At 36.5% G+C, this 72,089-nt stretch overlaps 2 protein-coding genes across 4 annotated transcripts in view; one reads left to right on the forward strand and one right to left on the reverse strand.

Moving 5' to 3' along the window:
* IleRS (Isoleucyl-tRNA synthetase) overlaps positions 1–775 on the forward strand; it is a 78,309-nt gene extending 77,534 nt beyond the window's left edge. The window contains exon 23 of the mRNA XM_081747965.1: positions 362–775. Coding sequence (XP_081604091.1) covers positions 362–590 — 229 coding nt within the window. The 3' untranslated portion in view covers positions 591–775. The remainder of the gene's footprint in view (positions 1–361) is intronic.
* Positions 776–2,154: 1,379 nt separating this feature from the next.
* On the reverse strand, positions 2,155–58,128 carry LOC145677494 (tRNA wybutosine-synthesizing protein 5-like). 3 transcript variants are annotated; one of them, XM_081747975.1, is made up of 3 exons: positions 58,025–58,128; positions 29,338–30,194; positions 2,155–3,641 (listed from the first exon to the last, which is right to left on the reverse strand). In XM_081747975.1, the coding sequence occupies exons 2-3, from the start codon at positions 30,151–30,153 to the stop codon at positions 3,489–3,491; spliced, it is 969 nt and encodes a 322-aa protein (XP_081604101.1). In that variant the 5' UTR covers positions 30,154–30,194; positions 58,025–58,128; the 3' UTR covers positions 2,155–3,488. The 3 variants fall into 3 exon arrangements, with proteins under 3 accessions (XP_081604101.1, XP_081604107.1, XP_081604109.1); XM_081747981.1 differs by lacking the exon at positions 58,025–58,128 and adding an exon at positions 57,694–57,916; XM_081747983.1 differs by lacking the exon at positions 58,025–58,128 and adding an exon at positions 57,678–57,916.
* Positions 58,129–72,089: the final 13,961 nt, after the last annotated feature.

The following is a 72,089-nucleotide window of genomic DNA, read 5'->3' on the forward strand; positions in this document are numbered from 1 at the left end:
TTCCCAGTATTGAAGAGGACGGTCATATCATTTAGGGTGTCTTGTAAAAGTACCTAATCCCATAATTTGGGTGGCTTTACCATTGGCAAATTAATAAATTGTGTGCCGCTAGTAGATAAAAAAAAAGTATGACTTCACTTGTAAACACTCATTAAATAGTTGATGTGTATGTTTTAACCAGAAATTCCTAGTTTCCTTTAAGTATAGTCAAGAATTTATAGGTTATGAACAAGAGTCCTTTTCAACAGTTTTTGGATCAATTCTCAATTCAAGCGCCTAATTTCGCAGACTATATGCAACTTATATCTGTGACGTATTTACCTTGTTTATAATAATTTTATTTTCTAAATTTCTGTTACAGATTTGTAAATGTTCAATACAATGGCAAGAAAGGCTGTATACTGCTCGAAAATCCTTCAGGCGACTTTGCTTTAAAATTAGAATGTTTACGAAAACGAGTGAGCTTGCTGTTTGCCTCTGATGAGAGAGAGATTGAACTTCATCTCAGTCCAAATAAAAGTGGAAAATTGCCAGACAATACAGACGTACGTACTTTATGTGGAAAGACAGTGTATGTTAATAAAAAATGATAAAAATGGACGCTAGAGATTGCTCAACCTGAATTTTGGGAGAATGGACTTTTGAAGTGACACAGTAAAATGAAAGTGCACACTAAGTTATTCAAAACTTTGAAGAAAGAGCATTTTCTCTTTTAATACAAAGTTGTGTTTGACATCATAAAGAGTGCAATCAATAAATTTTTTTTCAGAAACTATTTTTGTCTCTTAATGTGAATAAACTGTGTATTTAACATGTTAGCTATTAGGTAAGCTACTTAATATAAGGGATAATATTGTTACTATTATTAGGACACTATGAGTAATAATGTTTTGCTAAATGAATCCAAACAAATTACGAAAGTCTGTGTTATGATAAATTTTAAGGGAACTGAGTAATATGTTCTTTTAGATTTTACTTTTTATTGTAAAAGCATGTTTCTTTCATCCAGCTTGTGCTGATTTGGAATATTCATTTAAGAATCCTATCTATATAAGCCTAATTGTTTCTTCTTCTTGCGAAGTTTGTCCAAACATTTGCTTTCAGAAGTGTAAATTAATCGGTGAAAAGCAAAATGTAAATACACTAAAAGTAAAGATACTTATTATATCCTGTAGAGTGCGTTAAGCAACATTAAATTAAAGCGTCTAGATCAAGCTGTGAGAAACAATGTTGGCTTCAGGGAAGCTAGCGTCGTGTTCATATATACAGTGGGTTTCGTTACGAACCTTATCCAGGCAATTACAAACACAGTACATATTTTTTTTTCTTAACTTTATCACCTTTATTCAGTAGATTGTCCTGAGACTATATCACTTAAAACAGTATTTAGGATGTCAGTTAATACAGCATTTTACTGTGTAGTTCACATGGAGACAACAAACTTCATTAAAACATCGAAAATAATATCCTTCCATGATTACATATTATCTAGTGGGAAATTTGAAGGAACACTTTTAAGAACAGTAAAACAGAACTTCTCACATTAAATTAGACACATAAAATGACTTGGGTGGGTGTTTCACTAAATTTTCCACAACTACTTGAACGTAATGAATACAAAATGCACACATAATATATCATTCCTTAAACAAATATTGTTTTCCGACGTAGCTCTTTATTTGTACATTGAAGCGAAGAAGGATGATGCAGAAATTAATTGGTGAGCAACTTAAAAAAAAAAAAAAAAAATCTTAAATTCTAAAAGCAAATGGCGTAATCTCATTATTATTTTCGGAACAAATTAAGGATCCGTTATTGTTTACGTAACTAAAGCATTTTTTCACTACTTAGTACTAAATACAAAAGATCTGAAAGAAGAAACTTTTGTAGTGTAATCTTGTATGTATGTATGTATAACTTGGAAAACCACACTAGATTACTGTGTAGTTCAACTGCTTCCATTGTTTCCCTTTCCTTCCTCCTTTCCCACCCCATAAGAACTTTGTAAATCATTAGGAAGATAATGTGTCATAAGTAAGCGAGGTATATGTACTAAATCAAGCCCTACTTCCAGATGTGTTGAACGCACGCTTCTTTGTATGTAACTGTAAACCAATTTGAAATGAAGTTTATATTCGGATATATATATATATATATATATATATATATATATGAAATTTAAATCCTTTTTTGACTATATGAGACATGGACCTTCAAGTTAACGTACAATCCGAACCATACAGTCCCTCAGGATCAAACCAGGTATCCTGTACAGAAGCCAAGAGGGATCACGACGAAGCCCGAAATTACGAAAAGGAACTGACTCAATTATTATTGAGATCTTACAAAATGTTCTGTTTTATAGGTACAGGTAATTAAAGAAACCCATTCTCGTTTCAATAGACTAGATTGAAAAAGGGTTTACTTTATTCGTTCCGAAACTATCGCGTCTTAGATTTTTTGGCTCAAGAAGGTATGTATGCTACTTGATATAGATTATATTCAATATTCATTAAAAGATGCTCACTCTAAAATTATCAAAAAGTGAACATTTCGGTAGAAAGTTATTGCCTTCTTTAGCACAAATCTTTTTTTTTTAAAAATGTCTATGAAATTACATCCCTTTGATTATTTTCTTCCTAATAGCATTACTTTTCTTCTTCCAGTAGTCCTCTACAAAATTTCCCTTGTACCTACGTAAATTTTCTTCCTGAGCACAAACCGACGTAGCTATTAATAATAACCTCCCAGTCTCACCTGCTTCACCTGTTTTACTTCACTTCACTGTACAAGGGAAAGTTTACGGAGGACTACTGGAAGTAAGAGAAGTAATGCTGTTAGGAAAAAGATAATCAACGGAATGTAGATCCACAATCGACTTTCCTAAAATCATATGCTGAAGCATGCAATACTTTCTTTCCGAAACGGTGGTTTTTAGATACTTCTATTTTAACTTCTCTGCTCAACATTAGAAGTGAAATTGAGCGTTTTAAAAATGCGTTACAAGACAAACTTTGTATGTTGCATGACTAGGAAAATAAAAAGGAAAATTGATTTCCGGATAGAATTTGATTACAAGAGAATCCATAAAGACTAATTGTTCGCAATAGTCACTAAATAGCATCCTCTTCTTTTACATTTACGGATACGATTCAAACATACGCGTGCCCCGGGTAGAGTTCCTTATTGTATCGAAAATATTTTGCACATGAAGTTTTATCACAACTTACCCAGCTTTCCAATTGTCCTCTTACAACCAAAGCTAATTTTCTTTCTACAATGAAGTGTTGAGAAATGCTGTAAGCAAAGACTTTACAGAAATATTGACCGGTATTTCTATATCATGGCAGGTCTCAAAGAATTACTACAACAGATGTGCAAGTATTCTAGTAGTTAAAATAATGAGACATCTCTTGGTGATATAACTATCACTAACTATACGTGTAAAATATTGACACTTGGTTTAATAACGCACAAAACAGCTGCCATCAAGTGAAAGGAGCATGCACGGTATTGTCTTTGTTCGTTTCACTTAATAATTTTGATTCTACCAAAGAAATCAATCGACGCCCATAAAAATCTCTATAGTCATCTGGCAGAACCTCCAAGTGTTTTACAGCATTTTCCACTAACTGAAGAGCCTGAAAAAAAAAGAAAAGGGTTTTAAAATTTTCCACCTTTATTAATAACAATTTACAGTGTTTAAGTAGAATAATTCCAACTACAGTCTGCTTATATACATAATCATATAAAAGAAAATATATGTAAGAGTAGTTACTTAGAATATTCTATCGCATTATAATTTTGATTCATATGTTCTAACAACAGTTATCAATTGTATACGTAACTCAAACATAGTATCACCCCAATCCATATATTCCATAGTCACGGTCGCCTTCAAAAAGTAAGAACAGATTCAAGATTTGTTTTAGGCAAGAATCTGGCAAGAAGCAATTGAGGAGATAGTTGAGAAAGTTGATAATATACAAGAACAATTTTTTTGGATAAGACGTTTGAAGTTGAAATTAATGTACAAAATCGCATTTACCAACGGCCTACTCGAGTTTCTTGTTTTAATTAATCTTTGTTCAAAGATTTGATGTGCTTAAATACTTATGACGATTATTACATTATTTTGAGGAAGGTGTGGGTTATCAAGTTTTTCGATCACACTCTTCAATTTGTGTGCTGAGGAATTACAGTTACTATTTCTTCACATGTTGCTTGGGTAAAAACTATTTATTAGCCCAAGTACCTTGATTGATTGGTTACAGCTTTCGCGTCCCTTTTCCCCACAGAAAACTCGGACTTTTATCCCAGGCAAGAACCTCTCTGGAAATCGAATACGAGACAAGGCACCCAGAAAACTAGTGTAACTTCAGCATATAGTCATTGGGCTCAACTGAGTTTTGTCATGTAAAAATTGCTTTGAACTGGTACATAACTATTTGATTTAGTAAGATGTACTCATGTACTGGTTTCATGTGAATGTTTTTTACAACGGATTTAGGACAAGGATAGATATTACGAGAAGTCTAAAAATAAGTTTCTCCTCTATTTTTACGGAGAAATTGTAAAGCCATGCCGCAAACAAAAAATAGGTTTAATGCGAGTCATTCACACGTCATTTGCTGACGTACGACCAAGATCTTGTAGATGGCGCTATCGCAGCGCTAGTACAAAGTTCGGGATAGGGAGGTTAGAATAATCAATGCTCAACAATGCTGTTACACTGATAAACGAAGTGTGCTATTCGCAGGGGCGTTCTCCTTTTCGACGACAATGCGAAATCACACATGGTGGTGGTAACGCAAAACAAACTTGCCACCCTTGGACCACCTTGCCTAACCGTAATATAATCCGACCTCGCACTGATGACTTCCATCTCTTTCAGTTAGTCGAAGGCACTTCGGAACCTATGGTGAAGTAAGACAGCTATGAAGAAGCTTCTCCAAACACAACTTTTGTCCAAGAAAGGTTTTTAAACCCCGTAAAGCAGTACGACAAATGCATCAACGTCCTTGGTTCTTATATACTTGGTTGGATTTTTAGTACTGGCAACACTGCTATACATATACTCGGGAATAAAGCAATCCATTATAATTCATACCAGCGGTAGGTTAGATGCCGACCCTCCCTCAGAGCACATAAATTCGCCAGCCCTCCCCTTCATGCGTGCGCAGCACCAGCAGTTAAGAAGGCACTTCTGAGTGAGTGCTCGTGGAATACAGTCATGTTTACGAAGCAAGATCAGAGCAGCTGGTTGAAAATTGAATGCGCTAGAGGTAGGGATGCAAAACAGTGCTACGAAGTATTGCAAGATGTTTGCGGTGCAAGTGCATTACCATACCATACAGTAGCAAGGTGGGTCAAAGCCTTTAATGACGGACGACAAAATGTCACAGACATGCCTCGCTCTGGCCATCCTGTAAATGAAGATAATCTGCAGAACATGAACGCGTTGGTGCTAACGGATCGGAATGCCACGATTCGTCAATTGGCCAACGATACAGGACTAGCATATTCGACTGTTCTGAAGAAGAACCTGGGATTACGTAAAATCGCCTCAAGGTGGTTTCCACATGATCTGACTGAATAACACAAGTGGCTGCGATATGATGTCGCTCGTACACACTTGGAGCGGTTTCAACGTGAAGGTGTAACTTCTCACGGCGGATCATTGCTATTGATGAGACCTGGGCCAGAGCGTATAAACCACAGCTGAAAAGGCAATCAAACGAGTGGCGTCATCCTGGGTCACCGAGAAAAACAAGTCCGGAATACTCCAACTAATGTGAAAGCTATGCTCATCATTGCATACAACTGGGATGGTGTAATCATAAACCATACCGTCCTCCAATGACACACCGTTAGTGCACAGTACTACTGCAATTTTTTGCAAAACAATCTGCGAGCAGCTGTAAGACGTAAACGACGCCACTTCCTGACGAACCCACCCATCACTCTGCATGACAACGCAAGGGCACATTCAGCAGGTGCAGTCACTGATTTGTTGCATCGTTGGGACTGGGAAGTGCTGTATCACCCACCTACTCCCGTATTCTCCAGATTTAAGTCCTTGCGACTACGACCTCTTCCTGAAGATGAAGGAATCACTTCATGGGACACGCTTCCATACAGCTGATCATCTCCGGACGACCGATCGCTCCATCCGCACTACCAGAGATTAGGCTGCCAACGGCATCGAGCGACTTCCACATCGCTGGGAACGCGTGATTCACAATGCTGGTAATAACATCGAGGGCCTGTAGAACTTTAAACCTTGTTAAGTATTCTACTTCTCAAGATATATTGTTGTTGCCATTACTAAAAATCCAACCCTTGTAGAAAAAGAAACAGCCTTCTTCTTTACTTTCGCAGTATAATATTTGTCTTACATAAACACCTCTGTCCATAGCCGCCGCAGGAGAAACTTATCTTTCGACTTACTCTGGTATTAGTTGTAATCGCTGGCTATTCGACTTAAGCCCTTCGGGACTTTGTATTAAGGAGTTTAGTAGATGTGAAGAGGCTATCTGGTTATAAAAGCTGATAAAAGGATTACAAATGAAGCGGTCGTTCACCTGTTTCGTTAAGCGGCTTCCCATATATTTCAAACCTACCATCATCATAATTTACTCACCAGTATTTCCTTCAGTAAGCTGGGAAGCTTAGGTAAAACAGTTTCTTTCGAGAAGAATTTTAAGGGTAGGTAATTAAATATACCTAATAATCTTAGCTGATGAAAAAACATCTGTTCAGATTATTAACTATATTCAAATACCCATTTTACATTGTCCATCTGTGTAGATCCCAGCTTTCTACTTAATTTTTTGTGTCTATGAACGCTGCTTCCTTAACTTTTGTATCAATAGCACTGTTAGATTTAAGCAAAACCAAATTCATTTATGACCTGTAACGTCCTGCAATAGGAAATTCACTTTTATTATCATTTCTTCCTCATATTGTCATTAATTTCTTTTTGTAATCCCTAAACAAGAATTTGTATTTTTTATGTTCTTTTCTGTTTATATATATCTCGTACTTATTTATTTATTTTGTAATTATTTGTTTGGTAAAAAAAAAAGCAAGTCCACCCACTTTAGACTACTATCCTGTTTAGATGCACGAAAAAAAAACGCTTAATTTTTCTTAACAATTTATTTAATATATTTTGGTATATGTAATATGAAACCAACGGTTCTGTAGTCCTTACATTTTATTATTATTTCAATGATATCTTCAAAATAACTATTGTCCCCTTCCCTCTCATGTACACTATTAGACATGCATTTAAGAATACTCCGTATACTATATATAATGAAATCTGATGATGATGAAATTACCACGACAGTTAATGTTTTTGTAGAGGGTATACTGATTTTAGTATGAATATTCCAGCACACTGACCACCATACAGCGTAGGTTAATCGTAATGTTTGAAGCCGAAATGCTTCTAGTAGTTTGGAGGTCATCGGACAACACCCAAGAGTGTGATTAAGTGTGTATACGTCTTTCCAATGCCAGGACTACGCCAGCGAACGCATATTGCGAAACAAAGTGATTGCAAATGTGGAAGTATAGTGGGGATGCGAGAGGCCGTGGTCGTTCAGCAGAATTTTTGAGTTGAGTTTATCGTCCCTCTCAGCAGCGAGGCTATATAAGACGGGACCTACTGATTAACTTGGAATAAAAACCACATGAGCTCCCACGTCAAAGACGCGTATTCTAACCGCTTAGTCACGAAGGAGGTCGGCAGAATTTTTGTTCGAGTGGATCATGACGTAATAGTATACAGGAAGGCACGGGAGTTCCCATTATTACTTGCCTCCACGACGTACCGTGGGGCGCCTGGACAGATGAATTAGTTAGGTCCGCATAACTAACAGCCCGACTACCGCCAGTGAAATGTTTGTTTTTTCCTTTCTCCAGTTTTTTTCTTTCTTTTCTTTTGGAAGACGGCGGATGAGCAAGTTGCGGTCAAAGCTTCGCTGTAGTGATTTAGGCTGATTTTGATGGTTTTGTGTGTTACTGAGCTGTGAGCTTGTGTTTTGTTTTTCTTATAAATGTTTGGTGAGCTTTGTAAAACAATGGATTTGTTGAGTATTATATTTTAAACAAGAAAATTGAAAGAAACAAGAAAAAAAAAGGGTGTGTTCTTAGTGGATGAAACAAACCTATTGTTTACATTTATGGACGACGATTTTTATGAAGTTAACTGAATATGAATCGAAACGAAAACTTGATATATTGTGTACGAGCAGTCAGTCGATATTATCCGTAATTATGGAAAGAAACGACATAGTTTTCTTTAAATACGGTATTATTTTATGGATAAGTCTTATTACCATAAGAATAACATTGTAACTTTTTAAGTGTTAAAAGTTTACTACAGAAAAATATGGGGAAATTTGGGTGAACTCTGCCGCTCTTAAGCTCCATAATAATAATAATAAAAAGTTTCATTAAAGTCCATTTTGTGGTTTCAGAGATAAAAAATACTTAAATGTGTGCTGTTGTGCTTTTTGCCTAGTTTACAATGAATACAGGTTGCCAGATCCTACTAACATGGCCCCGATTAATCAAGATATGTCTTATTCAGTATTTCCTACCAGTCGAGTTATTTTAGATATTAATTGTGCAAAGTGTTGTAGAATAGTGAGGAATGGTATCATTTGTGGTGATAAATGGAATCATTTTCGTTGTGCCGGAGTTGATGAAAATGATTTACCAGCTGAAAATGAGCACTGATTTTGTCCGAAGTGTAAGACGGAAGCTCAAAATAATAGGTTCGTGACTGAGCATCTCTCCTAAAATTTATTGAAATATTAGACAACGATATAAGAGTTCTGAAGAATGAGAATGAAGAATTAAGGAATAATACATTATGTATATCTCAAGAAAGGAGTGAAAATATGACTGCAGATCAAAAGTCTGTAAACCCTAGACGAAGGGAAACTCCCTTATAAATCCACAAAATAATAATAATAATAATAAATTTAAGGTTAATAGTGACAACTACACAGCCTTAAATAATAGATTTGACCCATTATCAGCTTTGCCTATTGAAGCAGAAGACGATGGAAACGTGGTACGACGGCCTATTAGTGAGATAAAGAAGACAAAGTCAAACTGTAAAACTTGACCTACGAAAATTTGTTTATACTCTGATAGTCAGAGGTGTGTACTCCAATGTCTTAAAACACTCATAATAAAATTGCAAGTATGGTTAAACCAGGGGCTAAATTCGATGTGACAGCAGATGTGTTGGCACAGAATGTAACGGATATTCCAATTCTACTTGCAGGAACCAACGATGTTACTAAAAATGAAACTAAAGATCTTTTGTCTTCTTTGAGAAGGAAATTTGTATGAACTTAGACATGCTAGGCTAGTGTGTATCTTCTGTGCCTCGACGGCACGATTTACCGTTGTGGTCCCTAATCAATAAAGAGGTAGATGAAGCAAATAGTGAAATGCATAAAATCTGTAAACACTTTAAAAATATTACCTACATAGATATTAGTAACTTGGGGAGCAAGTATTACGCACACACTGATTTCAACGGTGTTTCGTGAAAAGTACAAAATTCCCACATCGCGACATTCATAAATACACTTGGACATCACCAGACGGAAAAACACATAATCAAATTGATCACGTTTTAGTAGATAGAAGAAGGCAATCTAGCATAATTGATGTCCGGTCGTTTAGAGGGGCTCATTGTGACACTGACCACTACCTGGTAGCAGCGATAATACGAGAGAGGTTGTCGTTGAATAAAGGTAATATTCATTGTCCGAAAACGGAGAGATTTAATTTAAAGAAATTAGAAGAGAGCCAGGTAAGAGAGAAATACCAGATTGAAGTTTCGAATAGATTCTCGGCTTTAGAAGATTCGGAGTGCACTAGTGTTGAGGATACCTGGATTAAAATTAGAGATAGCATTAAAATTTCAGCAAAAGAAAAATTGAGACATGCGGAAATACGTAGGAACAAACCATGGTTTGACCAGGAATGCATAAAACTAGCAGAGAAGAGAAAACAGGCAAAATTACGCTGGCTACAAAATCCGAATGAAATAACTACGCAAAATTTCGCAGATATCAGGCGGGAAACTTCCAAAACTTTTAGAACAAAGAAACGCGATTTTCTGAAAGCTAAAATTAAGGAACTTGAAGATAACAGTAAAAATAAAAACATCCGGGACATGTATAAGGGGATCAACGAATTTAAGAAAGGCTATCAACCTCGTGCTTATATATTAAAGAAATCTGACGGTACAGTTCTCACTGACACGGATAGCATCTTAAATAGATGGAAAGATTTCTTTGACGATTTGCTTAACACGCAACCGAAAACTAGTGTGCGTGGAAAAGAGGAGATACACACCGCAGAACCGTATATTCCAGAACCCAACCGAATAGAAGTAGAAACTGCTATAAAGAAATTAAAGAAACACAAGTCTCCGGGTGTAGATGAAATTCCGGCTGAGTTAATTCTAGCTGGAGGCGAAAAATTGTGGAACAAGATACACAAACTCATTCTCCTTATCTGGAACAAGGAAGAATTGCCACAAAAGTGGAAAGAATCAATCATTGTTCCAATTCACAAGAAAGGCGACAAAACTGACTGTAATAATTATCGAGGCATTTCTCTTCTATCAACATCCTATAAAATCCTTTCAAATATTCTATTAGCAAGACTGACCCCATACGCAGATGAAATTATTGGGGATTATCAATGCGGATTTAGACGGAATCGATCAACTATCGACCAAATATTTACCATTCGCCAAATACTCGAAAAAAAAGTGGGAATACAATACCCCGGTACATCAACTATTTATTGATTTTAGAAAGGCGTTAGGAGAGAAACATTATACAACGTTCTTACAGAACTTGGAATACCGAGAAAGCTAACTAGATTAATTAAGATATGTTTAAATGAATCCCAAAGTAAAGTCCGGGTAGGAAAATTTTTGTCCACGAGCTTTCACGTCGAAAATGGCCTGAAACAAGGAGATGCGTTGTCGCCATTATTATTTAACTTCGTTCTGGAATACGCTATAAGGAAAATCAAAGATAGCAACCAGGGCCTACAGTTGAACGGTATTCACCAGGTTATGGCATATGCTGATGATGTAAATTTATTAGGCGGTGATAGGAGAACAATAGAAAGAAATGCAGAGATCTTATTAAACGCTTGCTGGGACATGGGTTTAGAAGTAAATGCAGATAAAACTAAATACATGGAAGTGCGTCGGGACCGGAATACAGTAAATTATGGATGCGTTAAAATATTAAATAATACTTTTGATAAAGTGGATAGTTTTAAATATCTAGGATCAATATTAACAGAGGAAAATCATATTCACGAAGAAATTAAATGTCGACTCAAAGCAGGGAATTCGTGTTACTATTCGGTTCAAAATCTCTTGTCGTCGCGAATTCTGTCGAGGATTTTGAAGCTTAAAAAATACAAAACGGTAATCATGCCTGTTGTTTTGTATGGCTGCGAAACATGGTCCCTTACTCTGAGGGAAGAACATAGACTGAAAGTATTTGAGAACAAGATCCTGAGACGAATATTCGGACCCAAGAGGAACGGGAATGGGGAATGGCGGAAACTTTATAACGAGGAACTACATAATTTATATGGTCTACCCAACATTGTTAGGGTCGTCAAGTCTGGGAGGCTTAGGTGGGCGGGTCATGTAGCTAGAATGGAAGAAAATAGAAACGCTTTCAAAGTCTTGACTGGAAGACCAACCGGACGACCATTAGGAAGACCTAGGCGCAGATGGGAGGACAATATTAAGATGGATCTCGCAGAGATTGGAATACAAAGTAGAAACTGGATGCAGTTAGCTAAGGATAGAAGTCAGTGGAGAGCTTTTATGAGCGCGGCATTGAACCTCCGGATTCCATAGGCCATAGAGTTAGAGTTAGTTCCACTTCTGGAAGCATTCCTGAAAATTATTTTCCGTGATGGTGTGAAACACTCTAACCGTAGTTGCTTGAATGTCCTCAATTGAGTCAAATCTCTTCCCTTTCAATGACAATTTTAATTTAGGAAAGAGGTAGAAGTCGGCCGGGGCCAAATCTGGGGAATACGTGGGTTGCGGAAGCGCAGGAATGTTGAATTTGGCCAAAAATTCCTGGATCGAGAACGCACAATGCGCTGGTGCATTGTCGTGGTGCAGAATCCAATTCTTTTCTTTCCAGAGTGCAGGCCTTTTCCACCGCTCATTTTCGCCCAGACACTGACATTTTTGTAGTATTCCTGGTTGACTGTCTTCCCCCTAGGGGCAAATTCATGATGCACGATACCCTTAGAATCGAAAAAAAAAACACCAATATTGTCTTCACATTCTACCGACTTTGTCGCGCTTCCTTTGGTCTTGATGAATCTGGGCTCTTCAACTGAGAAGATTGGGCCTTTGTTTCTGGGTCATACCCATAAACTCATGATTCATCACCTGTTATTACCCTATTCAAGAAATCTGAGTCCATTTCGGCTCGATTAAACAGTTCTTGGGACACTTCAAGTCTGTGTTGTTTCTGCTCGTGTGACAACACTTTTGGAATGAATTTCGCGGACACTCGACGCATGTTCAAACCATCAACTAAATTGACTGAACCGCATAGAAACTTAAATTCAGGTCTTAAGCCATCTGCCTAATTGTAAGTCTACGGCTCGAGCGCACTAGATCGCCAACTTTCGCAATGTTTTCGTTAGCCTCGCTGCTGAAAGGGACGTTAAACTCAAATATATATATATATAAATATATATATTAGGGTGGAGCGAAAATAATTTTTTTTTTCGAAATTCGAATTTGGATAGGGAGCAAAAGTTGCATCATATCGTAGTACTTTACCATAGAAAATTTCAATTCTCTAAATTAATTTTTAGCCGGGACGCAAGGGGCTTTAAATTTGAGATTTTGCAAATCAATTTCCGTTTACTATGTAACTATTTAGCAAATCTTCGCTGAAAGTAGACTTTAATTTGTATTGTGGATAGGGGGCAAAAGATGCATCCTTTGGCAATAGATAACAACATGAATTTTTAATTCTCTAAAATTATATTTAGCCGGGGCGCAATGGTTCTGAAACTTGGGAATAATAAGACGAAAAGTGATCAACTATAAGCATTTTGCTAGTTTGTCATAAAGAAGCTTTTTGCTATTTAATAAGTCTTCTGATATCCTACAATGAACTTTTGGCAGTATTGTTAATAGTACAATAGTTTGGTTGGTGGTGACAGTGACGTAACTAGGGTGGAACGGGGCTTGTGCCCCGGGCGTCGAATTGGGGGGCGCAATACTGGGCAAATAATTATTTTCACTATAAAGCAAGGAAAGGAGTTTTAAAAAAAATATCTCAGAAACTTAAGAGGGCAACAACGACTCACCAACCTTAGGATCATATCCATAGATCACAAGTTAGCTTCAAAGCTATGTTTTGAGGACATTATAAAAACCCTTGCATCCAAAAGGTTAAATTTTAGTTCCAGCTTTTTGTGCTTTCATTTAACTTATATCGATTTAAGAGATTTGTAAAATATTCCAGTATACTCGAGACAACAGCTTCATTATTTTTCATAATTAAATATTCTATTTTAAAGCAAAAGACTGTTGATTCATTCTACACATATCCACATTCCAATATAATTCCAAAAACATTGCGATTTGCAGTTATTTCGTTATGAATGTAAGAATGTGTGAAGCATGCTACTCTCAGATTATTTGTCAATCAGTTACAAAGTAGTTTAGTGCTTTATCTTATACTAAAAATTAAAATATGTAGTACAATTTTGAAATCAAGCTTTATCACTTGAAGAAAGAATGGAATAGGAGAACTACTGTCTAATGCCAATATCGAGTATAGCTGGGGAGCCTTTTGGTTTGGTTGGTCGGGGGAGGGGCGCTAAGGCGAGTTCTTGCCCGGACGATAACTAGCTTAGTTGTGTCGCTGGGTGGTGAGTAAAAAATGATATTCGGTATTATTTATATTACTTGGACAAAGAAATTTAAGAAAAGAGAAGGAAGGAAAGCCAAAATGCGATCTTACGGTGAAGCTTTCAACCAAAGGATATTATACTCTACTAGTTACATTATCGAATCTTCAGACTACTTGTCATCTTCGGAAACAAGGTAGGAAGGCAATAAAGAACACACTAAAGCTGGAGAAGATCATATTTTAGTTGGAAATATCCTTTAAAGAAGACAAGAGAGCAAGCACAGATTGGATGCACGCAAATGAGAAAATTCGTCCCAACATTGGCAAAAGTGAAGAAAACCGGCGTGACTAGAACAATTATTGCTACTGCGGTTTTGGAAGATTTTAAATATGTGAGTCTAGAGAGTAGTACTCGCCACGCTTGATCATAATTTTCAGCCCCCTGGAGCGTGGCGCCCGCCGCCGCCGCTAAAATTTTGCGCCCCCGGGTGCCAATTTTGGAGTTCGTGGTATGACGTTATAGGGTCACGTGATGTTAGGCCACGCCTTTTTGGGTTACGTGATGTTAGGCCACGCCTTTATGGAGTAGTTTTACCGAGGGGGGTTGATTTTGTTCCCTTTTACGGCATAAAATTTTGGAGATTGTTACCTTTTGATGGAATACAGGTGTATGTATAGTTTACCTTGCGGTATATAATTTCAACTTTTGCACCCCCGGTGCCCCTAGGCTACACCCCATCCGCCTTTATGGGATAGGTTGTTAATTTTGTTCCCTTTTATGACATAAAATTAGGAGATTGTTATCTTATGATGAAGTACAGGTGTATGTATAGTTTATTTTGTGTTACCTGATTTTAACTTGCGCCCCTGGAGTGTGACGCCCACTGAAATTTTGCGCCCCCGGCCCCTCTAGTTTACATAGTTTTACGCTCCGCCTTTATGAGGTAGTCCCGTTAAAGGAGTTTATTTTGTTCCCTTTTATGGGTATAAATTTGAAGAATGTTATTCCATTTCTTACCTTATAGGGTGTATGTATGGCCTACCTTATTTTTGTTCCTTTTGATACACCCCTGCGCACACTTTAGGATTACGTCATGGGGTCACGTGGTGTTAGGGTATGCTCTGTCTTTATGGGGTACACCTACCGAAGAGTTCGATTTTATTTTCTTTTATAGGTATAAAATTTTGGAAATAGTTATCTTCATTTTTTTTACATTATAGGGTGTATGTATAGTCTGTTTCCTTTGATGAGTATCAATGATTGATTTTGGAGCCTTATTACGTTATATGATTATTTAGAGGTGTACTTAAGACTATTTCCTAAAATTTGATATGTACTTCGTGATTCATTTCGTTCCACCTTAGGGATGAACATGGATACCTTACATGTGTTGATTACTACGTTATAGACATTTGCAATCGTCCGAGTTCGATCCTTGGTGCTAGTTTCAGGAAATGCTGAGTTTAATGTCCCCTTCGAGGCTAAACGAAAATAATAAGAAATGGTGAAATGAGAAAACAACATAACCTTACTTGGTTGTGGATTGAAGCAGAGACCTCACACATCAGAGACAAGCGCTGAGGCACCGTGACCATTTAGTGCTAGCAGTTTTACAATAAGTTAATGTTTCATATAGAAAGATAGAAGGTCTATGTTATCATCTTTTTTACTTCGTGTGCGACTTTGACCTTGAAGGGAACCTTGCTGACTCAGTGCTAAGCATTGGCATTGAAACGTATAAACATGACCTTATTGTTTAGTTGGCTGTATTTAGAGATGAATCAGACCTTTAGGATTGTTGGTTCGAGTCTAGTTGTGTTCGCTGTAACTCAGTGCCTTAGCGATACTACAATAATAGTTGCGCGATTTTTCAGTGTTGCCAACACTATCAGAATGAATCGGTTCATTTAGTCGGAGCAGTTTCGTGACGGAAACTGATTTTTGTTTCGTACACAAATTTTTCTGAAACAGAATTTTGTTTTGTACACAAAAATTTTTCTGAAACAATTTTGTTTCGTACACAAAAAATTTTCTGAAACAGAATTTTGTTTTGTACACAAAAAAATTTTCTGAAAATTTTGTTTCGTACACAAAAAAATTTCTGAAAGTTTTTTGTACACAATTTTTTTCTCTGAAAGAGAATTTTGTTTCGTACACGAGAAAAGTTTTGAAACAAAAATTTAGTAACGAGAATTAGTTTTTTTCGCAAAATATTGATTTGAGAAATTTTGTTTTACAAGTAAACTGATTCAGAAAAAAATTGAAATCGCAGTACAGAAAAAGAATTTGATCTTAGGATGTGAAATAAAATACAGAATTACTTTTTTTCATGTTTCTGTACATTTATTTTTTAGCATGTGAAATAGAATACAGAATTTCTTTTTTCTCCATCTTTGTATACATTTATTTTTCTTCAAAGAAAGACGTGTTCGCGGCACAGAAAAAGAATTTGATTTAGGATGTGAACCAAAATTTAAGGAAAAATTAGTTTTTCGCAAAATATTGTTTTCAGAAATTTTATTTTACCGGTAAAATTGATTCAGAAAAAGAAATTGAAATCGCAGTACAGAGAAAGAATTTGATTTTAGGATGTGAAATAAAATACAGAATTACTTTTTTTTTATGTTTCTGTACATTTATTTTTTAGCATGTGAAATAGAATACAGAATTTCTTTTTCTCCATCTTTGTATACATTTATTTTTCTTCAAAGAAAGACGTGTCCGTGACGGGTATAAATTCTGTAAAGAGAAAATAAAACATATGTATATACGTGGTAATATTTATTTGTTTCCTGTAAAAGAAGAAAAACAGATTACTAACATCTATAGCACAGCCAACAAGAGATGATCTCTGACGTTTCTTACCACATGCGGTGGGACATTGCAGCCCCTACTTTGATACCAGTGTTACCAACCACGAGCACTCTGTCTTATACCATTAATTAAATTGTCACTACAGTTGCACCGAAAAAAAAAAAAACCTTGACACGCGAGTAGTGGCAATGTCACTGCGAGCTGTCAGAGACGTTCTCTTACTGGACGCACTATAACAAGAACATAAACTAACTGATCAATAGAGAGTGAGGTGAGAAAAGAAAAGCCAATGTAACGTACCTGAATTCCTTTTTATTTCTCCGCTGGTTTCTGCAAGGTAATGTCACTTGAAATTTTCTCCGCTGTAGCATCAGAAGGAACTCGTGCATCGTTGAAGCATGTCTCGTGTTGCGGTTGACTCTTTGCCCGTCTTTGGGAGGTGATGTTGGTGGGATTAGGGAAAAATATGGCTGTTATTCTGTTTTGGCTTTTTTATATCCATATGGCAATGTTTCGTATGCATTTGGTATTAATCGGCGTTTTTTATAGTAGAAACTGTACTTCTTTTCTTCAGGTTTTGTGACAAGATGATGATCCTGGGTTCTGTAAATTTTGTGTGGCGTGCTAATGGAGATTTTTTTCACTGGATTGATTAACAATCATTTGCTCCAGACTATTGAAATTTAACTTTTGGCTTGCTGTATAATTGAGTGTGAATCCATGAATTTTGCATACATAACTGGTTGATTTCGTGTCGGGGTCGTAGATTTCTAAAGCGTATTGTTTTGGGCCACCGGACACGAATTTTTTAATGTATGCTTTAGGTCAAATTGATTCCAGTTCATTTGACACTGAACCAAGAAATACTTCTGGTTCTATTGTGGGTTCTGATGGTCGCTGCGTGAATATCACGGAATCTGTATCGAAATATAGTACTCTTTCTTGCAGCAATTCTAAATATTTGTAGGGTTCCAGACGAGCTTGACACGTCGTAAATGCCCCAAGGACAACATTAGCATTGTGATTTTGTACTGGAACATCATCTTCATATTGCCAATAAAGGTATAAGAACGAATCATTAACAGGAAAAATTTAGTTGACTTGTATATCTGGAGCAGTTAATTTCTGATACAGTTCTCTGAGGTCGTTGGCTGGTCGGATGGTCGTTTGGCTGAAATTCTCTCTTATAGCGAGTCGTCCCCAGAAGGCATTCAAACAGAGTTTTGGAAGACTACGACGTGCTGAATTTGTCATTATATTTGCTGCATCTAAAGTTATGCCTTCACGTTGTTGTACCATTTGAATATACTGCTGTTTTTCTTCTTCGGTGACGCAATTGGCTGGCCATCCAGAAGCTTCCAGCTTAGATTTCAAAAATGTGTTAATGTATTCGCTGAATAATCCGCCAGTCTTGGTTTCAGGATCATATACGGTGATGTCGTAATCCTAAATTTCGTAAATTTCAATTACTTGATACCCAAGTTCAATGACTTTTTGAATTTCATAGGACAGCCACGTTCCTGTTAGACTTCGTTCACTGTCGGAATGTGCACATTCAGAATCTTGATTTAATGCTGTGGCACAAGAAGCACCAAGTGGAAACAACAACTTCTTATTTGAGCGAAATGGCAGTACTGGATGAAAGACATTTCTGCTAGGCAAAATCTTTAACTTGACTAAACCGTTGACATCTTGAATGGCGGCATATTTGGATCTCCCTGTAGATATATTCGTGGGTGCCCTATTGGCTACCGTCCACATTTATTCACATATGGATACAGTGAAACAATATCCAAAAATTGAATTTCTTCGCCTTCATTTTCATTTGTGACGTGATACAATTTAATGGCATTAACACGGCTACCCTAGAAGCTGTCTCTTGGATTTAATGGTGTCTTATTAGTATAAGGAAGTGTGCTTAAAGACGAGTCCAATGCTGGACTGGATTTTAACACTTGACGAAATTCACATTCCCACATTTAATGTACTTTATATCCCATGGATCGTAATAATTTCATTTTACGCTGTGTTCTCTCGTAGCGATAGTTTATAGTTTCTTCGGAGTTCTTATAAATGGGTTGATCACGGTCTGTAGGGATACAGAGAGGATAAGCATGGACCCCACAGGGGAAGATGGACCCCTGTATACGCCCATATAATCATATAAGGTAATATGACCTCATCAAAGGGGATAAATCGGGTAAAAAACCGAACACGTGGTACAACGTATTGCTTACGTTTATATTTTTGGCAATTTTGAACCCCTAAAAGGGAACGAGGTAGACCACCCAAATTTATAGTGATCTATATCAGGGTCCAGTACTGTGATACCAAATGTTTAATTTTGACAATTTCCAAAATTTAAGGGATGGGCCAAGGTACCCCTCCCAAAATTTTAAAGGGTGCATCAATATACCTATCTTATGAAAGGGAATGGACCCTTCTATACATCCATATAACTGTATAGGGTAATAACACCTCATCAAAGGGGATAAATTAGGTCAAAAACTTCCGAAATTTGACTTTTTGCCAATTTTTTATCCATAAAAGGGAACGAGGTGGACCCCTATCACTGATAGAGGTACATACTATGGTCCTAGGTCCTAAATTTTTAGATTTGGCAATTTCCATTGGTTCAATGTCAAATGAACTGGAATCAATTGGACCAAAAGTATACATTAAAAAATTCGTGTTTGGTGGCCCAAAACAGTACGCTTTAAAAATCTACGATCCCGACACGAAATCAACCAGTTACGTATGTAAAATTCATGGATTCACACTCAATTATACAGCAAGCCAAAAGTTAAATTTCAAGTCTGGAGCAAATGATCGTTAATCAATCCAGTGAAAAAAAAAAAATCTCCATTAGCACGCCACGCAAAATTTACAAAACCCACGATCATCATCTACTCACAAAACCTGAAGAAAAGAAGTACAGTTTCAACTATAAAAAAGCCGATTAATATCAGATACATACGAGACATTGCCCTATGGATATAAAAAAGCCAAAACAGAATAACAGCCATATTTTCCCTAATCCCCCCAACATCATCTCCCAAAGACAGGCAAAGAATCAACCGCAACACGAGACATACTTCAACAATGAACGAGTTCCCTCTGATGCTACAGCGGAGAAAATTTCAAGTGACATCACCTTGCAGAAACCAATGGAGAAAAAAAAAAGGAATTCAGGTACGTCACATTTGCTTTTCTTTTTCTCACCTCACTCTCACATGATCAGTTAATGTTCTTGTTAGATGTTAATAATCTGTTTTTCTTCTTTTACAGGAAACAAATAAATATTACCACGCATCTTTATATGTTCTATTTTCTCTTTACAGAATTTGTACCCGTCACGGACACGTCTTTCCTTGAAGAAAAATAAATGCACACAAACATGGAGAAAAAAGAAATTCTGTATTTTATTTCACATCCTAAAACTAAATGTACAGAAACATGAGGAAAAAAAAGTAATTCTGTATTTTGTTTCACATCCTAAAATCAAATTCTTTTTCTGTACCGCGATTTCAATTCCTTTTCTGAATCAGTTTATCGGTAAAATAAAATTTCTGAAATCAATGTTTTGCGGGGGAAAAAATCAAACTAAATTTTTGTTTCAGAACTTTTTTCGTGTACGAAACAAAATTATCTTTCAGAAAAAAATGTGCACGAAACAAAATTATCTTTCAGAAAAGTTTTGTGTACAAAATAAAACTGTTTCAGAAAATTTTTTGTGTACGAAACAAAATTGTTTCAGAAAAATTTTTGTGTACAAAACAAAATTCTGTTTCAGAAAAATTTGTGTACGAAACAAAAATCAGTTTCCGTCACGAAACTGCTCCGACTAAATGAACCGATTCATTCTGATAGTGTTGGCAACACTGAAAAATCGCGCAACTATTATTGTAGTATCGCTAAGGCACTGAGTTACAGCGAACACAACTAGACTCGAACCAACAATCCTAAAGGTCTGATTCATCTCTAAATACAGCCAACTAAACAATAAGGTCATGTTTATACGTTTCAATGCCAATGCTTAGCACTGAGTCAGCAAGGTTCCCTTCAAGGTCAAAGTCGCACACGAAGTAAAAAAGATGATAACATAGACCTTCTATCTTTCTATATGAAACATTAACTTATTGTAAAACTGCTAGCACTAAATGGTCACGGTGCCTCAGCGCTTGTCTCTGATGTGTGAGGTCTCTGCTTCAATCCACAACCAAGTAAGGTTATGTTGTTTTCTCATTTCACCATTTCTTATTATTTTCGTTTAGCCTCGAAGGGGACATTAAACTCAGCATTTCCTGAAACTAGCACCAAGGATCGAACTCGGACGATTGCAAATGTCTATAACGTAGTAATCAACACATGTAAGGTATCCATGTTCATCCCTAAGGTGGAACGAAATGAATCACGAAGTACATATCAAATTTTAGGAAATAGTCTTAAGTACACCTCTAAATAATCATATAACGTAATAAGGCTCCAAAATCAATCATTGATACTCATCAAAGGAAACAGACTATACATACACCCTATAATGTAAAAAAAAATGAAGATAACTATTTCCAAAATTTTATACCTATAAAAGAAAATAAAATCGAACTCTTCGGTAGGTGTACCCCATAAAGACAGAGCATACCCTAACACCACGTGACCCCATGACGTAATCCTAAAGTGTGCGCAGGGGTGTATCAAAAGGAACAAAAATAAGGTAGGCCATACATACACCCTATAAGGTAAGAAATGGAATAACATTCTTCAAATTTATACCCATAAAAGGGAACAAAATAAACTCCTTTAACGGGACTACCTCATAAAGGCGGAGCGTAAAGCTATGTAAACTAGAGGGGCCGGGGGCGCAAAATTTCAGTGGGCGTCACACTCCAGGGGCGCAAGTTAAAATCAGGTAACACAAAATAAGCTACACATACACCTGTACTCCATCATAAGGTAACAATCTCCTAATTTTATGTCATAAAAGGGAACAAAATCAACAACCTATCCCATAAAGGCGGACGGGGTGTAGCCTAGGGGCGCCGGGGGTGCAAAAGTTGAAATTATATACCGCAAAGTAAACTATACATACACCTGTATTCCATCAAAAGGTAACAATCTCCAAAATTTTATGCCGTAAAAGGGAACAAAATCAACCCCCCTCGGTAAAACTACCCCATACAGGCGTGGCTAACACCACGTAACCCAAAAAGGCGTGGCCTAACATCACGTGACCCAAAAAGGCGTGGCCTATCATCACGTGACCCTATAACGGCATACCACGTAACTGCATAATGGGCACCGGGGGCGCAAAATTTTGGCGGTGGCGGGTGCTACGATCCAGGGGGCGGAATAATTATGATCAAGTGGGGCGAGTACTACTTAGAGCAGTTGCAAAACATAATTGACAGTAGTAAAATTCAAAGAAAGTTTGTGAAAAATTGTGTAAGTGTAAGAACTAAAGAGACTGTTAATAAAGTAAAACCTCGTGCCATCTATTTTGATTGGAAGAAAGACCAAACGCTCACGATGTCCGGAAGTCAGAGATATGAAGATGGAAGAACACTATTCTATCCGTGTAGAAACGGGTAACAAATTTCTCGGCTATGCCGGAAATGCTTTGACCGGATCAGCACCAGCAAAGAATATTGCTAGTTTCATCTGCCACGAATAACAAGAAAATAATGTGGACCTATCAGATGTGGTAGCTATCGGCTGCGATGGCACTAATATTAATGTTGGGTCAAAAGGAGGAGTGATTAAGAGTGCTTGAAAACCCTTTAGAAAGGCCTTTGCAGTGGTGGATATGCTTATTGCATTTCATTGAACTACCACTTCGTCATTTACTAAAAGATATTGATGGTGAAAGTACTGGCCCTTACACTTTTTTTGGCTCTATTGGTAGATCATTTGTGAATTGTGAAACAAATTCAGTGTACGGCTTCGAAAGGATTTCTTCAAAACCTCCTACACCCGTAAATGTGCGTGATCTCAGTTATGATCAGAGGTACTTGTGTGAAATACTCCAATCTGTCATAAGATGAGACTGATAAAAGCCTAGCAGATTAAGAAACCTGGGAAACTTGGGCAGGTTCGCTGGTTAACAGTGGCTTACAGACTTGCGACTATAGGTGTACATATCAATGCCAAATCCTTTAGAGGAGCTCAAAACTCTATCAAAGTTCGTGATAACAGTATATGCACCAGTGTGGTTCATTATCAAACTGAAACCTCTTGTCAAATACGGAGCTAAACATTTGTTCCTGACCATACAACTTTCGCGATGTTTGCAAGAACCATACAAGACTCCAGTCAATAAAGCAATTTCCAGAAATGCATTCTATGCGAATCCTTAAAATATTCTCATTGCCATGATTGGTGTCGACAGATCAACTACACGAATCCTTACTGCAAATAAAACATTCCAATCCAGAAAGCAGTGTAATCCTTCTGAAATTCGTTCCTTCGGAGTGCCAGTATTAAACTTCGAGACTAATAATTACACAGAAATGATGATCTGGAATGAGTGTAACATAACAGAACGCTAATACTGACTCATGAGACAGATGAAAAATTGCAAAAAATTCGCGCTTCAGAAAATACATGTGTTGATATCCCTGAGTTCAAATGTTATACGCAAGTAGTGGAAAAATTAGTGAAAATAATATTGAAACTTCTTTCAGTATGTGGGGCACGAGAGAACGATTTCTTTATTCGTTCCAAAATTTACTCGAGAAAATACATGCCTACTTTTGAGACAAAGTCGCAGTTTTTTGCAGGAAGACATGAACGAAACTTATGAAACATTCAATCTAATGTTGGCGGGTGGGTGGGATTGCACTCGACGGCAGCCACCTCTTAGTGGTGAATTCTCGCTTGATCTAGCCTGTAACATAGAATACCAACTTCAGTAGCTTTAGAAATTCAACTCGTCGCGACAAAGAATCTTAACACCCTCAAATTACAGTCTACTTCAAGCGAAGAGCTGTCTAATAATTACACAAATACACAACAAACGTGTATTTGTTTACAAAATCTATGAAACTTAAGACCCATTGAGCCCCGGCTAAAAAATAGTTTAGAGAATTGAAATTTTCCATGGTAAAGTACTACGATATGATGCAACTTTTGCCCCATATCCAAATTCGAATTTATTTTTTTTTTAATGACCTCTTTTCACTTATTTGCATAATTTATCAAACTTAAGGCCCATTGCGCCCCGGCTAAAAATTATTTTAGAGAATTGAAATTTTCCATGGTAAAGTACTATAATATGATGCAACTTTTGCCCCCTATCCAAAATCGAATTTCGAAAAAAAAATTTTTTTGGCCTCATTTCACTCCATCCTAACATACATATATATATATATATATATATATATATATATATATATATATATATATATATATATATATACAGATGTGTGAGCAACGTCTTTGGCGTTCTGTCAAAAAAAAAAGAATTGTGTAAAATAAATAACAAGGAGCAACGGCGTTGCCCCTATCACAAAGTAAAATCCTGAGTAGGATAGACAATGAGAGGCAACTGTAAATTCCCGAATCAGTTGACATACTCGTTTTTGCCTAAGCTTGGGCTTAAATTGGGTCTAAGCTCAGGTCATCGGGAGGCCACCTAATAGCTAAGCAATCCCGAAAATACAGTAACCGGTGATGGACCCCAATCGATTCAACAGTAATTTCTATCATCTTAGACGTTTCATTTTCACCCCTTCTCACCCTCCATACCAATGGGAATTAAATTTGGACTTTAATGGTATGTGGAGTGTGACGATTAATCTCAGCGATCCGAAAAACTATGGATTTGACAGTCTTCGATTATTTTTGCATATCACTCCTTTCCCACCCCCTGGGATACTAATTTGGGGCTGAAAGTGAACTTACTTGTACTTATTCGTACACGCTATCGGATGTGTCACTATTCATCTCAACGATCCCAAAAACTAAGGGTTGAACACTAATATCGATCATTTAATTTTTACACGTTCCCTTTTCCCACATTCCCTAGGGGTTTTAACCCATACTAGGAGTTGAACTTGACCTTAAACGGCATCGGGATTATCACCAATTAACTTACCGATCCCGAAAACAAATAATTCGACACTAATATCAGTCTTTTTCGATTATTTTACATGTCACCACCAAGAAGTTGTAACAATCTGAAAAACGATCGCTACAAATCTGATTTGTTTAGTCCACATTGTCATTATTGATCGTTTTATTTTATTGTAAATACTTGTTTATTTAATTTTAAGCTTGCTGTTACTAATTTTAAAATGTTATCATTAATTTTCAACTCAAATTTTATTAAAACGAGTCGATGAATTATAGTTTTCTGAAATACTAAATGAATTACTGGGCGGGAAGTGCTTTAAATTCTGTATACATGCATTTTTTTAAAATCTTTTTCTTCTTATTGATCGATTGATGAATATATACAAAAATGTCTACGTAAACAGTGAAATCAGTACTATTCTTCTTAGTTCGCATAGAGACAAAACACACAAAAAGTAGAGCAAATAAGGTCCTTTTTAGGTCCACAATACCTATATAGATATTCGGCCCTTCTTAGAGCCACAATCTCAAACAAAGAATAACAGTCCGAGATGCCGAAGCAGAAGCGATCAGCTAAGAAGAAGGAGGGATAGCAGAACCCCGCCGCAGAGGAGACAACAAACCAAGAGAAGCCACAGTGCCCACAACCAGATGAAACCGTAGTAGGCGAACCAGGGAAGGAGCGGAGCAACCTTCTACCCGTGGTGATGTACTCCGTTGGACACAGATTTCAGACGTCAGAGGATGTCATCGGCGAGATAAAGAAGAAGATGGATGCTTCCGGGATGGAAGTAACACAAATCAGAAAAAGGAGGTTTATGATAAACTTCCCTACTCATGTTGCTCGAGAGCTATTCCTGCGTATCTTCAACCATGAAGATTTTGGTGTCCACTGCGTGATCGACAATGGGAAGGAGCTGCCGAACTCTGATGAAGAACAAGAAGAAAGTGGCCCTTTTCAGAGCCACGGAAATACACTCACACAGGAGGAAACCTCACAGGTGAAAAGCCAACCACCACACAAAGAGAAAGACAAAACACAGGTGAAAAACCAAGAAGAGGATCAACAGCGACAGAAGAAGGAAGATTTCTATGCTAGCCTGGCTTTTAAAGAGAAACTTGAAGCCTTCAACAGAAAGTTTCCCCCAAAGGCAACACGGGCAGAAAACTCCACTCCTACCGAGAGCAGAAACAGCGCAAGCGGCCCTTCTCAGAGCCACAATGAAGAAGAAGATGAAGAAACTGGGAGCTTCATTGAAGTTAAATCCAGAAGAGAAAGACAACACAGCCAGAAATGCAGGAGAACCGGCCCTTTCCAGGCCCAGAAGAGAAAAGAAGCAGAGGACCAAATCGCAAACAGAGGCAAAAAACCCAAACGTTTACTTATGTTATAAAAGGAGTACCACCAGAAGAAGACTTAGAACCTATTAAACAGGAGTTACGCAAGCAGAGCATTGAATTCTTGAATATCATAAGAATACAATCAGCAGATGGGCCACTCCCGCTGCTACGGGTCTTCACAGCAAATCCAGAGCAGGTCCATTTTCTCATAATGCATGGAATTCGCATCAAGGGAAAGCACCACAGGGTAGAGGAATCCAAAGTACAGGCAAGACCAGACCCATGCTGGAACTGTTACCAGTATGGGCACCGTAGACAGCAGTGCAACCAGGAAAGAGTTTGCTTTCGTTGTGGGAAAGCACATAGGAATACCTGTAACAGGCCTATTTCAAACATGTTCTGCGCAACCTGTGCTACGGACGGACATCGGACCGGAAGTGGCAGCTGTCCCAAACGGCCTCGTCATCCAGAGCCTCCACACCAAACAAGGGCGATCTTCACAAAGAAGTATACCAAGGAAAACAAACAACAGGATCATCAAAATGTGACGCTTAAACCACAAGATAAACAGAAGACAAGACAAGAAACCAAAGAACCACAACAGCAGATACCAGTACCAGATCACATCAAACAATATGTTAATGAAGCCGTCAAAGAAGCCACTAATAAGATCATAGTGTGGGTGTCCAGCCTACTAACCAGTACTACAAACCAAGAAACCAGTACACAACTAGCCAGAGATATCAAAATTGCCTCACTGAAAATCCTGAATGCACATCTACAGCCAATAACCAGTTCAGATGGATACATGTATATCCCAGATCCAGAATACATCGATCCAAAGCAAAGGAGAGGGAGGAAGAAACTGACCATGACAAAACCAAGCCAAGCAGCAACGGGATGAAGGGGAAGAAGAAGAAGCCCAAATTGCATGCTAAAAAATAACATAATGTCCCACTAACCAAAATAGCCCACCAAACTACAGACAATTAACAAGTTAGATTAAATCACACCCAGCTTTTAAAGTTGAAACTACAGACAGTAAAATATGCTTTTACATGGTTTTTCCCACCCCTTCTTTGTGTGGTTTACCATGTAAATAACTTGAGCATGCGCATGACCGATAAAGGGGGTTTTCCTGGACTCCATGTGTTTCCGGGGTTTTTCCTCCTACTACCCAAGCCAATGGTGAGGTGAAAAATTCTTCACGCGCTTTCCTATCTTCTTTTTACCCTTCTTTCTTTCTCTAATACACACTGTCCGGTAAATGTCTTAGGATAAAACCCGCGGCGCGACACAACATACGACATGCTGCTTTAGATCTCTAACTGCATGTAGGAGGTGCACGTAGATATAGGTTGGTGCATCACTCAAGGGGGCGAGCTTTCTTGCTAAGGAGCCCTCTTTATTCTCTAATTTATTTAAAAATTTATTTATTTAAAACAGTGAAAGTTGATAAATGTAAAACCGAATTAATTTGATGTTTAGAGCAATTTTAAGTGTTATTTAATCGAACTGCCATAAAATATTGAAAATCATATTCTTTTGTGCAGTAAATAAATATAAACGGTAAGATGTGCTTGTGGAATATCGTTGAAATGTACCATAATATGAATTGCTAAGAGCCTAGCCCCGCCACTCGCCTAGCCGTATCCCAGATTATTCCCAATATTAAATTATTAAGTTAAATTTTGTATGAAATAACTATTTTATTAAATAATATGGAGTTTCCTGAATCTAGGTTCAAACTACGAGATGGATGTTTTTAAATACGTATTCTTAGCCAGTTATACAAAGCTCCGCAGTCATGTACCAATACGTCGCTGTCTTAAAGTAATGAATGAGTTAAATATTATAAATAATTGAAGTATATACGTCGAATTCTTGATAGTAAATGAAATAATCAAGGTACTTGCTGTAGGAAGTAAAATGGTGCTAAGATAACTGATGTATCCTATAATCCGGATCGTTTGAAAGCAGACAGTTGTAATATAGCTCTTGTATCCTGGTATTTGAAATAAACATTAAATTTTGGAACTGAGATTTGGAATCTGTATGATTATTGTAATGTTTGTTAAATGCTGTCAATCTGCTTCCCCGCATGATATCCGGACCTTCTCGACTGGTGATAATTGGAACGGAAGTTTGAAATACAATTTATAAAAGTTAAGGTTTTCTTAGGGCAACGAATGGTTGTTACTATAGAAAGAAAATGGGTAGTACTATTGAGTGTTTTAGAAAAATTTTATCCAAAGAGTGCTGATGGAGGGTAAACTTGGACTTAAACGGCATCTGGAGTATCACTATTTATCTAAGCGACCTCGAAAACTATGGATTCAAACGAATATCGGTCGTTTTCGACCATATTTATATGTCAACCCCTAGATGCGCCAAGGGGTCTCACTTCCACAGTACTGATATTTTCAATCATGATAGAGGAGGTATATGACAAATACTGCAAAACGTGCCTGATAGCGACCAATGATGGTAGGTACTTGACAGAACTGTCGTTAGTGACAATTGTAATTTCAATGTAGTTATGCATTACTATATGCCCGCTGTTTGTCTTTCATTAAAGGTACTTCTTGAGACATGCAAAAACACAAGATACCTCCGCACACTTATTTGTTGTTTATTACTTTTTCCTATTGTGTTTTCATACCACGACTTTTCTGGAAAGAGCGCACATAATGACAACAGTGTACTGACACTTTCTTTTAATATGGGATATCACATAAATAAATAAATAAATAAATAAATAATAGAAAGGTTCATTTCAACAGTACATTTTCTCTGGTATAACAACATTAGAAATGGCAACACTGTTGGAGCAACTTTTGTTAATTGGTGGATTTCTCCGTCTGCTTTGCTGCATGAAGAAACAGTACTCTCTACAAGCGTTAGCTCTAATTACCTAAAATAATTGCATCTAATAAATAACTTATATTTTATTAAATTCTTTCCCCAAGTAATCATTGTTGGTGAAGGTAGCCATGATCAGCAGAATATAAATTAAACAAGTTGTCTGAGACACTATCCCCCATAAAAAAAAAAGCGGGCAAAGGATCATTAACATCCCTTGTTAAACAAAATTACTCTAGCTTTTAATTTTGATTATAACAGCAATGAAAACAAGAATATAAATACCTTTGTTGCCGGAACGAGATCCTTGTTTCCATATGGATCCTTTTTGTTGTACAATTCGTGATCCAAATGCTTCCAGAATACGTTAACAGCAACACCAAATTCCAGCGCTAAAGCATTATGAAACCACAAAGCTGGAATGAAAAGTATATCCCCTGGTTCAAGAATGCATTCATATCTCTGTGCCTGCAGAAATTTTGGATACGTATTTTCATCAACATTATCAATATCGACAACTTTAGATTTATCGCCGACGAGGTACAAATTTAAAGCATCACTAGGACTGAACAGTACCATCCGCTTCCTTCCGGACACTTGTATTAAAATATTATCCATTATGTCATAATGAGTCCATAATTGGATTCCCGGGGAACCAATACGAAAAACACTAGAAAAGAAGTCACTTTCATCAAAAATCTCTGGTATTTTGATATCAGATGCTATACTTGGATAATGTTCCCGAATATCTGCTACATCACGACCTCTAGGATCACATCCTAATGATCTTAAATAATACAGTTCATTTGGACTATAAAAATAATTACGTTGTTTCGTTTGTGAAGCTCGTTGTATCAGTTCTGAGAATGGTAGCGTTTTGTACTCGAAATTCTTCCTAAGAAAATCCATTTTTTGTTCCAAACTTACATGAACTTTCACTTCCTTCTCTCCAACCGCCTCCCTTAAATAATCCACTGTCCATTTGGTAGTACATGGACCAATGTCTAATCCTCTAAGTATAACTGGATGCCGTTTAGGATATATCTCACACTTGAATTGATCTATTGTTGCATTTTCATACACAGGAACAGGTAGAGTCATTATGAACACTGGAGGCAATTAGTAGTGAGGGAGTAGTAAATCTGAAATAATAATAATAATAATAATAAATTGATTAATAAGAATAAAGTTCCCCTCAGCAATAAAAGACAAAGTTTATTTACCTAAATGGTACGTCGTCACTTTTGATAAAATGTGATACTTCGTTAATTTTATTTCTGTTAACAATGCCGATCATGTTATTTACTCTAGAGTCAATCCATTCTAAGTGATCAAGCATGTGCCGCTCGACATTTCCAAAAAATCTAATTTTTTCATGTATCAGGGTACTTCAAAATCACGATTAATTATTTTTTAAAACATCTCGTAGCAACACAGCTTTTACCGCCATTTTGCGTTTTCTCGATTTCAGGCGTTGTTTTGAATATCTCAGCATGTATTTGTCCTAGCAAATTGAAAGTTACTGGGCGTGTCCAACTTGTGCAGAGCTAAAACTTTGTCCTCTGAACATTTTTGCTAAAACCACTTGAAAGGGGTTAAATCAGGGTTTAAAGTAGCAACATTTTTGGACATTGAAAAGATATATTTGGGAAGAGAAAGCAACTGACGTACAGGTCTGAATTTGTTGTTGTTGTTGTTGTGTTTGAGTTTAACGTCCCGTTCAGCAGCGAGGCTATATGAGACGTGGACCTACTGATTAACGTGGAATCCGAACCACATGAGCTCCCGCCGGGAATCGAACCCGGGTCTCCCATGCCAAAGGCGCGTACGCTAACCGCTTAGCCACGGAGGAGCTCTAGGTCTGAATTTGTGTGTGCATGTAGTCCGGGATCTTAAGTTTATACTGAAAAGTATATATTTGCAGACCTGTAGCTGCTCCCAAAGGCCTGAAAAAATATCGTAAAGTTGGGAAATTATGCCAATTTGACATAATTCACTGTCCAATATCTCCAATGGGCCCGTATTTTTTTTTTTTTTTTTTAATGAAATTTTGTGCATAGCTACTCCTTTAGCATACCATAGCACACAACAAAGCGCGTTTTGTGTTTTTGAGCAGAAGGGGGTCAAAGTATTTAAGGAATGACGTTATACTCTAGGAGGTGTTTTGTTCACAAATTCGACTGGAAATTCGTTGTTGTGAAGTAAAATAAAGTACGATGAATGGCTAATGAGCGACTTTTCACTGACTGGAGAATGTACATCAAACGAAAGAACAACAGTCTCCTGCATGAGTTGACAGTTAAAACAAGCATAATCGTGTTTGAATATCATTGATATAGCAAACAACAATAAGTACTTATGGACTTTTGCCAAGTGTGCATTTTGACTTTTCTCGCCTTCTGCTCATAGCGGCATTCCTCACCAGTTCTGCTGTGGGTGTCATAAGATAGTGAGTCACAACTAGAGGAAAGAAAGAAGCTTGAGAGCGATAACTGGACTAGCCGTTCATCCTACTTTATTTTACTTCACAACAACGAATTTCCAGTTGAATTTGTGAACACAACACCTCCTCGAGTATGAAGCCATTCCTTAATACTTTGACCCTCTTCTGCTCAAAAACACAAAACACGCTTTATTGTGTGTTATGGTATACTAAAGGAGTAACTATTCCCATTTTTTTTTTTTTTTTTTTTTTTTTATCCAGGCCTATTGGAGATATTGGACAGTGAAATATGCCAAATTGGCATAATTTCCCAACTTTACGATATTTTTCAGGCTTTTGGGAGCAGCTACAGGTCTGCAAATTTTTCAGTATAAACTTATGAACCCAGACTACATACACACACAAATTCAGACTTCTACGTCAGATTAATTTCTCTGAGTTGTTTGATGTTTCCGAACACCCTGTGAACACACATAGTGAGACCTCTGGTCACGAACTTCATACCTATTCCTCTGTGTGAGAACCAAAATTATTTTCCCATTGAAGTTCAAATATATACATATAATTAGAATTTGTGTGTGTGTTAAGCAAACAATTGATTTAAACCAATAAAATAATATAAATGGTTCAGAACCAGAGTGAACTTAAATAAATGATTCATATCTTTATCCACTTCTTATATTTATATGCAAATTAAATTAGGTCGCTACATTTCTGACTCTCTGTACTTTGTACTTTCACTTGTGCAGTTTTTTTTTTTTTTCTTGTAAAGTGACTTAAAATATTCACAAGTGCAGTACATGCAAGATCAGTACAATACATCTTTGTCGGGTGTTCTCCGTGGATGAGTCTGTAAAATTGTCACTTTTGTAATCAGGGGTCCCCGGTTTGAGCCCAGCTAGAGGCCAATTTCTCTCGGATTCAAACCAAGCAGAGGTTTGTAATCCACTTTACACTGTAGGTCCCGTCTTTCATAACCCCACTGTTGAATAACTGCAATTTGAGGGTGCTAATTCGACTGGGCTCAGTCTCAAGAAGTGACCGCAAACCGGTCTAACTCTAGGTCAAAGGTCAACTAGCTTTTTTCGCTCAGAAGCAAGACTCATTACAAAAATGAGTAAGCGTTTATGAAGTTTATTGGAGGTTCTGTAACCTAATTGGTTGTCACAAAATGCATGATGGAAGGATTTTTACTTCCTGCTTTATCCTAACTTAGGTTCTAACCCAATCTATCTTATTGTCTTATCTATTTCTTAACTGTAGCTGTGAATCAAATAACCTCTCAGATGTTTTTAAGATTTCTTATCCCTTATTACAAATCTAAAGTAGATTTAACTTCATGCAAATAATCTTATACATCATATTAGTTTCCCTAACTCAATCCTTTGTTCAGACGCGCTACTCGGTTTCGCTTATTCTATCTTGAACAGTGATGAATGGGCAGACTAGTAAATAATTTGTGCTCTACTGGCAAATGATTTGTAAAACTAGTTTACGTATGACCTCGAGTTTGACTTATTTTATTGTTTAAAAAATAGAGGCCACTATTATCCACAAAATAAAGAAAATGGTTCAAAAACAAGTAGCAGTGCCACGTGTACACCACGCAAAGGAGTTTGGTTTCTGTTGTTCTATATTTTCACAATTAATATTGAAACTGGAAGTTGTAGTAGATTTCTACCACGTCCGGTTTTAGTAGAGAGATTAGATTAGAGACGAAATATATTCTTGTAATGCCTAATTAATTGCAGAAAACCTCTTGTTGTTATCTATTATAGGTTTTATTATATATCCATCAACGTTAAAACCGGAAGTAGTTCCAAAGTACTGGAAGTAGTTCAATTGAAGATCAAAATAGGAGACGAAAGGCACGCTTGAGAGCTGCTCGATTGGGGGAAATCGCTTTCATCTGTAATATTTTCCATAAGTAGAAGCTTTGCTTTGTATATACTTAAACACAAAACAAACTATTTTTTTGTAGTTTTTTATGTGAATATATTGTTTTGCTCAGCAAATAGTTTGTTTTGCGCTTTCATCTATTTTTTTACCGTTTTAGTTTGTTTTGCGCTTTCATCTATCTTTTTACCGTTTTTGCTCTACGTAGATCAATATTTATTGAAACCAAAAGTTATAGTTGATTTGAACCATTTTCGGTTTTAGTAGAGAGTTAAAAATAGATATAAAATATGTTCTTACGAAGTAGAAAACTGGATCTCACTACCCTAACAGCACAATTACATAGCAAGCATATGCCTATCATGTTCCCTCAGGTACATGAGAATGTGTCCAGTATGTGTCTTATGTACCTCTGAGAGAGAAATCACATGGACGCCAAGTGATAATCACAGTCTATGTCCGCCCCTAGGCACATGCCTGACATGTACCTGAGGGAACGTGCCTAGTATGTTCTAGGCAGGGTTGGCAAAAACGATGGTTTTTATTGAAAAAACAAAAAAAAACGGTTTTTTGGTTTAAACCAGGTTTTTTTGGTTTAAATAATCTGCTCTATGTATTGATATTACATATGGTCAGAAATAAGTTTTTTTTTTTTTTTTTTTTTTTTTTTGCCTTGCTGTTATTATGCAACAATAGGGTTATGGTAGAAGGGGTCATATAAGCTTAAAGCGGAATCCAAACGGCTTCCCGGCTTACATCCGAGAGAAATTGTTCTCCATTTGTACTCGAAACTGAGACTAATTGGCCACAAATGCACTGAGTCTGCCGACTCACTCACGAAGGACTCCTGATAAAAATACGTTGTACTGATCTTTACATACTTGTTAATATAACTGTTAAGAGTCATTTCAGGACAAAAAGATAAATAGTTGCACAAGTGAAACCATCATACAGAATTAATATAAATCGGGAAACTCCCGCCTTAACCATTGGGAAAATCCTGTTATTACTTTAAATGCAAAGCAAATCCCGTTACTGCTTTGCATGTAAAATTTTAAGGTCAACGTATCATAATCAGTACGCTAAAAGTGGGGTATTAAATCCCAAATTTAGTATCTAGATATCATTCAATAAAATTAAAACTAACTCCAATCCAAGCTAACGTTGAAAGCTACGTAGGCAGCAGATAAATTCTGCCAATGTCTATCAATATATTTAAGAAACCTTGGCTTTTTTGTAAAACAACAGACATTCAGATAAGCAGAAATACACAATTTGGCTTCGTTTTGTATGTTTACGCTTAACATCTTTATGTAATACTGAGGTTATCAAGAAGACTTTCGCTTTAAAGTGACACTCAAACCGCTTCTAGGTTTACACATGAAAGAAGGGTTGTGGTTCGACCGAGAACTGAACATGGGATACTGATTAAAAGGTGAAAAAGAGAGAAAACTAATGCAAATGGTTTGATATGTGGAAAAGTTCACACGATTTAAAGCACTTTCATTCTTTTTTCTTTCTGGTTTAAACCAGCTAACCCTGGTTCTAGGTATGTTCCCCATGCCTAAGCGTCAATGAACCACAAAATTACTCCCGCAAAATATGTTAAATCGCCCATATGAGTAATGTGTTTACATTAAGGTGAGTCTACACAACACTTTAAACAAATAAAAAAAGTACCCCAGTGGGGCGCGAACCACGAACCTTTGGATTACTAGCCGCATGCTCTTCCGACTTGGCCACGGAGGCGATGAAGAAAACGTCGCTTGTAGAGGGATAAATTGTTGACGTCTTTTGAATCTGGCTAATCAGAGTGCTCCTTTAACCGCCTATATTCGACGATAACCGTTTGGGATCAGATAAAATCTGCTCGCCATGTAATTTTATAACAAAATGACGATTGTCTATTTACTTTATTTTATTGTTCTTCCATATTCACTTTTAAATGATCGGCGACAGTTACCATCTAATAAAGTTGGTGCGTTTGTTGTTTCTAGTACACAATCGCTTAGAAAAAGAAGCAATAAATGCATCAAATGTGGAAGATTAATTTAGAGCACCTAAATGACGCATGCCTAGCACATCTTATCTGAAACAGTATGTACCTAAAGGACATACCTAGAACATAACAGATATATGTCCCAAGTGACAACATAAAAACAAATGACTGTTAAGAGTGCGAAACTGAGCCAGGTATATAAATGCTATATTTGTGATACATAGTTGCAAATATCAATTAGGTGTAACAAGTACCTAAAACTGTAGGCAGCTGTAGTAGGCCTACATACTTAGCACATGAATATCATATGTATATGCCAAGTGTCGGGTACCTAAAAAGTAGCTGGGACAACTAAATGGCACATGCGTAGCACATCTTGTGCTGTTAGGGTATATATTACCGTTTTCGATCTATGGTGATCTAAGATCAAACCAGAAATCGTTTATTTAAACCACTTACGGTTTGAGTAGGTGTTTTAATAACAAATTCAATTCCTAACTCTTGACTATATTTTGACCAAATTTGGTGATGATCCATCAAGCAGTTCTTTAGTTTTTCTTTTTCTTTCCTTTTTCGCACACGCGCACACACGGGTATGGTAAATATATAAAGGAGTAGGTAAACGAAATTCTAGTTATTTAAAAACCAAACAAGGAAAACTTGGATTTTTCCACCTCTGCATACAATTAATCCGTCCTAACCACAGAAACGTGACATTTTTTCACCTCTGCATACAATTAATCCGTTCTAACCACAGGAACATGACATTTTTCCACCTCTGCATACAATTAATCCGTTCAACCACAGAAACATGACACTGTCTGTTTTCTATGATAAACGATATAAAATGAAATGAAACCTATCCTTCCAGAAAACAAAAGATAAGTAAATAAGAAACATTTAGACTTTTCTTGGTTGTATAGTTGTGAGAAGCAGAGGTGAAAGCTACTGCTTGGAAGAAGAATCCGTCCGTTTCAAGCAACAAAAGATGTAGAAAAGCAATCGGAAACATATGTTCGAGATTGAGGTTTCAAAGATCGTTATCTTTGTTCTATCAAGTATTTTGTTGACACGTGAGTCACATCAGCTTCCACCGAAAAGGCAAATTCAGATAGTTGCCGTCGTAAAGTTATAGGAACTCAGTAGGGAAGTGGGGGATGGGAACGGAGACTGCTCAAGGCGTAAATGATTATGAAAATTTGAAGTGGTAGACATCAGTTTCGCTTCTCAAATTGCCACAATGCATCCCTTCCCAGCATGTGTTCTTCAAAGAATGTCACACGTAGTAATTTATGAGGTATGCAAGTGGTCTTTTGATCCTTTACCTGCAGTAGTGATTATCTCATTACGGAAGTAATTATTACAATTAATTTATGTCATTAAGTTTAAAATTGGGATAACCATCTACTTTGTATTGCTCTTTGGCATTCGTATAAAAAATTGCAAATTTTTAAGTACAGTATTTTGTAAGATATTTATGAATTAAATTTTACATGTTACCTTATAGGGATTCTGAAGCCTCGGATGATGGGTAGACATTCCCTTAACCCTGCTGCTCTGTTCCCATTTATTATACACATATACTGTTCGGGTCAATATGACCCATAATTAAATTGTATTGGAAAAGGACCATTTTTTCAAACAATGACTAGTTTAATTAATAGTCTAGTGCTAGGAAAATATTTTAATTGTCTTTAAATATTTTGCAATGCATTACATGTGCACTCATGTCCAGAATGATTGTCGCATATCTGCAGAACATTGTAAGAAATACCGGGCGAATTCGTTATCAAATTTTATTCCTACAACAACATATTTATAGACATGCGACAATAATTTTGGGCATAAGTGTACATAATTTCCCTGGTGGATGAATGGTTACACTCGTTACCTTATAATCAAGGAGTATCGGCTTCGATTCCCGGTGGGGACACAAGTGGTTCAGATCCCACTTTGAACTGTAGGTCCCGTCCTTGGATGATTCATCATCCCATGGAAGGCAATAGCAAACCGTCGTAGGTTCACTGCACAGGGACCTTCAGGTCAAGACCTACCTTCGGGCAGAAAATTTCATCATCATCATCATATGTACATTCTCTTGATGAAACCAAAATGTAGGAAATGTTGAATTAGATACAAATATTGGACATTTTCTAATGGTTTACTGTATTTTAACTTGAAACATTAGTTATTTTCACCTAAAACAAGATGGCTTATGGTAGTAAGAATTTTATTACTATGCAGTTGTTCATATTCGTGAAGCCCACATGTCACTGCATTGCTTTACTGTTTTTAGTCTTCACAAGATTGGTAATTAGTAAAGAGAATATAACACATTAGACGCGCATAACACTTGTTGGTAAATTTGGTAAACGGTACTACTGACAAGCTTCTATGAAACAATTTGGTAAACGTTAGACACGATCACACCACTCTTTATTTACAGAGCGGACAGTAATAAGGAGCATGTGATTTCATATTTGTTTCTTGTAAATAAAGCAAACCAAATTTATCTTGTTGTCGTTAGGTGATGGACAGTATCTGCACCTTGCACGCTTGATAAGAACTTGCTTCGGGTTTTATCACTGTAGCTTCAGATTCACCATTTCCTTGTGCTCTCGTTACAATGTTTCGAGTATCGTCACTTCTCAGCATAAATTGTCTAGATTTATCTCAGGTAAAATGAGAGATTTTCCAAGTTCTTCCAAATACAATCTTCTTTTGATGAGATTTTCTACTTGTCAGCTTGGATTGTTTGAAGTCCACAAAATAAATCCATTGTAAGCTGATACATCGATCATATTATACAACAATATCATGGGCCATTTGTTGGTTTTGCGTTTACATGTGTATGTGTTCACAAGTTGATATAAAGTGTTTACAGTTCTTTTAGTTGAATTACAATCCAATATTATGTTGGGTTTCTTGTCAACTCGGTTGCTGATTTCTTCTGTGTGAAGAGTACTCATGAGCACAACGTTTTTAATTTTCTTATGGATGTAATGTACAACGCTTGTATTGTTTGCAAAATAAAACGGCGGTGAATGCAGTTCTTTGTTTGACAAAATTTTCGGAAGTTCAGGTTTGTTTTTCCTTATTGTCCCAAGGATAGTTATTTTCTTTCCAAGAAGATGCTGTCCTAAAGTAAACGAGATGAAAAAATTACACAAGTTGCATTATGGCCAATTAGTTAGGAAACAAGATCACTTACAACACGCATACCTTGGTTCATCTCAGGCTATGCACCGGGTTCTTTACATAGACCCCCTATATATACATGTTGCTTGAGAACGTAAGATGTTTTGCTATCATATACAGTCCAGATTTTTATACCGCATTTTGCCGGTTTACTGGGTATATTGCTTGAACGGGCAACGCCCTCTAAATTCTAATAATGGTTCATCAACAGTGACGTTTTCATCAGAATAATATAGCTTAGGAAGAACTTCCATCCACTTTTCCCACATATCACGAAAGTAGATACACAAGTTCTGTGAGAAATAAGACAGCAGTTGAAAATTCACTCACACACCACAGAAAAACTTCTTCGGGTCATATTGACCCGAACACTACATTAGTAATATATAGAAAAATTTCGAAAACCGTTAATAATAAAAGTTTGAGAGTTTCAGAAAATATAATTTGGATTGAATAAAACAAAGTCACAAACTTGATCTACACTACAAAAATTATCATAAATTTTATGAGAAATCAAAATCCATTTCGGGTCAAATAGACCCGAACAGAACAGCAGGGTTAAACTGCTTTTATTAAACATTTAATTCTTCTTCTGTTGTGCAGGAAAATGGTATCTTGATCACTTAAAGTCAAAGTTAATAGCTTTGTATGCCTGTCTTCTTCTGAAAATGGGATAGTTGAACTCACTGAACATAAGACAAGTGGGGCGATCAATAAGTTTTTTGCCTTCGCGTAGAGAGTGAAGCTAAAAGTCTCAAACAGATATATGTTATTTTTCCTTTACCACATAGTGATTTTCCAAAGCAACACACTTCTCCAAACACAAATTCACAGCCATTGTTTGTAGGAAGTGCCACATTGGTTTGAAAAACAGTTCTCGACAGTGGAAATGACCTTAGCATCTGTAGACGTTTCATTTTTGGAAAAAAGAAGTCTGAGGGCACGAAGTCAAGGTAATATGGCAAACTGGGAATTAACCGGTGACCAAAGCTTTGCACAATATTCAATGTTTCCTACACTGTCAGCGGGAGCATTATCGACTAACAGGCGCGGACAACTTTGCTGAGTATCTCATAGTACTTTACCTTCAAAGCAACATGAAGTTTCTGCAACAGATCTCTATAATATGTCCCAGTCATGCTATGACCATAAGATACGCGTAATCAGTGGGTCATTCCACGTCAGTTCATCCAGCGAAAAACCGAAATGTCACCCACCGACTCAGATTTTAATGATATTTGGTACACTTGGTCTACAACCATCAAAACTAATTTGGGCAAAAGTTAAGAGCTCTCGCTTAACCCATTCCCATGTTATGATCCATCAAAATTTGGACATGGTAGGCAAAATATTCTACTCTCGACAGCCGGAAATGGTGCATTGAGGTTTAAAATTGCACTAGTTACATGCTGACATGAATCCTTTGAGGCAAGACCTTTCCATTCTGATGCAGAATTGTCTGTAGATTTCAAACCTGTGGTTAGATTTGTGATAGTATCAACTAAAGTGCACTTTTGTACAAACAACGAGTAAAAGTGTGCTTGAAAAACGGGCCTCAACTAGAAGTACAAAAATTGCACTATTTCAAAAAGTACTAAATTCACAGAAATAATTCCTAGATATTGCTGAAAGAGGATGAAATTTCCCATAAAATGAAATAAAAATCGTTTTGGGTATTTAAGTATATACTACAGGGTGGTTCAAAAGTGTGGTAACACCCAAATCTTTTGAGACATATGGTACCACCGGCTGCCATCTTGAATATGCATAAATGGCGGGAACATTTTTAAATGGTAACCCTATCGTGTGATACATCAAATAGGACTGAAATATTTCTAGGAATGCAGTGGTGAAATGTTTTTGGCTCTACGAACAACCATTGTTTTATCTGATTTAAACCGATTTCCTTTTGCTTGAGGTGGAGTAACACGGAATGGCACTAACAAGGGATGAGCGAATAGAGATGGTGTTGATCTCAGGAGAGTACAGCAGCAGACAGATCGCACACGATTTCAACGGGAGCCCATTTCCCATAGTGCAGTGTGGAAAGTTATAGCGAAATTTGAGGAAACCGGGTCGGTGATAAACAAGCCAAAAGCAGGCAGGCCTCGCACAGCGATGGACGAAGCGACATCCACTGTTGTATTGGGATCATTCGCGAAAAGTCTCGCCCACAGTATCGTCGCCTAGTCTAAGAATGTGGTATATTCCGTACGTCCATCCTGCGAATCTATTTGTGCACAAGTGGCACCCATACAAGATACAGCTATTCCAACATCTAACCGTCTGTGATCCAGACCACCGAGTCAAATTCTGTGAGTGGGCCGAACAAATCAGACAATCCTCGAGTCGCATATGACGTGCTGTTCTCGGACGAGGCCAATTTTTTGTGTCGAGCGAGTTGAACAAGCAAAATGTCCGATATAGGAGTGACAATCCACACTGGTACAACGATTCTCGGGTCGTTGGTTCTGACAAAGTGATGGTGTGGTGCGTTGTATGGGGTACCTGTATGGTGGGCCCATTATTCATCGAGGGCAATTTAAATGCAATTACCTACCGTAACATGCTTGAGGAGGATATCCTGCCGTCCTCACATTAGAGGATGGCTCTTTCCCTTTGTTCTATCAACATGACGGATCACCACCTCATTACGGATTATGTGGTTGTATCTCGATGAGCAATTCCAACAGATAGATAGGACGGCGAGGACCTGTAGAATGGTCACCGCGTTCCCCAGACCTCAATCCACTGGATTTTTTTCTGTGGAACTACGTGAAGTCCGCTGTATATGCTACCAAGTTCAGGAATATTAACCACCTTAAACGCAGATTTATTCATACGTGTGCCAGCATTTCTGAGGACATGTTAAACAGGGTAATGGATGACTGACAGCAGCGGGTACATTTAATGATTGCTCAGTACGAACGGCACATTGAACAATTGATGTAACATTGGGCAGTGGGCCACACACTGCCCGCTGTAGATTAAAACTGCAATGGTTGGTTGTAGAATCAAAAACATTTCAAAATTGGATTCCTGGAAAAATTTCAGTCCTATTTGATGATGTATCACACGATACAGTTCCCATTGAAAAAGGTTCCCACCATTTCAAGATGGCGCCGATGGTTCCCGCCATATGTCTCAAAAGATTTCCCCCCTCTCTGTTATTATCACTTTTTTCTTTTTCCCCAGTTCTGAATGGTTTGGATTTTATGTGGGCGTTTCCACACTTTTGGACCACCCTGTAGTATACACTCAAATACTACTCAAATATACTTTAACCCAAAACGATTTTCATTTCAGTTTATAGGAAATTTTATCCTCTTTCAGAATATCTAGGAATTATTTCTGTGAATTTGTACTTTTTGAAAGTGCAATTTTTGTACTTCTAGTTGAGACTCGTTGTTTAAGCATACTTTTTACTAGTTTTTTGTACAAAAATGCACTTTAGGTTGATACTATCACAAATTTGACCAATCTGACCCTAGATTTGAAATCTACAGACAATTCTGCATCAGAATGGATAGGTCTGTTGCCTCAAAGGATTCATGTCAGCATGTAACTAGTGCAATTTTAAACCTCGATGCAACATTTCCGGTTGTCGCGAGTAGAATATTTTGCCTACCATGTCCAAATTTTGATGGATCATAACATTGGAATGGGTTGAGCGAGAGCTCTTAACTTTTGCACAAGTTAGTTTTGATAGTTGTAGACCAAATGTACCACGTATTATCAAAATCCGCGTCAGTGGGTGACATGGGCGGCGGTAATTTTGTCACCGGAAACTTCGTCACGGTAATTCTGGCACCAAAATATTACCACATAGATAACACTGGCTTACAGTGGTTTTGGTGCCGGGTGTTTCTTAGCTGATTTGAAGTAGAATTGGGACGCTGAATCCAAATATGGCGTTAGTTTTCCCCTAACAGCTTTAGTTTTTGAGATATAGGAATTGCAAGACTGACCTGCTACAACGTTGAAAATTGCATAGGTGCTGTTTTACTGTAAGTGAAAAGAAAACTATGACATTTAAATCTGTTATTTGGAACACTTTGAAAATAATGAAAACCATATAAACACAAACATCAAGTACATAATAACTCTGTAACTACATTTTATAATAGTTTTTATGAATAAAAAATCAAATAATTTGTTCAAAACGATCTATTCAACACTTCGGAAGCTTCGTTTTCGTGACATCCTTGAATGTTTCTTTGCACAGTCTCTTTTTAGGTTCCAGCAGTAATCTGCCATCATATGGGCATCCCATCTTCCTTGGTAGCGGTCCTCCATTGTTTTAATATCTTGGTGAAATCTTTCACCTTGTTCTTCACTCAGACTGCCTACGTTGTCTGGGAAACGGTCCAAATGGCTGTGCAGGTAATGAATTTTGATATATTACATCCAAGTTTTTGGAATGCATTAAGCATCTGGTTCACTAGCTCAACATAGTTATCAGCTTTATTATTGCCAAGGAAATTCTTGATAACTTCTACAAATGAGGTCCAAGCTCTACGTTCAGTCTCATTCATGGACTCCACGAAAGCCGGATCTTTCATGAGTTGTCTTATTTGGGGACCATCAAATATTCCAGCTTTTAATTTTTCTGTGCTGATCTGAGGTAGCTTGTTTCCCATGTAAGCAAAGCACGGCCCGTCCTTATTTAGCGCCTTTACAAACTGCTTCATCAAACCGAGCTTGAGATGTAGAGGTGGCAAAATGATTTTGTCATACTCAACAATAGGCATGTTAATAATATTTTTCTTACCAACAACCATGTCGTCTCTCTGCGGCCACTCTTTTTTTGACCAATGGTTTGCTTTGTCTCTGCTATCCCACAGACATAGAAAACAAGGATATTTTGTGTAGCCACTTTGCTGTCCAAGAAGAAAGTTCACCATCTTTAAATCCACACAAATCACCCACTGATGGTCCTGATATTTAATTTTTTCCATAACCAAAGCAATTGCTTCATATTCTTCTTTCAGTCGTGTTGAATGAGCGATTGGAATTGAGCCATATTTATTGCCATTGTGTAGAAGGACGCATTTTAAACTTCGCTTGGAGCTATCAATAAACAGGCGCGAATCATCTGGATTGTATTCTGGAAGACCCATGTGTTCTAGGAGACCTCTAACATCGTGACAGAATACGAGATTTGTGTCTTCAGTGAAAAATGGTAAAAACTCCTTTTCCCTTGTTCGGTAGAATGTGATTTTAGTTCCTTGTTCTAGTACGTTTTTCTCCTTCAATCTGGAAGCAAGTAATTCAGACGATTCTTTTGAAAGATTAAGGTCCCTAACTAGATCATTTAGCTCATCTTGATTAAACTGTTGCGGAATTGTTGACATTCCCTCATAATCACTGTCACTTCCATCATCCATGTCACAAGAATGTTCACTACGTTCGTTTTCAGTCTCACAAAGCTCTGGCAAGTGGTGAAACGTTGGGATTGGTATTTCATCGGAATGAACAACTGGACGTCTTGCTGAAGGCAGATCAGGATATGTCCACTTGTTCCGGTTATTTCTATTCATACCCGTAACATTTACCAGGCAGAAATAACAGTCATCAACATGGTTTGTGGGTTCCCTCCAAACCATTGGAACACCAAACTTAAGACTTTTTCTTTTTCCAGTTGTCCACTGTCGCAAGTGTTCAGTACACATTTTACACACAATATGTAGAGCCCACGTTTTATCTTGGTCCCCTAGGCATACACCAAAATATGCATGATATGCTTTTTTTACAAAGTCACTGATATGTTTTCTATTGTCTTTAAATGTGTACTCACCACATATGTAGCAAAACACATCAGGATGGTTAACACAACTTCTTCGACTTGAACTCATTTTATGTTCAGGCCACTAACACGGATGTTAAATATAAAGCCTTAGTATACGCGATACAAGTTATGATTTCAGAACAAAACTCACATGTTCCAACATGTCACTCCACCTGCAAGACAACAACTACGATCCACTAGCCAAGTAGAATACCAATGCAATCTAGTGGACGTTCCTGGAACTACTATATGACTAGTTTCCGTTTAGTACCGACAGATAGCAGCACTAATGAGAAAAGAGCGCCGTTCTTCCAAATAGAAATCTCTATAGAGCACAGTAGGATTTATTTGAGTTGCAGAGTTTATAAGATCATATTCAAACTTGTTATTACGAGAATATTTGTATTTCTTTTGCTTATTTTGTATACTATTGCAAGAAGCATGCAGAAATAGTGGTTACATCATTTATAATTTACATATTTATTTTGGATTGTAATATTTCTTCCACATACATTGTAACGTAAATAACACTACTGGTACAGTAGCCTGTATCTACCAAAGTAGAGCTGATAGAAAAAAACTGCTTACATTATTGGATTCAGCGCCCCACACATAGTTAAAATCAGCTCTAAAATTTTAGGCACCAAGAAAAAATTTTTTTTCTGTAGGCCTGTGTAATTTCATCACCGAAAATTTTGTCACGATAACTTCATCACTAGTGTCTTTTAGAACATAATACAAATATAATGAATGAACTCGAAAAAGTTTTTGAAATTTCTTTCTTTAATCTTCAACTCCAGCAAAACTATGCAGCATAATCGAAATATTATTATTATTATTATTAAAAGAGTTACATATTTTGGATATCATATTTGAAATAAGACATAAAAGTTTCCAGTAATTCTATCACAGAAATATTATCACATAGGAAATTTTATTATTTATTTTTTCACCCTTCTTGAACTAAATAGAGGCAATGCAAATGACCAAAACAACTTACCGGTACGCTATTTTAATAAAACTTGGAAAACAATTCGGTTGGTGTTGAACTCTGCAAAATTGAAGTTTCGGGTACTCGACGTAGAGCAAGCACCAGTAGAAGAAAATAGTGCCAGCTTCGGCAAATGTTAAAAGCACAGGCAACATGGGGAACTAATGGGTGTATATATATATATATATATATATATATATATATATATATATATATATATCACTATTTACAAATATTAAGTCTTGCCAATATCAAAATTTCAGAACAGAAAATAGCAAACAAATATGGAAAGATATGCCAATCCGTTCATTTTCCTGCTACTAGACGAAATTTTGCATCGTTCTTGTACCGTTCTCTGAGCCAAAACTCTTGGACCTTCATCCACGTTAATTGAGTCATGTAAAGAGTTACCTTTTTTAGGAGCTATTGAAAGAAGAATATTATATTTCAACTCTAAGTAAACATTGGCAAATTGTTATTGGATATATGTGAAGAAAACAAATTTATATAAAGGAAGAAAAACGTATAAATATTTCTGGAAGTTTCCTTTAAATATAGCCTTATGGAGCTATTGAGAAGTGAAACATGGATGGTGGGCGGCAACTTTTAAATGGCTCCTTAAAAAAAAAAAAAAAAAGAAAAAAAAATCACGTGTATGTCATTTGAGGTGAGACTTCTTTTACTAGGTGTACGCCCTAATGCAGAGCAAGACATAAAATTCATATGAAGAACTGTTTCGTGCGGTGGTGCATCAGTGCAGTGAATTTAGTGAATATCCGAACCCTGTAACTGTGGTTATGGATTTCGAGATAGCGGAAATGCAGGCTGTAAAAGCAACTTTTGGAAATTTAACTCGTGTACAGCGTTGCTTTTTATTTATTTATTTTTTTTTTTTTTCACCTGACTCACTCAACGTGGGGAAAGATCCAAGAGCTTGGATTCACAGAAGGGTACAAGAGCAATGAAAATTTTCTCTATTTTGCGAGAAAATAAATGGACTGGCATTTCTTCCCGTAGCAGATGTGCATCAGGAATAGAAGAGTCTTCGGAGGAAGAGCTGGATCTTCTGGACTATTTTGATAGCACCTAATTCAACAAGTTGAAGCAACGGTTTCAACTGTGCTACATCAAGATGCTGTGGGTCAACCACCAAAAAACAAAACTAGAAGAGTGTTTCAGATTTTGCAGAAACGGCTCCAGTCTTTGTGCATAACGTATAACACTGGAACTAAATGTTTGAAAAAAAAAAAATTGCTTGTTGTTTCCTATAATGTTACGAATAGTAGAAAATCAGAAAATCAACATGTAAAATACACCTTCCATTCCAAAAGAAAAGAAACGTTTTAAAAAAACAAAAAAGCAATGTACATTTTGGAAAAAATCATTTTTATAAATCAATGTATTCCCCTTCTGCATCGATACACATATTTGCACGCTCCAACAAGTTGTCAAACGACTTCTCCATGTCCTTTATTGGAATGGTCTTTAGGACGGCGGTCGTCGCCTTCTCAATGGCATCAATCGATGCTTGCCACTTTCCTTTCATCGCCAAATGCAGTTTCGGGAACAGATAGAAATCGCACGGAGCGAGATCTGGTGAATAGGGTGGATGATGCAACCGAATAATGTGATTTTTGACCAAAAATTCAGTTACAAGTCGCGAACGATGTGATGGTGCATTATCGTCCAAAAGAGTCCAACTGCCGATTTCGCGATATTCGGGCCGAATACGACGAATTCTTGCCAGCAAACGCTTCATGACGCCCAAGTAAAACTCTCCAGTGACTGTCTGGCCGGACTGAACAAATTCTTTGTGGATAATTACTTTTGAATCGTAAAAACAAATCAGCATCACCTTAACTTTTGACTTCACCAAGCGACTTTTATTGGGTGTTCCTTCATCCGGCGCTCTCCATTCAGCACTTTGCCGCTTTGTTTCGGGCTCATATTCAAAACACCACGTCTCGTCACCAGTTACAATCGATTTCAAGAAGTTTCGATCCTGCCGAGCACTTTTAACGATGTCTTTGCAGTGTGCAATTCGATCAACTTTTTGGTCTTCGGTGAGTTTGTGTGGTACAAACCGCGAATTAACCTTCTTAAGGCCCAAAACTTCGGTCAAAATGCGGTATGCGGTTGTTTGAGGAATGCCTAATTCCATTTCAATAACTTTCACCGACGATTTTTTGTTATGTTTGATGAATTCACGCACTTTTTCGATGTTTTCTTCCGATAATCCGGTTCTGGGACGGCCTGATCTTTCGTCATCATTCAGCGTCTCTCTACCCGATTTGAATCGCCTGAACCACTCGTAAACTTGCGTACGGGATAGACACTCATCACCATATGCATTTTGTAGCATTTGGTGCGTTTCACTAAAAGTTTTACCCAGTTTAACACAAAACTCAATTGCAGCTCGATGTTTGAAACTCATTTTCCGACCGATGTACACAACACACTGACAGTTGAAACGCAATAACTTTGTTGCCGTGCATCCAAATGTCATGACATTTATACCAGTTGTCAATGAGGGACTACGCCATCTACCGGTAAAATATTACAACAGATGGCACTAGTGGTACTATTTGTTTTCAAAAGTTCGGTTTCTTTTGGAATGGAGGGTGTACTTATTGCATTATAGCAGGTTATATTTTGTTTTCTATTTTCTGTTCTGAAATTTTGAAAACTTAATATTTGTAAACAGTAATATATAAATCCATTAGCGACACATTTTGCCTGTGCTTTTAACATTTGCTGAAGATGGCATTATGTTTTTTTACTGCTGTTTGTTCTTGCGTCAAGCATTCGAAACTTCGATTTTCCAGAGTCGAACACCAACTGAATTGTTTTCCAAGTTTGATTAAGATCAGATTAGCTGTTTTGGTCGTTTACTTTGTCTCTACTTAGTTCAACAAAGGTGAAAAATGACCATGACAAAATTCCCTACATCCTAATATTTTGGTGACAAAATTACAGGTGACGAAATTACTATGTCGAAAGTTCCGGTGGCGAAATTTCCTAAGTTCGGGTGACATGGCCTGGATGAACTGACATGGAATGACCCAGTGAGGATTACCCAGAAAACTGAAAACATTACTCTCTTCCAAGAAAGTTGCCACGCAGGCCCTTCGGTGTAGGGGAAGTGGAAATGTTTTCACATTTACTCATATCTTAGTCTCTGAAATATGATGATATACTCAAGATTCGCCCATGGTCCAAGACGATCGTAAAAATCGTCCTTATTGGATACACACTTTAGATGCCCAATCAACTCGTTGCTGATTCTAAAAACGGGTGAACACAATTCGACAGTTTTACTCGTTCCAGACTTCCTAGCTTCAAACCTATTGTATCTAGAAACAAAAATTACACATTAATATATATATTAAGACATGGGTAAGTTACCTACTTTTCATGCATGTAGCACTAGGAAAGCAAAACTTATTGATCACCCCAGGTATAGTGTTTAATACTTCACCTATCCCATTTTTAGAAGTAATAGGCTTACCAATTATTGACTTTGACTTTAGGTGATGAAAACATCCTTTTCCTGCGCAACAGAAGAAAACTTAAATACGGCATAGAAGCAGTTTAAGAAATAATCTTACAATAGTATCACGCTACGGAAATAAAGTCAACGAAATATCTCACTATTTTATGTTATGGCGCACCACTTAGGTGAACAAACTTACAGAAAATAGCGCGATGTAATACACACCTTAACATATTCTTTTACCTATCTTATTTTACTAACATGAAGAAATATTTAAAAACTAGACAAAATAATACATGCACTCACTCCTAGTTTCAATGGATTTGCAATGCACTACTTAGAAATAGTTCATTTCATTTTTATTATCTTTTCCCCTTTCTACAGTTAATTTTGGAGACTTACTTTTAAAAATACAATTAAATCATCATTGTTTCACTGTTCAGATTAAACGTTTATGTTTTACTTTTTGAACAGGACACTAACTAATGAGTATTACCCATCTTTAATGGCATTTGTACCGTCGATTAGGGAGAATATCTTCAGCCTGAAAAACGTGATTTTTCTTCATTTATGAGAAAATTCATTGTCATTATCGTAGAAAGTGTTTCTTAAGAATTCCTCGGTCCACGTTCACTTTAGGGAAACTTTACCGATTTCTGTGTAAATGCTGCACTCAGAAATATGCCACAAAACAAACCTGTGCTAGGTGGTCACTAAAAAGCACGAATGCTATCTAACCGCGTCAATGCAGGCGCGAAGCAGAGACGGCCAGAGCGGTAGCTAGGCACATTTCATACAAAGACGATATTCACATTTGAAAATTTAACTGTTTCTCCATTTCTTTATTTTCAACGCCTGTCTACATTTTCCGCGCTTTCAGTTCCACTTCAATAATCGGTGCCGCTGCACATAGCGTAATAACTCCTTTCTTTGCATGCTTCCACTTAAAACTGGACGAACAACATTCAGCTTCTAACACTTGGAAACACATATTTTTGTTAACATTAATTTAATGCAAAATAACCATTTCACTTTTTCTTTCCTGTAAATTTTAAGTATTTTTCATCTTTTTGTACCTACTCTCCGGCCTTTAACCCCTTTTAGCATAACTTTCAATATTAATGTCATGGTTAGGTTTGAATCTGTTTATATCTCACACAAACTGTTCCAAAAATGGTATTTCTTTACTATAGGCATGTCATCGTTCATTTGATTCTTTGATTCAGTGATTTGGTTGTTGATGTGAATCGTCTTTAGAACGTGACTTCTCTGGTACGTGGTACTTTCGTTCTTGTATGGAATGTTGGGTGTGACGTCATGTGGTTGTGTGTTTGTAGGCGTGGTGTGTCAGTGCTGTTTATTCTGTTTTGCAGTAGGTTGTGCTGTGCTCTTTTCCCTGCTGTGTACGGTATAATGGCAAACGGTGTTGATATTCTATATGAGGATGAAGAAATCGCTAATTTAAATTTGTTTAGGCTAGGAGCGTTGGTGGTTAATAGTGAGAAAAAATAGCTACCGCTTTTGTTGCTCAGTTGGAATTTTAAAGTTAGATAAAAATTGCAACGTTTGTGAAAGTTAGATACTGTAGTTCAAGGTGATCGTCTGAAAGTTTCTTATGTGTGTTACAACGGAAAATGTCATGCATATTTAAAACAAGCTTCTGTTCGAAATGGTTCTTTTATCAGTCATTCGAAGTTGCAAGTTCATGAAATTCTGTTAATATCATATATGTTCGTTGCTGGTGTTACTAACAACGCAAATATTATTCATGAATGTTTGTTTCATGGGAAAATAAGTTCGAGAACTGTTTCCGATTGGCTAAATTATTGTAGAGAGCTGTGCTTTAAGGCTGTTGTAAGACATTCTGTCCCTGTTATTGGTGGACCCAGGTTGACAGTAGAGATCGATGAGGCACTCTTTGGACGGAGAAAATATAATGTTGGAAGGCGAAAGAATAAAGTGTGGATTGTACGTGGAATTTGCCGAGAGACAGGAGATATTTTTTTGAGTGAATGTCCGAATAGTGAGAGGTCGGCAGAAAGTTTGGATGAAGTTATTACTGGGCCATTCCACGCGAAAGTGAACCCAAATTTTCGAAAACTGTCGAAACCAATGCATTTTTACGTATATATGAAGTAAATAGAACGAAATTTACTTTTTCACAAAGAAACATTTATTTATACTTAGAATTCACGTAAAATTTTAAGTCTAAGTTGTGAATTTGTAACATGTCAGCTGCGAGGAAATTTTTTATTCTTGTTATCGGCAACATTTTACGGTATATTGTGCTAGTTTGGCTGAAGTAACTTCGAGCTATTCAAGATGCTTCTTTTTGCTACAAGCTGCAGCTGAAAAAGTGTTTGCAGGATAAAAGTTGTTTGTAATATCATTAAAGATATAAACGTCAACTTGAGTGTCCTGCCCGTGACAGAAAACTACCAAAAGTTATTGTACTGAATTACTAAATTTGAAAAAAGTGGTTCGTACTTAGTAGAAGTAACAATTTGCACGTGTACTTCACATTTACTAAATTTTGGACTAATGCTAATAATATATTTCGATTTATTTCAATTTGAAAACTTGTCCTGCCCGTGACAGTGAGCATGCAACTGGTGGGAAAGGGAAAGTTTGTGTACACTTGTTATTCATGACAGAAAATGATTCCATGTGCACTAAAATAAAGTTTTCTAAGCTTTAACATTATTTACTTAAATAGAGGATTATCTATTACTGTCAGTATGATGTTTTAACTGAAAATAAGTGTCATATGAATATTATCATTAGCGTCACCTTTTTGTTCGTTTCAAGGGTGAAGTGGATGGAATTGAATACGTACAAAAAGGGCAATATGGAACTTGGTGAAACAAAAGAAAGTAATTGTAGAATGTGCTGCTGATTTCATAGCAGCTTTAAGTTCTTTGTTTCAAAATATATCTGTTTTACTACTATCATCACCAGAAATTGAAAAAAAAAAAAAAAAAAAAAAAAAAAAAAAAGACGCTTTGAATAAAAGACGGGAAAATGCTCTTGTCAATTGTTGCTGTCTCCAATCAAAACAGTTTTCTTCCTTCAATTTGACAGCGAAAATTTGGTAGTTTGTCGAACTTTAAAATCAGAGCTTAAACGTGTAAAATCTTTAAATTTCTAACAGACTTTTATTCAGATTCTGAAAATGATGATTTCGAAAGCCATGAAGCTATCTTAAGCGACGACTTAGGTTTGCATGTTAACAAGGCTTGTGTTAGACCAGCTGTTGAAGATATAACACAAGGAACATTTTTGCTGATGGAATTTTTCTCTAGTGGACAGAAAAAGAAAACACAGACATGCAACAATCGCACAAAGCCCAGTGGAAGAGGACAAAAAAGTCAAAGAAATTCGTTAGGAGACCGTAAGCGACTGCGATAAAATTTTAAAGACTGTAGAAGATATGTTTTACGTGCATTTCGATCAAATAAACCCGTGATACTAGCAGTGCCGTGCCGTGGGGGGAAGTAGCGAGCGGGGTGACGGCCCCGGGCGTCAAAGTAAGGAAAAAATAAAAGATATATATAAATTGGAGGAAAAAATAAAAGATATATATAAATTGGAGGAAAAAATAAAAGATATATATAAAATGGAAGAAAAAAGTATTAAAAAGTGCTCAAAATCAAGGAAAAGGAGGGTTTATTTTTGAACATTTTCTTACACGTCGCGCCAACCATGGTGACGCTTTGCGGCTGGTCTGTCGACCTCACTCATATTTACGGGGGCACCGTCGCGACGGGTCGCATACTCTCGCCCCCTGCGCTGATTTTCCACGGCACGGGCACTGGATACCAGCACATATTTTATATACTGTTAGACAGTGTTTTGTACGAATTTCTCTACAAGATGGGTGTAAATGGGCAGATAAAATTATTTTCTAAAGTGTAGGTGGTGAGAAATAAGTGTACGACATATTATTATTATTATGTGATAAAAGCGAGCCTCGATTAAATTAAATAGAATTATTTGTGTACAATGCTATAGCAGAACAGCAGAGATTGACTTATTTTCGATTTTATTTCATTTTTGAAATCATTATTATTGAAGTTTTGTGTGCTGATTCACACGGTGTCCTGCCTGTGACAACCACGTGTCCTGCCCGTGACACAGTAAAGTTTAGTTTATTTATTAATATAAATATTTGGCAAATTTCTCTTATGTAAAGTTTGTTTTAAAATTTCATCATTTATACATTTCCGTTTAAATAAAAACATTTTGAGCTAAGAATTCACAGAGTTTTGTAACATTCACTTGGTGTGTCGAAAGTCACTTCTCTTTTTTGTCCCCGCCCGTGACAGACGTTTAAGAATTAATATTTTCAACTCTAAACAGAAAAAAATACTGAAAACATCAACTACATATACTCCTAAGTCTGTACTGCTCATATATCATACAATTAGCAGAATTTATGTTGTACTTTTAGAAATATACAACTTGTAAATATAGTATACATCAAAAATATAGTGTAAATGTCCTGCCCGTGACGATGGAATGGCCCTACTAGACATGTTTTGATGTTAATTCTACAAGTATAACTGATTGCTGGAAGGGGTATTCATCATTAAATAGTGAATGATGGCATCATTTGACTGTGAACCATTCTTCAAACTTCGTTGACCCAGTAAGTGGTGCCTGCACGCAAAATATAGAAAATCTTTGGTGTCATTTGAAAATAAATTTAAGTTGTATTCATGGTTCTGAGTCCATGACGTTGCAATTTGCATATTATCCATGGTGTCGAAAATTTTGTAAAGATGCGAGAATTGGTGAAAAATATTTAATTTTTATGAAGCATGCTGGTGAATTGTACACTTCAGTTTGGTCTCAGGTATGTTGTTCTTTTATATTTTGTTTAAGTTCTGATATGTATGTAGTGCTTTGGAGGGGGTTAGGGGGCTTGCTCCCCCTTGTAGTACAATTTACTTCAATATATATTTTGGTTTAGAGGGGGTTAGGGGGACTTGCCCTCTTGTAGTACAATGTATTTTAATACATAATTTTTGCTTTGCTCTCCCTTGTAGTATGATTTAACACGATTTCTGTTTTATATTTCGTGCTTTTTTTTTTTTTTTTTTTTTTTTTTTTTAAGTGGGGTGTTGGTGGAAGGTTCTAGAACGCTGCTCTACCATATTGATTATGAAGCAGGTTGTTTCCTTTCTCTATAAAAATGCATATTGGCGATTCCACGAAAAAGGGAAATTTTCACTTGGAAAATTTTTGTTCCGTTGATGGTCGCCTATTTCGATAAAAATATCACATGCACTTACTACTACTAAGTACATGTTAATTAGGTGTTCAGCAGAGCTGAATCGTTATTGGTGTAGTAAATAAAAAATAATAAACTTTTCAGCACCCACGGAGTTGAGACCATAGGTCACGGAGTTGAGATTAGTTAACACGGAGTTGAAAATTGCTGTGGAGTTGAGAAACGTGATACATCTTGGTGATAAGTTTTGGTTTATAAGTGATTAAGCTTATAATTTACATAAAAATTGAAATAATTTTCCAATAGTTTTTGTAAGTCAGAATATTCCCTTATGTTGAATAAAATTCTAACAAACTAGATGACACGTAATTTGTTATACAAAAATACTCCAGAAAATACTGCAAACATATGAAAATATATCTAATGAAGGTTCCAAAATTGAGTACATATATATATATATATATATGTGTGTGTGTGTGTGTGTGTGTGTGAATATGTGACGTAAATAAGAAAAAAAGAAATACGCATACACTTATCGAATATTGAAAAATTATTGCGATTTCAATATGTTGACTATCATATGGAGAGGACAAACTTTTCACATAAGCTTACGAAACAGACGAAGTAGTCACTAAACCTGTCTATTGTCTACTCCATTTGTTTTCTGAGCTTATGTAAACCGTCTGTCTTCTCTGTGTAATCAAGTCAACACGTCGAAAGTGCAATACTTTTTCAACATTTGGTAAGTGTATTTGTATATTTGGTATATATACAAGGTGTTTCAAAACAATACACACATCATTTGGGAGCTGATTCCTGGCACCAAGATAAGACGAAAAGTATAGACAAATGGGTGCACAAATGCTTCCTTTCGGTGTTATAGGCTGCCGAGAACATGAAAAAAAATGAACTTTAAAGGTCCATAGCTCCAAAACTATGAGACCTGCCGTAGTCGGGTCACGACTTCACTTAGGAACTAATATGTGCACTATCCAAAAATATGTTTCAGAATCCTGAGGTACTCACGAAGCAATTTTTATAGAGGAAGTTTGGCAACGGGCGTATAATCTGAAGTACTCACCAACTACTTCTATAAAAGTTGTTGTGGAAGTACCGCAAGATTCTGAAACATGGATATTTGGATAGCGCACATACTAATTCCTAAGTGAAGTCTGACCCGACTACGATAGGTCCCATAGTTTTATGCTATGGACCTTTAAAGTTAATTTTTTTCATGTTTTCGGCGGCCTACAACTGCGAAAGGAAGCATTTGTGCACCCAGATCGGTCTACACTTTTTATCTTATCTTGGTGTTAGGAATCACCTCCCAAACGTTGTCGGTATTGTTTTGAAACGCCCTCTATAATGCACACTAAATGACAGTGTAAGGCACTCATCATTTCTGTCTTCTTTGGATAATTCGATGTTCTTTGTTAAGTAGCCCTCATTTTCTATTCCAATGAAGGAAATGTCTTGAGGAAACAGGGAAGGGCTGTTCTAGTCTACACAGAATGACAACTGCCAACGCTTTTTAAAGGTCAGGTTTAGTAGGCCAGGAGAAATTCCTCCCGATCCGCGTCATAAAATTGACTGTCCGTATATTGCCCTCAGACTCTTCGAGAATCCCTGAAAAGAAAACAATTAGTTGATCATAAGATTGAGACGTCAATAGGTTAAAAACAGAGACCATCCATCTTGACTTGACTGAAGTTTTACCTCCGGCTATCTGACAGCCCCAAATCTGAACTTCCGCGAAACACTTCTTAAATGGGCTAGGACCCACCAGCCGGCCTTTGAGTGTGAATGACACGTGGTCAGCGTGTCGGCTCCTACGACCGTTGCGATGATCTGCGCGATCAGGTTTCAGTACATCTCTACTCAAATGAGTTTTTCAATTGCCTCGCTGTGCGAAGTAAACACCATTAATTTTTGAGCTTCCACCGGGAAACAAACCCAGAACCACGCACAAAAGGCGAGCATACTAGTCACTAGACCATAAACGAGCTTTATTTCTATCAATATATTGAAAGAACAAATATTTGGAAGAGCATGAGAATAACAAACACTATAGGATTATCAACTCCGTGAACTTGTCTCAACACCGTGGATTCCTTAGTTTTCAGATGGACATGGAGTTCAGAAAATCGAATATAATTTATCTTTACCGGCCCACTTTTTGACCAGTACATGTGAGTAATTGTGTACGAATTTTCTACGTTAAGGCGTAGGTTCCTCAAGGGAAAGAAGGTATATACCATACAAATACATTCAGTAATAAATACCATGGTGTTGAGTATCAATTAATATACCCACCTGCTTTCCACACACAAAAATATTTTTCCTATAGCTTTTAACACATGCACACAACTTTTTCTGTTCTTCAGTCAAACATGTCTGCCTTGTCTTCTTGTGGGTATTGCCAATGAGGACGACCATACTATCTGTTGAGAGCAATGACATTTTTTTCTCATGCCATGGAGTTGAGACGAAATAGAGGTGACAGAAACGAAGCATAGTCAAGCTTTCGAAAATAATCGTTATAAAGGTTTACTTTCCACAAAACCGAAATATTGAAGTGTTCTCTTCCATTTAATTACTATTAAATGATGTTTGATTTGCGACTTCAGTTGTAATTTATTGATTAAAATCAGTCAACTGTAGTCTGTGACAGCCCACGGTGTTGAGAAATTGGGTAATAATTAATTTTTTACGTATGTTTCGTGTTATATTTGCAAACTGTTATACATGGCATACCTACTTTGTGACGGTTACTACCAAACAAAATTAAAATGAGGTGATTCTTTCTAGTAGTAGTTTGAAGAAATGCCCGTGACAAAAAATTTCCCTTTTTCGTGGAATCACCCATATAGAAAGTAACCAATCTGGTTTGTAATCAGTGTGGTAGAACAGCGGTATAGAACCTCTCTCGATATGATACTAAGAAACTGGTTCTTCGGAACAGTTGGGAATCTGTTCCGTGGAATCAGTTTCGGGGTATGTTTAGTACAAGGGATCCAGAAGCACGTAAAATACACAAAATTTACAGGAGAAATGAGTGATGCAAGTACTTAGACGTAACATAACGTAATTAAATCTAACCTAACCTACCATAAACTAACTTAAGCTAACCTGAACTAACCTAAACTAACGTAATATTAATAGAAATAAGCGAAATTCTATCATTTTTTGGAAAATTATGCGGGACTCCTACACTAATATAACACAAACTAAACTAAACAAACGTAACCTAAATTAGCCTAACCGAACTTAAACTAACCAACTGTTATACTAACTAACCGAATGTGAACCGAATGTTATACTAACGAACCGAACCTAAACTAACCGAATGTGAACAAAAATTACCAAAATTGTAACTTTTTTTTTTTTTTTTAGAAGAGCTGGACCCTTTCTGCTAAACATAGGACTCAGTGACTAAAGAATCGATTCATTGAACGAGTCAATTGAATGAAATGCCTATACTAAAGTCTTGCCCCAAGAATTTTAAAAATTTCTCGATTAATAATTAATTACCTATTGGATGATATTATTACCACTAACTGTTCCGATTAATGTGATTTGTTTACCTAGTTCTTCACATACCCAAATCACTTCTAATCAGAGCATTGAACCGGAACATTGAATTGTGTGGATCATAAACCATAATTGGTTCTAAAAACTTTAAGGTTAGAAACTTTGAAGTTCGCCGGAGGCAATCTTGTTCTAGCATCTAATGTCAATATGATTCAATTAGTAAGAAAATCGAATATGAAGTACATAAAGCATTGTTTTGAATTCCGGTACAGAAATATGTTACATCAACTAAGAAATTCGTTGTCATACTGAATAACGCATACAGTAATATTAATAACTTTCAATTAGTTCAATTCGCTTTAAATATATTGTTTAATAAAGTTAACCTCCAATAACTAACCCTTTTCTAATTTTCGTTGTATGATACAGACAGTTTTTAAAAAACTACCAAATTTCACAAAAAAAAACGCTGTACGATGCTCTTCTTCTTGCCTGGAACCAATAACGGTAAATATTTACCTCGGACATAATATTTGTATGCTACGAATGTAAATTCTTTTTATGTATGCCTAACAAAGGGGATTTTAGAAATGAAAAATAAATTGACTAGAAGGAAAGGTCACAATCAGGAAAAATAAACTCCAAATTCAGGGAGAGGACAAAATCAGAAGAGAAATCAAGTATCTGATTTGATTTATTTGCGTTCATTTGACCATACAAAGTACACAAATTTGTACATATGGTATAGAACATGTCATTTCACAATAATACATTGGTTAAATACAGAGTTAATAAACACATACAAACAAACTATAAGCATACGAATATAAAAACTAAATTTTTTTACAATAAAAGAAGGAAAAAATAAAGATTTATTATTTAATCTAATGGTTACAATATATCTACATATCAAGTTTTATTGCCTTCAGAAATAATAAATGATTATTCACCTATATACTCATCTACAGAATAATAAGATTTACAAATTAGCATATTTTTAATCTCTCTCAAAAACTTTATATCATCTATTGTGTATTTCAATTCTCTTGGTAATTTATTATATAGCACCGCACCTCTATAAAATGTAGTTTTTTCAAACATACTTGTTCTGTGTGACGGTATTACAAATTTATCACAGTTTCTAGTTCTATATTCATGAACGTCGGCATGCGATAAGTAGTTATCTATATTTTTTCTGACTAATTTTAATACCTCATATATATACAAACTCGGTATCGAAAGCAGTCTGAGTTCACGAAATTTACTTCTACAACTACTACGAAAATGGGAATGTGTAATGATACAGATTATTTTCTTTTGTAATCTAAATATTGTAAACAAATCATTAGTGACACTCCAGAAGGCAATACCGTACTGTACTCGGGAATAAAATGACGCATAATATAATGAAATTAAAGTGTCTAGGTTAAGAACAGAGGAAAGTGTATAAGCCATATAAACAATAGAAGATAAATTTTGGCATAAATTGTTTATATGATGTTTCCATTTAAGTTTGTCGTCTCGGTTTAATCCTAAGAATTTCGTATTTTAAGCACATTCCACATTATTATTATTAATTGTAAAAGGAGGTTTAATCGATGATGAATTAGTTGGGAAAAAATATAAACATTTGGTTTTTTCGGTGTTAATAATTAAGTTATTGTGATGTAACCAAGTTTCGAGCTCTCTTGCTGTTATATTTACATTATTTTGCAGCTCAGTTAAATTACTTCCTTTTACAAGTATATTTGTGTCATCTGCATACAGAAATAACTTACCATGAGTGATATAAAGTGGTAGATCATTAACATATAAAAGAAATAATATTGGTCCTAAGACTGATCCTTGAGGAACTCCTATGTTAACCATAGAAGGTGTTGATCTGTGAGTTTCGATATACAAGTTGTCTTCATTAATGAAATTTATCTCTACAAATTGTTGTCTATTTGTAAGGTAAGTTTGAAACCATTGGTTAGCAACACCTCTTATTCCATATGCATTTAATTTACTTAAGAGTAACGAATGGTTGACACAGTCGAAAGATTTACTTAAGTCACAAAATATAGATAGTGGGTATGATTTACTTTCTATTGAGTCTACCACTTCTTGCAAGAAATGAAAGGCAGCTGTAGATGTGGATCTATTTTTAAGGAAACCATGTTGCGAGTCAGATAAAACATTGTTACGTTCCAAATGCGTAATTAATCTATTTTACATTATGGATTCTATGATTTTCGAAAATTTAGAGGAGAGAGCTATTGGTCTGTAATTTTCGCATTTCTTTTTGTCACCCTTTTTGTGTAATGGTTTTATAAGGGCCCATTTCAGGCTGTCTGGGAATATACCTTGTAAGAATGAGTCGTTAATTATGTGAGACAGAGGCTGTGCAATTGCGTGGATACATCTTTTGATTATAAATTCCGGGATGTCATCTAGTTCCCTTGAATATCCGTATTTAAAATTCCTTACTACTGATATTATTTCAGAAGGATTTGTTGGAATTATAAATAAAAAACAACTTATTTGATTAATTCGATTAGGGTTATTCTTAATATCATTCGATGGTGTTTGCGATTTAAGTAGGTTAGTAACTATATTGCTGAAGTAAGAGTTGAAAAGCTCAACAATAACATGAGGGTCTTTACAGTTTTTGCCGTTCGCGAGTTTTATTTCAGTATTTTGAACATGTTGTGGTTTTTGATTTGTTTCTTTATTTTCCAGGCCATTTTGGTCTTGTTTTCTACATTAGAAATTACATTACTATAATAGGACTTTTTGGCTTGTTTTATTACCTTTTTATATATGTTTTTATAATTTTTACAGTAAATCTTAATACTATTATCCTTAGTAGTTTTGCTAAGATGATTTAGTGACTTCATCTTTTTACTACTCACCATTATACCTTGCGTCACCCATTTCTTTTGTTTATTGTTCTTGATTGTAAACGTTGCGTATGGGAAACACTGATTAAATATCAGCTTAAATTTACTGAAAAATATACTACTGAAAAATCCAGATGAACAGGGCTAAAAAAAGATGGAGAAAATTGAGAAATATAAAATGGAAAAAGGAAAATTGTAAAGAAAGAGGTGGTTGTATGAACGAGCAAATTTACAAAGAATAGAAAAGTAAGTGAACTGTGTATGTGAAGAAAGTCTCATTAGACACCCTGGGCCTTATACAGAGTCGTTCTGAAGCGTGATTAGTGCCATACTAAGGAGTTCGACTAAAATATGTTTCCTGCAGTAGTCAGGTAATCCAACATCAAAACGACTCTGCATAAGGCCTTTACATAGCACCACGAGCACAGACAAAGGATATACAGACCGCAAACTCCGCGGCAAACTGGAAATTTCGGGAACAGTAGCGCCTTCGCACCAACGACGACGGAACCACAGACAAAGGATATATCCTTTGTCTGTGACCACGAGTATACTATGTGCACCGTAAGGCTGTTATTGACGAATTCCTTCTTTTCCTACTATGCAAAATAAATTCTACTCCCTTTTTTGATGCAGACGTGTTCACAGTAGGCAATATCTAGCAGTTCTGGTAAAGAATAACACTATAATTTGTAAACATTTTATGTAAAGGAAAGCAGTACTTTCAAGACAAAACCCAGAAAAGTTTTCAGTTTGAAAGAAAGGTAAAAACATGACCACTTCGAGTAAACACGTTTCACATTTTGGAGGAGCATGTTCAAGTATTTTAAAAGCTTAAACCACGTGCAGTTTTACTACACAGATCCATAGTATAAGTAGGAGTTGGGGTAGAGGTAGCAGTAAGAGCAGAAACGGGTTAGAAGCCCGGCAGGAATTCGTTGGGTTCTGTTCTCGACTAAAAATGGGCAAATTGAAGACTTCCCTAAATTTTTCAGGGCCTTGTACAATATGTGGATCCGTATAGTAAACTGCACCTTAAACCATATACATGGACATATCTGGTGTAAGAATGATACAAAAGACTTTTTTTTAACATCTAGTATCTCCCCACGTGGAGGTCAAGTGTAGTTACACCACTCGAAATAATTATTGAAAATTATAATTCTTTAACGATTACCGTTATATACTGTATAATTATATGCCATAAAAGCTACGGTGCAAAAACACAGACCGACTTGTGCTAGGTAGTCACTAATAATCACGAATGCTATTTAGCCGAGGCAGAACAGGGGAAAGATGGAAGGTTCACGGAAGGAAGGTACATCCATGTGAAGCAGGCGCGACAGCGAGGGTTAGTGATCGCCAAAGAGAAAGCAGTGGAAACATATTGCGTTCCTCATATTACTAAATGTCTTACTTGTCGGACAGGTTTCTCGTTACGGATCATAGAGTAGGATATGGTAGGATAAGTTAGATTACATTAGTAGGGTGAGTTATCTTGATGTGGGTTTTCGGAGTGATACGAGTTCCTATTGAAGTTGTAATGGTTCCTCACTAATAACACAACACTTGTAAAATAAAGTACAGCTTTCTTACAATGTGCGGAAATACTACACTGGCGAAACCAATATCCTTAGAGACCTTATTCATAATCCAAACATATCTTATATTTTTCAAATACAGTAATTTGGGTAATGATTGAGAATATTCCGTCGTAAATATTGTAATTTTACGATTAAAATAAGTGAGTACCTTTGAAAGAAGATTGAGTAGGATATTAAATCAAGGAATTTTTAAATATTGGAAATCAGTATTTCATATTTACAAGACCAGTATAACGTTACATTATATTAGTTGTACTAGGGTTAAAACGCATGCATATCAAAGAGGGCTGTGACCCGATACTAATTTCCACCAGCATGATGCAGGAAACCTGTATTTTATGTTTACAGTTACATGCATACAATTAACAAGTGTGAAATCGTTGCAAGTACTCTAACCTATATATACTAACGAGATATCAAGTCTCTTTGCACTATCCTCGTTTCTGCACATACCTTCCGTCACGAAAAGCCTGCTCCGTGTGGGACATCTGCAGCACTCTTGGCCTGACTCGGTTAAATAGCATTTCGCTTTTAGTGACCACCATGCAAAGTTGGTTTGTGTTTTTGCATTAGCTCGTTCCCTTGGATGAGATCAAATTTGCCAAAAATTAAAATTTTCGTTGCCTTTTACGTTATTTGTCGTCTATGATGGGCGTTTCTGGTCTTATACACAGATAGCCTACTCTCTCTGATAGCTATTGAGAAGCAGTGATGTATCCCTGTGATTCCATTGGATACGGGTCGAGATGGATTAACCTTATACTCTCATGCAGTGTTGCCAGATCTACTGATTTTGCAGGAGATCTCCTGCTTTTTCTACGTTCTACTGATCTACTGCGAAAGAAAATGAAAAGTGAATAATCTCCTGCTTTTCCCTTACTTCTAGGAGTTCAAGAAATATATTATTAATAATATTGAATTTTCAATGTTTCCTCACATAAAAAGATGAAATTTCTCTGTTATAGTACACAAAGCTCTGTAGAGCATATAGTTATAGAGCTTTACTGTATATAATATGAATCCAAAGAATAGAACTGTACGTCATCTTCTATAAGATTCGTCTATATTCTGACTTTCTGTAAGATTTACAGGTGAGTGTTGTTTAGATTGGGACTTGGGTTGGAAGAGTGGCTTAGATCATTTCTCCACGATCGTCAGCAAGAAATCGTCTTACGCCACGATCACGTGTGACTGCACCATATAGCTACGTTATCCCTACGTGCATGAAAAGGCATTTTCCCACTCCACTTTGCTCTTCACTACGTTTTACTTCACACACGTGTGTATCAAATAATATTAATATAAATCGTGACTTTCCCTTTTATTTGCTCAACGTAGTTAATCGGAAATGAATTCTGGACCGCTTGTTTTCACTACTGCCCCCTTTAATAATAGCAAATTTTCACTACTGCCCCCCGGATTTACATTCAAACGCTACCACTGTAAGTGTCTACTGCTTTCTCCTCTTTTTTATCTTCGAATCTACTGCTTTCCAACTGATTGATCTGGCAACACTGCTCTCATGTTTTAATTTGGGTATTTGTGTTCCCATTCTTACGTACGGGAGCTTATGAGTTAGGGAACCGCACCCTCTTTCATAGACCAGCTACGGCAAGACTCATTATTCTGTTTGATTATTGTAGTCACATGGCACACAGACAAAACACTCTAATTGGTTGTCGAGTGGGTGTCTAGTTTTAAGATATTTGGTCTAGGAATTAATTCGTGCGGTTGGTACGCACACATTGAAGCTGTAGTACAAACACAAAATACATAAATACCTTAAGAAAAATATTGTCCATCGCTAGCCACCACTTTCGCCCATCTGTCAGGCAATGTACGGATTCCGTGGCGAAAGAAGTCCTCATCCTTGGAAGCGATCCAGTCAGAGACCCATGTTTCGATATCTTCTGAAGAAGTAAACCGCTGTACAATCAAATCGTTGTTCATGCAATCGAACAAGTAGTACTCCGAAGGAGCAACGTCTGGTGAATACGGCGGGTGGGGTAAAACTTCCCATCCGACATTTTCTAAATAGGTTTTGACCTGTTTTGCGACATGTGGGTGAGCGTTATCATGTTGAACAATAAGTTTATCATGTCTGTTCTCCCATTCTGGTCGTGTTCTGGCCAGAGCTTGCTTCAAACGCATTAATTGTCGTCGATAACGTTCCATTCATAGTTTCACCCGGTTGCAGCAGCTCATAGTACACCACACCTTTCATATCCCACCATATGCACAGCATAACCTTTGCACAGTGAATATCTCGTTTTGGTTGTGATGGACCTGGTTCACCTGGTTTCACCCAGGCCTTTTTTCGTTTAGGGTTCTCGTAATGGATCCACTTCTCATCAGCCGTAATAATTCGATGCCGAAACCCCTTTCTGCTCTGTCGTTGAAGCAGCAATTCGCAAATGGTTTTTCGTCTTTCAACGTCTCTGTCTTTCAATTCATGTGGAACCCAATGTGACATCTTTTGAATCATTCCCATGGCTTTCAAGCGTTTGGAGACTGTTGTTTGATCAACGCCTAATGCTGCTGCAAGTTGTTCCTGCGTTTGACACGAATCCTGCTCGAGCAATGCTGTCAATTCTTCGTCTTGAAATTTTTTGGCTGTCCAGCTCGCTCTTGGTCTGCCAAGCCGAAATCACCACTTCTAAACCGTGCAAACCACTTCTGACACGTTCGCTCAGCTAGAGCATGGTCACCATACACTTCCACCAAAATACGATGACTTTCAGTCGCACTTTTCTGCATGTTAAAGTAATGCAGCAGGACACCCCGCAAAAACACTTTATCAGGCACAAATTGCGCCATGTTCACTTAACTACAAACTGGTGTTGTTGACGCTTTAATCCACTGCCCTATACTACGAACGATACGCGATGACAGGGGTTTGCAACACATGTGTGGATACACGGAACTGTGGGACGCTCCGTTCGTTGCGCCATCTCTTGTCCACCCGCACGAATTAATTCCTAGACCAAATACATAAATTATATATGATCATAAGACCCACATAATATGTTTAAAGGAAGGTGGGACTTGTGCATTAGGCTGGGTGGTTGCCTAGTCTTAAAATACACAAGTTATATTCTATAGAATAATCATAAGTCTTAATTTAATAGGTTTAAAGCTAGGAAAAACTACTAAGACATATGTTACCCAAATTTGGTCCCTAAATTTTGGTTGGGAATGCATTGGTCTTAGTCAAGGATGTTATAAAATAGAGGATCTGCCCATACGTATCTTCATCATATGAACTCAATGAAGCCAAAAAAACAACCCAGCATCGTCTGATTAGCTATCCTCGTTTCCGCCATGTTTGTTGCCTCGCAACATTGCGATCTTAGTGCCTCGGAGTGGGCAGAATAGGTGTGGCGAAGCGATGACGTTGTAAAAATTAAAAATTAAAAGAGAGAGAAACCTGTTTGAGCTACTGCCAAATTTGTAAAAATTAAAAATTAAAAGATAGATGTGACGGGTGGTTGTTCGGAACGCCAAATGTGTAAAAGTTGAAAATTAATTGAGTGGGTTTTTTGGGTTTGTATTCCGGGTGTCACCATTGCTATCATGTGCACCACCGTTGAAGTCTCCCTTCTTTGAATTAAAATGTTTTATGACTCGATGAAGACTGATTTCACGGTTTGGAAATCCTATCTCCACGCGGTATCCCAGGGCTTTAGGGAAATAGGATCCCCTCAACCGAGAGCAAACGAAAATTTTTTATTCGCACGTGTATCCATGTATTCACATGCTGCAATGCTGAAAAAGGAATTTTGCTCTAATTTCTAGTTTGTAGGGATGAACTAGACTGATTTTCACTTTCCATGAAAATTGAATGACAGTAATAATAATAATAATAATAATAATAATAATAATAATAATAATAATAATAATAATAATTATTATTATTATTATTATTATTATTATTATTATTATTATTATTATTATTATTATTATTATTATTATTATTATTATTATTATTATTATTATTATTGCAAGAAATAAACAAACATCTTGAATTTAAAATTTTGATTGAAAGTCATGAAAATCAGTTAAATTCAGTCCATGGTAGATAGAATTAGAAAATTGCCTGCCTTAATAGTTTAGCCTAACAGACTCTAACAAAAAAAAAATGTTATTCTTTAGGTTAGGGATAGAATTCGTTTATGAAAAAAGAAGTTCACGAATTTAGGTTAACATAATAATAGTATTAGTCCACCAGCGAACGAGTGCGGGCGGCCGATTTTGGAACTAAAATACAAACAACAGTGTTTCTAACCGGATCACTTGTAATTAATCTATCACAGTTGTTTTTGCCCTGTTCATAATAAATCACTTCACGCATATGTTCAAGTTAAGACAAACACAATTTCAAAAGTTATGGAAGTTATTTTCAGAACATTTTAAGGGACTGCAAAAAAAAAAAAAAAAAAAAAAAAGAGTACATACACCCTCCATATTAATATGACAATAACTTGCGAATAAACTAACCTCAGTGTTGTACAAAGGAAAATGGGAACTTCGTAGCATTAGAGTGTAAGGAATTCCTAATTCATCTGTTAACGAAACCTCGAAGTTCATCTTTGTGAATCAAAGTTATACTTTGGCAACTGCGCTTTCATTGTTTAATGCAAGTTCTATTGTGTAGTTTTGAGATAAGGCGTCTTCGAAATTGCTACCAATTTGGACCATGTGATCGATCGATTGACAGTACCTTCAGTAACAAATTTGCATTGAGATCATTTTCGGATGTGCTGCAAAAGACTGGTGAGAGAGAAACTGATAATCTAACCGCCTCCGAAAGAGATTTGGATCCGCCCCTAATTAAGAAGGTAGATAAAGATAACTTTCTCTGATATCTAACCTGTCATTATTTAGCATGGTTTGGTAATTTAAAAATCCAGTATTTCTACCATATTTTGAAAAAAAATATTTAAAAGAAATAAACCCAATGTTACATTGAGGCGGTAGGGGAGCGATTAAAATTTAAAGTGGGGAGCCTGACAATTGATTTCTTATAGCTCGTGAAATTCAGAAAAAATTAATTTCATATTAAAAAAGAAATACAAAATACATTTTCAGGGTAACTCTTACATTCATTATATTATAAAATTAATGGTACTTTTGAAATTGATTAGAGTGAATAGTTATGTATTTAAGTAACAAAACCAGTTGCGTAAGTTTTTCAAAATATCAAGTTAGAAGAACGAAGCTTGTCTTCCACTGCTATCTCATTGCTCAAAGATACCCGCGATGAAACAATTGGCCGGAAATCTACGTAGCACATTTTAGTACTTACACTTGAAATAAAAATACAGCTGTTTAAAGACGATTGATTACCTTTGTCTTTGAATTTCATATGTGCACACAGGATTTGTTAAACAAGACCGTACATATGATATGTTTGAACTATATGCAACTTATGCTCACGGGCTAAACTCAGTCTTCTGAAGTCAATCGACAAATGATTACGTATTACAGACACAAAGACAACACTAGGCTCCCAAGTTTCAAAATTATATTGTGTATGAAAACAGATAATAGAATTAATTCTTTGTCACAAGAGACCTAGGGTCTGAAAGAATTCAGAGGGAGTTCAAAGGGAATTTCTATACTCATAAATAAAAGTTGTGAATTTATTGTGTATTGAACCAATGATATTTATGCTTACATTACCCATACGCTGATGTTTTATCGATACTTTTATTTCACATTTAGCTACCAAAAGGCTGGATTACGATTATAATCCTAAAAGAAAGATACATTGTAATCAGGTTTTACAAGGCAATCCCGAAAGACAAGCTATCCAATCCCGTAGCCCTTTAAAAAATTAAGGAAAATTTCTTCTTCACTTCCTTTTCCCCCAAAGGGTTCACATTAATCGAAACAATGAAATGAAATTTCTTTAGTTTAACGTCCCATGATTATGCTATTTATGCTAGAGGAGACAGATGATTAATGAAAGTGAAACATTGTAAAATTAATTGTTGGGCTCTCACAGAACCACGTACAACAAAGACACATGCGCTAGCCAATAGACCAACGGAGAGAACTTCCACAGTTCTCGAGTGGAAACGTATCGGAATTCTTTCTTGGCTACAACTCAAGAAAATAATTTAGTTGTCAATCGATAGACCTACATTAAAACAAATACAAGCATTGCGAGCCTTAACTTGATTTAAACTTACAGTTACAAGATATTGCGCAAGTATCTAATCTACCAACCCATAATTAATATTTTAGTCATTACATCTTATTACTGAGTTTTACAGGTTTCTACTGTTTTATAATGAAATCAAATAAAACGTAATCAATTTTATATATATATAATCTGCTTAATACACGGTAGAAACTCACTTGTATGCTATCTTGTTCTTAAATTGTTAATTTCCATGCATATGCCATTATCCACAATACATCTGAATTACTGCAGGAATAACCATTACTGCATTCAATAACAATTATATAATTTATGGAGTTCTTTATTAAGCGAAACAGATTAGGCTACTTATAACATGTAAACTGCAACTTTTGAAAATCGTTGGATACACTGCAGAGTGACGCTCTCCGTTCCCCTGTCCCACCGCGCTTACCTAGAAACTGATGTAAACACTACACTAGCGCCCTCCACGAAAAACCGCACTAATATCCTGGTCAGGTAATAAAAGCTTTAATGAGTAAAAACAAACAAAAATGTTTAGATAAAAAAATATTTTAAAAATCAAGTATGATGAAAATTAACGCTAAATTTGGAATTTTGTGATAACAGATATGAAGAGTAAGGCTAAAGGCCTTAACACCACAATTAATTTAAGTGAATTACATTTTTGTTTTCTTTCTTGACCTACAGTTTGAATGAATTACTATGAGTAACTTGACATACATAACCAAAATAGTGAAATCGATATCCATAAACAGTCCTATCTGAAATTTTACGATTGATTATCCTTACATAATGAACTCTTATAATTATGCACAATTCAAGCTGGTTAATTTAGAACCTACATTTGAAAATACTTATTTGCGTAACATTTGATAATAAACATATGATTAGCGTTGATCAGCTGATACTTTATGACTAATAATATTCCTAAAATTATAGTGTGATGGAACCTGAATTTAATTACCTACGATTTAAGTTAAGCGAAATACAAATATATATAATATATATAGTGGAATAATCCAAAATAAGTTGGAATACATTGAAATAAGTCGAAATAAGTTGGACTAAGTCATGACTTTGATTTAGGATTTAGTGAGAAATTTGAAAGAAAAGTAGAATGATCCAAAGAAACTAAGTAAGCCTATGCCTGACTTCTAATCGTTTCTAATTATAACTGAGAACTGAAGATAATTACACCTGATATTAAATTTGATATTAACATAAACAAGAAGAATACATCATACATAATATCAATGCGATTAATATTGTGATTTAACCATGCATAAGACATACGGTGTATATACACACATATTAGTGAATATGGAAATATATCAAGACACAAATATACATAGATAAATCATAAATATAGGCATGCATACGTACACACAATACCATTAATACTCAAATATACATAATAAATGCAAAGACGTTTTTTTTAAAAAAGAATTTTTAGACAAATGTATCTATTTTCCAGGGTTTTTCTTACGTTGTAACAGTAACGTACGCATATAACCGCAGGTTGTCGTCATTAGTGTGATCTAAGCGCATAGACTTCTGATCGCTTTATTGGTTGGAATTTTCGTAAATATTCGTAAGTGTGTAAAAAAAAATGTATCACTCACACAAAATATTTGTAAACGTTTACGGTATTTCCGAATTTCAAAGTTTTTCTTAGTTGAAGAAAATCTATTTATAAATGCCTATACTTTAGTGTTACTGATTGATCGTCCACTGGGGTACTTGTTAACCTAGCCTGGCATACTGTTTGTTAATTAACGTGTGAGACTTTGTGTGGTGTGTGCGTGTTTTCCGAGTATTATGAAAGTTTTTGGACGCACGGTTCCCGGTTGTTCGACTTGACTACCACTGCCACTGCGACTGCGATTGACTTGGAAATTTTGAATTCTCAACCCGCCGATCTTTTTTTTTTTTTTTTTTTTTTTTTTGAACACGCCTCCAACCGCGTTTTTGGTCTCCCTTATTTTCTCTCATTGGTCAAATTATTTTGGTGTCCTCAATTTTATTTCCTTTGTATCCGCCTATTTACGGTGTTCGAGCGACGTCTCCAGGCCCGTATCCACGGGGGGGCTAGGGGGGCCGCCCCCCCCTAAATTTTGGCTGGTCCCTAAAAGTTTCACGGTAGGCTTGCAAATGAACTATAATATGGTGATTAAGTATAATATGATTGGGTCGGGCCCCCCCTAACTTCTACCGGGCCCCCCCTAAATTTTTGGGCTGGCTACGGGCCTGGACGTCTCTCCAAAGTACGTGATTTCTTTAAACTTCACAAGTTATATCGAAAATTTTTATGGGAGTTCAATTGGAGTCTTTCTGTCTCGTGCATGCTCTTGGATCAACTTACAAACTTGTGTCAAAATGTTATCTAGGTTCTACGTGGAGCCATCCTGACTGATATTTGAGTTTAAGAAATTCACAGAGATTATTTTCCACTTCGATTCTATTCAGTTTGTGCAGACTTTACTATTTTTCTCCTTTTTCACAAAAATATGCTAAAAGCTCTTGTTTCTTTCCTTGGGTTCACGAAGGTTCCTCTGTATGTGTGGTCTTTGTGTGGCTTCAAACGTTCAGCGGAGTATTAAGAGACAAAAGAAGTGTCGTTTAAATGTCCTCGCCGCAACGACAGGTATACAGAAAAAAAAGAAAAATCTTACATTTGGATAGGGAAAGAAAATAAAGTGTGCTATTTGAGTTAACTTTGCTTGTTAACACACAAAATTTAAAATGATATTCACTAACGTTGTTTTAGTTATATGCATAATTGAATTAAAAGATTTTATTTAAAATTAAATAAAAATGAACATGAGGCAACTGTCAACGTATGGCTTCACGATTTTGTAGAGTATGGGCAGATCCTCTATTTTATAACATCCTTGGTCTTAGTGGATACCGACATTTAAAACACACAAAATATATACAGGGTGCGGCAGCGTTCATAGTAGGATATTAAAATTACACCATCAGGCAGTAACTGTAATTTATTTATTACCTCTGATGTCAATTAATAGTTAAAGGTATACTATTTACTAATGTGTAAGTCATTGTCCATTGCGTGGATTACTTTTTGAATATGACTCCTGTCAAATGATGCCCCCTCTGCACAACACATTTATCTAAGCGGCGTTGGAAGCTTTCCATATCTCGGTGTAATGTATTCCCTGGGACATTGCCGACAACAGTTCTAATGCGATCCTTCAACTCAGGAATGGTGGCACAACGTGTTCGGAAAACTTCTTGCTACAGGTAGCCCCAAATAAAAAATTCTGCACATTTTAAGATCAGGTGAGCGTGGCGGCCAGAAAATGTCACCAAAACGGGAAATTACTCTACCTGGAAATGTCTGTCTCAAGAAATCCATGCAAATTCTGGCTGTATGCGAGGTCGCTCCGTCTTATTGAAACCATAATTGTTCCACATCCACATCGACCATACCTAATTGGGGAAGAACGAAGTCTTGCAGCGTCTTTAGGTAGCGTTCACTGGTGACAGTTACAGCCACACTGCTGTCATCCTCAAAGAAGTAAGGGCCAATAATCCCAAAGGAAGCAACTCCACACCACACTGTGACACGAGAACTGTGCAAGGGCTTGATGTGCAGTTCATGCGGATTTACCTCACTCCAATAACCCATATTCTGTTTATTCACTGAACCACATAACACGAAATGAGCTTCGTTTGACATCAGAATGGTGTGCAACATTTGTGGATTTTGGCGAAGGAGATCACGCATGGTTAAGTAGAATGTTTCTCGTGAAACCCAATCGCGAGGCCTAATTTCCTGAACAATCTGCA

This window comes from Thermobia domestica, chromosome 2, assembly GCF_964235325.1.
Source record: "Thermobia domestica chromosome 2, izTheDome1.hap1.1, whole genome shotgun sequence".
In the NCBI taxonomy this organism is placed as follows: domain Eukaryota; kingdom Metazoa; phylum Arthropoda; class Insecta; order Zygentoma; family Lepismatidae; genus Thermobia; species Thermobia domestica.

Coding starts and splice junctions, on each gene's coding strand:
- LOC145677494 (XM_081747975.1), bottom strand. CDS start 30,153: ATGACTCTACCTGTTCCTGTGTATGAAAATGCAACAATAGATCAATTC. Junction 3,642..29,337: donor ATCTCGTTCCGGCAACAAAG/GTATTTATATTC, acceptor TTTTTTTTTCAG/GCTCTTCAGTTAGTGGAAAA.